Source organism: Mobula hypostoma, chromosome 30 (genome assembly GCF_963921235.1).
Source record: "Mobula hypostoma chromosome 30, sMobHyp1.1, whole genome shotgun sequence".
NCBI lineage: Eukaryota > Metazoa > Chordata > Chondrichthyes > Myliobatiformes > Myliobatidae > Mobula > Mobula hypostoma.
The window spans coordinates 19,366,017-19,438,105 of record NC_086126.1 but is presented as its reverse complement, the minus strand read 5'-3'; the positions used below and the strand labels follow the sequence as shown (position 1 = coordinate 19,438,105).

General features: G+C 46.9%; 1 protein-coding gene and 1 pseudogene across 3 annotated transcripts; one reads left to right on the top strand and one right to left on the bottom strand.

Moving 5' to 3' along the window:
- The first annotated feature begins 15,081 nt into the window (after positions 1–15,081).
- LOC134339758 (zinc finger protein 239-like) lies at positions 15,082–64,956 on the top strand. Of its 3 annotated transcripts, none has more exons than XR_010016443.1 (5): positions 15,082–15,122; positions 19,133–21,854; positions 58,169–58,218; positions 60,457–60,594; positions 64,919–64,956. XR_010016443.1 is itself a non-coding variant. In XM_063036522.1 (2 exons), exon 2 carries the CDS (start codon positions 19,907–19,909, stop codon positions 20,792–20,794), a length of 888 nt encoding a protein of 295 aa, XP_062892592.1. In that variant the 5' UTR covers positions 15,082–15,122; positions 19,133–19,906; the 3' UTR covers positions 20,795–31,058. The 3 variants fall into 3 exon arrangements, 1 of the variants encoding a protein (XP_062892592.1); XR_010016442.1 differs by lacking the exon at positions 64,919–64,956 and adding an exon at positions 64,598–64,749; XM_063036522.1 differs by lacking the exons at positions 58,169–58,218; positions 60,457–60,594; positions 64,919–64,956 and having other exon boundaries at positions 19,133–31,058.
- Positions 64,812–68,938, bottom strand: LOC134339560 (uncharacterized; annotated as a pseudogene).
- Between the last annotated feature and the right edge of the window lie 3,151 nt (positions 68,939–72,089).

The window sequence follows — 72,089 nt, the reverse complement described above, 5'->3', positions numbered from 1 at the left end:
CCATGATCAGGGCAACATTACATTTTATACATACATTTTCCATCTCCTATTCTAATTTGTCGCCACAGCCTGGCTACGTTCGGAGGCCTGGAAATAACGCTCACCAGGGACTTAATACCCTTAAAGTTTCTGAACACTTGGCATCTACAATCGTTGACAAATTGATGGTTGTCACAAAATTTGAGAAGATCACAGTTCGTGACAGATGGGGAGTAGAGGGGATCGGAGTGTCAACGGAATGTACTGGCTTCACCTGACGGTGATTAACAAGGCTGTCCAACTGAAAGAGGGTCGCCCATTGCATTACGGGTGTGCTGACAGCAACGACAGCTCGAATACGGATAAGAGATCGCAAAAGCTGTGCTTGAGGGAAGCTTTGAGTCCTTCCATGTCCTGCAGTGAACGGACATTCACGAGGATGTTGTCCCAAGTTCCGAAACGTATTAATGGCCAGAGATTGGACAGTTTCATCTTTCCCCGGAGTGAAGAAGTCGGCGAGTATCCTAGCTGAACAACACAAGAGGCATCGAGAGCGGATTATACCCGGACACGCTGCCAGTCCATATGGCTGAATCTCACTTCACAGTGTGTTTAAGAGTCTTGCAGAAGGACAATTGAACAGGCGGGGTATAGACGGACACTCTCATCAAAGGATCAGTGTACGTGGGCAAGTATGGTCAACATTGACTGTGGGTTGAACGGCCTATTTCTGAGGTGAACGATAGAATTACAATTAAATTGTTTCCAACATTGCAAGCTTTTCTTCAGTCACCTGTAGCAACGGAGAAATCCCAAGACCAAGTGAGTGTCTTCGACTTGGAACGGGGGTTCACGCTGTCGCGCCTTTCAGAAGTACCATCGCCTCCGCCTCTTCAATGACTTTTCAATCGCCAGATCCTTTACCTGCATCTTCGGTTGTCGCTGTGACACCCAGACCCGCATTCTGCCTCGCCGCGGGTTGCTACTGGAGAGCACAATGCTGTTTTTTTTAACTCCCTACGTGGAACTGGTCAGCAGTTGTGTATTCCAATTCTTCAAATCACAGAATGACGGAAAGCACATCCGCAGGAGTAGTGAGATATCTGAGTCACAATCCATATCTCGGAATCTGCTAAATTTGGAATTTCCGCACACCGTACAAAATTCATGGTCACCAGCGTAGGAATGTCTGAGAGTGAACCCAGGGATCCTACACTCTCTTCACGGAGGGGCTTCTTTTTGAGAAAAGTAATATTAAATCTTCTTTCTCACTTTCTCCCGCTGAGCGCAATAGCTGGAGCTTGGAAGATAGAAAACCGAATTCCAAGCGGAGTATTCTGCCGTTCGGGGCAGCTCCGCCATTTAATCCCAATCTGGCTGTTTTTCTCGCTTTAGGTTCTTTTCCCAGGTATATCCTTACACCCTTTCGTATCCTTGGTGCAAGGAATCTTTCCTGACCCCTCCTTGATTTATTAACGGTAGATGCGCCAGTGAGTGCGGGAGGTGGGGGGGAGGGGGATCTGTCCGGCGGTAAAACAACAGCAAGATTGTTCTGTGTAATTTCAAGTGTACACAGTGCATAGGAGAATGGATGTTTACTCTGGATTCGATGCAGCAGAAAAATCATCCAATGATACCAAGAACATAATAGTAGAAACAATATATGTGTTATAATGTATAGAAGTTACAAGTATATATAATAATTTATACATTGATTGTATGTCCACACCATGACGCTAGGCCTGTACATCAGGTAATTCTGACAGGAAATGATAAATTAGCGGTGGTGGGGGCATTGAACAGGCCTATTGCTTGGGGAAAGGAACCGTTTTGAGTCTGGTTGTCCTGGCATGGATACTACGTAGCCCTCTGCTTGATGGGAGTGGGGCAAACAGTAGATGGGAAGGGTGGGTGTAATCTTTCATGATGTCGCTTGCCTTTTTTCCCGGCAGCTTTCTGAATGTATGTCCCCGATATAAAAGGAGCCGTGAGTGATGCGAGTTCTCTTTAACTCGCGAACCATTTCCTTTGACTTACTGCATTGAGAAAGAGGTTATTTGCCTGGCTCAGGCTTTCAGCCTCCCCCCCCCCCACCCCACTTCTTGGCCGTCGCAACTTTGTTGGTGATGAGCCCCACCACTGTCGTGTCATCGCTAAATTTAAAATCTGTTATTTAAAATCGTTGTATTAGTTTCCAGCGCCGACATAACGCAGAATTAAGTAAATATTTCACCAAACATCGAACCGCATGCCAGTCGCAAAAAGCGAACGAACTCCTCAGAAGTGAGGGAATTAAAGTATTTCATATTGAAGATCATTTGTCACATCGTTGCAAACTCATACCGAATTACCAAGATCTCCCCCAGTGAACATTGTGCCCTGCAGACTGGAACCCTGCAACCAAGCCGGAAGGCTTTCCAGTTGTTAATTTATTTAACAAGAGCGTCGATGAGAGCCAGAAGGGGAACATGCAATTCGTGAAATGACGAGCGGAGCCCCAAATAAGGTCATGCGGCACAGATGCGATGGGCCGATGGAACAGAGGCCTCTCGCCAGAGGGCACTGATCTCCACGCCGGGTGTGGCGGCATTTCGTCGCCAGATAGTACCGAGGGAGCAGGTTCTGTGTAGGATCCGCACAACAGCTGAATGGTGCATTTATTGAAGGGCAACAACTTCGGTGAGAGTTCGCGCTGGTCCCACGATCCATGTACGGAGTATATACCTGATGGCAAAATCAATGTAAAAGAAAACACGTCCTGACGAAGGGTCTGGGCCTGAAACGTCGACTGCACCTCTTCCTATAGATGCTGCTTGGCCTGCTGCGTTCACCAGCAACTTTGATGTATGTTTCTGGTAGAGATTTGCTTTCTGTTTGTTCAATTGGCTTCGAATTAATAAGGTTTATTTTTGAAAGTAAAACGATCGAGAATAGCAGAAACTATCTGATTGTCAGACACCCTGATTGGGCATCAGCTACCAGCCTTTCTGTTAATGAAGGAACGCGCTATCCGATTGTGCCAGAGACGACTTGAAGGAAGCCGAATAAATGGGCTGTCCTGCACTGAGAGTCGGTAACCGGAGATCGCTGTGGGCAAGCGACTGTTCACAATTTTTATCAGTAATTTAGATCGGGGTATGGACATTCGAAAACAGGTCGCGGTTAAACATATAAGGTTCGACGGGATTCGAACCTGCGCCTAGGCAATCATCTGGATGGGGTACCTGCGGAGAGAACTGAGCTGATTTACTCTCCTCCTTTGTGATCGATCCAGCGGATGGCTTGTCGGGCCAGTGCAGATGGCCGTGATTGATTAGATTCACAGACAGTCCAGAGTGGGTGAAGGCGGCAGTTTTCTCCCCCCAATATGAGAGAGTTAGGAGAGAATGTGTTTGAGAAAATGTTCTGGCCCTCACAAAAGAGGAGGCAATTGATTGCATGGGGAGGGGGTGGTTGCATTACGCCAAGATTCACCGCGTTGTCGCCCGAGATGTAACGTTTCATTTCTAAGGTGAGAATGGCTCGGCTGCCTTTGTGTGTGTGTCAGTGACATGCAGGCGATGAGCGCACGGCAAAAATCACTGATAACTGAGGTAATGTTTTCCAATGCTGAATCATTCTGTTAATATGACCAGTTAAATTGACGAATTAATCAGCAGGAGTGACGGTTGTCGGTATACCACTCTGAAAACAGGACTTGGAGTGGCTCGTTTGTGCCAGTTCGCCCTCCCTACTTCTAGACGGCAGGCTCTGACTGTGCTTGTATCAGATTCTGTGAGTCTGTCCTCCTCGCCAAAGTGTGTCTGTGTCTGTGATTCTGTGTCCAGTTACAATGGCTTTCTGAGAGATTAGTCCAGACAGATAAATCAAACCCTTTTGCAACTTGTTCTATTCATCTCACCATCCACTTAGCTTAAACGTGTGTCATCTTCATGTTTTCGGCAAATATTTCAAACCGGAGCACACCTTGCAAATCGTCTTCATTCGGTTATCGGCGCCCTAAAGCTGCAAACTCCCTCAACCTTGCGTCCCTTCTGGTCAACAAACCATTCCACCCAGTCCCGCACCTGCACCATCGGATCCGCACCTCACCGCACGCTTCCCGGAGAAATGGTCACAGCGGGGAAACAGCCAGCAGAAGACAACATCTCTATACAGAACGAATCTGTACACGGCAGTTAATATTTTGAATCAAGTGCCACGATTTTCATATCTACTATGTACACAGAATAGGTGGGATTTCGAAGATTACTCTCTGCAGGCAACCTTCACCCTGATGTTCCGCGCACAGTACCTAAAATCACGAAACTGAGGTTGTTTCTCAACAGGGAATATCTGTACAAAGAGAAACTGGAGTTAAACGAGAGCGCTGAAGAAGGGAGAGATGGCGACCGGAACTGCCGTGACCAGGAAAGGTTGGACCCGTTACCACTTGCTGATGGTGGTTTCATGATAAACTTTGGGAGGTGCTCCAATGTGGCCGCTTGGTCGAACTCGTGTCCCTCCGAACATGAACACCCAACGGTCAAATACCGTCCGTCCTTTGCACGCGTGGAGTTCAACTTAGTCCTGACCGCAGTTTAACATACCGCCAGGGCCGACTAAAATGAAGCACTTGAGATACTGAATCAATGAAGGGAGATGGACAGTTGGGGCAGGGCTTGACTACTAAAATCAAGCCATACAGACGACAGCAGGGCCTTGCTTGCAGTGAGCACACCTCCTTTTCTGCTCGAATTCACTGTCAAAGCATCACAAAACTCTTACGGCCCCGAATGATTTCAGTCTCTGAGGCCGACGTACTGCGGGCTGATCCCAGGAAAAGCATTCGGCGTAGACGGGGACTGGCCACGTAAAAACGCACTGGGCTGACCTACTGGCTCGAGTGTTCACTGAGATCGTTACCCTCTTGCTTAGGCAGTCTGAGTTACCCATCTACCTCAAGCAAGCTCCAGTTATACCGATACCCAAGAAGCATGTGGTGACCTGTCTCAATGACTATCGTCCAGTGGTACTTCCATTCTCGGTGATGAAGTGTTTTGAGGGGTCGTTGATGAAACATATCAACCCCTGCCTGAGGTGACTTAGATCCGCTCAGATTTGCCTACCACAGCATCAGGTCCACAGCCGGTGCCCTCTCATTGGCTCTTCCTTCAACCCTGAAATATCTGGACAGAAAAGATCGGCTCAGCATTTAATACTCTCATCCCCTCCAGACTAATCAATAAGCTCCAAGCCTTTGGCCTCAATCGCCCTTTGAGTAATTGTATCCCGGATTTCCTCAGTGACTAACTCCATTCAGCTCGGATTCTCAACAACTCCTCCTGATCTCCATCAGAACAGGTGCACCACGCAGCTTTGTGCTTCGTCCCTACTCGTTTTACACTTGTGTGGCTAATTCCAGCTCCAATGCCATATTCAAGCTTGCTGATGACACCTCTGTCATAGGCTGAATCAAATCTGGTAACGAATCAGGACATAGGAGGGAGATTGAAAATCTGGCTGACTGGTCCCATACAACAACTCTTACACAATGCCAGCAATGCTGATGATTGACATCAGAAACGCTAACGAGAGGCCCATGGGCCAGTACTGATCAGCAACTTTAAATTCCCCGGTGTTATTGTTTCGCCTGATCTGTCCGAGCCCAGCATGGAGGTGTTTTTACGAAGAAAGCACGGCAGCGCCTCAGCGTCCTCATAGGTTTGTGAAGATTCGGTATCACATCTAAAACCTTGACAAACTTCTCTAGTTGTGCAATGGAGAGTACGTTGACTGGCTGCATCAGAGTCTGTATGGGAACACCAATGCCTTTGAATGAAAAATCCCACAAAATCCCATTCCTTCACGGTTAAAGCTGAAGCGTCCCCACCATTCACATCTACATGAAATGCTATGCACGAAAGCAGCATTCATTATCAGAGTCCACCCAGGACGTGTTCTCTTCTCGCTGCTGCCATCAGGAAGGAGGTACAGGAGCCTCAGGACTCTCACCACCAGGTTCAGGAACAGTTAATACACTTCAAACGTCAGGCTCCTGAACCAAAAGGGATAACTTCACTCAGCTTCACTTGCCCCATCATTAAAACGTTCCCACAACCTATGGAATCACTCCCAATGTGTCTTCATCTCAGGTTCTCGATATTTATTGCTAATTTGTTTGTTAATATTATTTCTTTATTTGTGTAGTTGCAGTTTGTTGTCTTTTGCACACTTAGTACGGCCAAATGGGTGCTGTATTTAATTGAATCAGTTATGATTTTATTATATGGACTTATTGCCCGCAAGAAAATAAATCTCAGGGTTGTCTATGGTGACACATATGTACATCAATAACGCACATGAACTTTGGAGACAAGTGAGCGGCCAGGAGGGAATTGAAGGATTGAAAGGCACCTCAAAATGGGAAACTGCAGAGATAGGAAGGTAGCGGTCGATCAGTGACGTTGGACTCTTGTTAATAGATGAATATGTAGCCAACAAAAACATGAGCCTTGTGAATGTAGCTGCTCTGTGACAAAGCTCAGTCTTTGTAATTAAATCCACCGGCCATTCAGACGTCCGAGACACCGCTCAGGTAATGCCTGAGAATTGTGATGTTTGTGTGTTCAATCGGCCCAATATTTACATCAGAGACAATGATGATTAATTAATGTATTTGTTTAAGTGACTGTTTTAAGTAAGAAAGATCGTCAGGGGATATAAGCGCATATTTGGTGACTGATCTTCAGTATAAATCGGGGCCGTTTGGAATGCACCAGCTCAGACTGTTTGCTGGAGCCGTGAATTCCGGAGCAACAGTAGTCGCAGATTCTAACTGAAATGCAGTATCAAATCTTCTGGGAGATAGTATTTATTTACTTCTCTTTTATTTCAGCCTTTGGAATTCCGGGTCAGTCGCCGTGTCAGCTGCTGTGGGTGGGGGTTGATGTTTGATTTCAATGTTGTGATTGTTTCTGTGGCTGGTTCCCACTACGCCCTCTCCGGTTCCAATATTCCGCGCTTCAGGAATGGATTGGAAACTCCGCGATTGTGGATTCTGAGATTTTGTTACAAAATCAAACCGCTACAGGAAATCAGCGAATCTGCCAACATTAGTGGGACCCAGCGGGTCAGGCAGCGTTCGTCTAGCTTTAATGATAAATAATGGGATGTTGCGATCTCCGTGTTTTTGATCTTTTAGCAGCTACGCTGTATTTATTTGTAAATATTGTCTTCATACAACCCGCGGAGGTGATACCCTGTGATTGGTCACATTTTTATGGAAGCGCTTGGTTGTGTGGGTGCAACAATTAAATCATCGACTGGTGCAACACACTTTAGCAAATGTGAGGCGTTTCGTGTTGTAGCACGAGCCTACTGAGGGTTTTAACAAATGTGTGCGCTATGACTGAATGTAAAGCAGTTGATGGACAACACAATGAAATCGTTGCTGAGCCAATTAACACCACTCTGCGAGATGTATTCTGTTATACCTACACCTGACACCATTACAGACATCTGGCTGCGGTACCGAGCTTTCTGCTGGACGTTGAATTTCTCTCCCCGGCTTCCCTGTGATGGATTCAGTGGGAGGCGTCAGTCTGTCTGTGAGGTTGTGTCAGACTGCGCTGTATCTGTCGGAATCAGTCAATGTTCTGCTGCAAAGTCAGTAAGGTGGCAGATGCTTTAACAGGAAACAAACTGGTGAAGTGCTGAAAGCAGCTCGTATGGAAAGAGAAACGAGTTAACCCTGATGTCAGGGGTCTCTCTGAGAATAGTTCTGAGGAGAGATACTTTCACACTTTTTCCACGTATTCTGTTTTTCATGGACGAGTATTCCTGCGTTCCCTGTTTTTGTTCCGTCTTTGCGCTGCTCTGTCGCCGGCAGAGAGCGCCATTTATTGTCTAGTGGAAGAATTCGCAATCAGCGTCCGGATTTATTCATTTCATCCATACGAGACGCGGAAGACGCCGGTAGAAAAATGTTCCATCCAGTATTGACTCTGCGGAGGTAGTTACCCAGCTCTCCGCTACCATTTCACATTTCGGTCATCAGTCAGCAATCCGTATTCAGATCATATTGACTTTATTTTATTGTGAAACCTCCTTCTCTGTCTCTGCCCGCTCTGCGCCCTCTCTCGAACCTTTTACCGCTCAATGCAACAATAAAGTGGAAATATTACAGGATCTCGTCAAACTGCTGCATTGGCTTCTGCTCAGTATTTTCTCAATTTGCTATTCCCTGTTTCTCTTCCAGCGAACTTGGTGGCGATTGTGATCCTGTCCCGGGGAAAGTGCCGTCTCTCCAAGTGCAGTCACTCGCTACCTGGTGGGAATGGCAGCGGCCGATCTCCTGGTCGTTATCTCCGATCCCCTACTGGGCTGGACCGCCACACTTTACTCCCCCCCCCCCCCCCGTCATTACTGTGGATCACGCCTGTGTGAAGCTTCACTACATGTCTGTCTTATGCGAGCACGACCACCTCTGTCTGGCTGACGGTCGCTTTCACCGTCGATCGATTTGTGGCTACTTGCTGTTAGAAGCTGAAAACTTACTGAAAACAATATTGCACCGAGAGAACGTCGGCTGTGGTTATCAGGACAGTGAGCGTGCTGGCCTGTTTGGAGAGTGTCCCCTGGTATTTTATATTCGAGCCTGTAATAATAACTAATGGTGTTATGTGGTGCATTGTTCTGGTACACGAATCCACAAATATTCTCCCTTACGGGCGGCATATGAGTTGTTAGACCGCATTATAACATCTTTAGTCCCATTCTTTCTGATTTTGCTGTTCAATATTCAGATTGTTAAGAGGATGTTAGCGCCAGTCGAGCCCGCAGGGGGCTCCGGGGACAAAAGAGTGGAGAGAAAATCTATTAATGCTATTGTAGTGGTTCTGTTTTTTCTGAAACCATATTTCTGTTCACAGAGTATATTATCTGTTGTTATGAAATCATTTAACCTCCTTACAAATATTTTTTCCAATATTTTGGAAAGCTGTGAGAGCAAAGACACTGGTCTATAATTTGAAAATACATGTACATGTTAATCTCCAGTTTTGTATATTGGAATGACCTTGGCTATTTTCATTTTATTGGGAAATTTTCCAGCAATCAAAGACTGATTACAGATATGAGTCAGTGGTTTCACAACGCAGTCAATTATGTTTTTAATTAAATACATACCATATCCATTCCAAAAATAAAAGAGTGGAGAGAATGACAAGGACCGACGCAAGAATGATGGAGAACCGACGCAAATCCGTCGATTTGCTCTTCAGCATAACCGCTAGTTTCATATTGTTGTGGATTACACTGGTAGTGTTTTATAGCTATCAACGGATTACAAACGTTTATATTTATTCGTTCACCGATCCCCGTCACAATCACAGAAATGACAGCTACAATGCTGCAGCTTCTCAGTTCCTGCACCAACGCGTGTTGTTACGCCCTGACTCAGAGCAAATTCCGAGAGGATGCGGTGAAATACCCACTGAATCAGATTTTAAACCTCATTAAACGTTCGCTGTAAAAGATTACAACTCAGCTGCCCTAATGCTCCACATTCTAAACCCACAGCGTGGGCAAGTGGAAATAGTGTAACGAACAGAGTTACAAAACAGTTGTTTACAGCTACGGCATCACCGGCATCACCATCCCAGAGAAATCCCCTTTGCACCTCGCGTCCCGCTCCTATTAAATTGAACTTGACGCAAACCGGTTCCCCCTGCTTCCCGGTTCTGACAAAGCAGCCTGAACTTGGAGTATATTTTCGCCTGTTCCCGTCAGAACCCGCAAGTTCCTTCATCCTCTTTTTCTCCTCTCTTTACCTATAGGCTGTCCTTCTCTTTGCCACCTTGAAATATCTGCCAGTAACAGATTGTAACTGTTTACAAATTACGGCGGAGTATCATTTACTTTACTTGTATCTGTGAAATAGAGAGAGAGAGAGAGAGAGAGAGAGAGAGAGAGAGAGAGAGAGAGAGAGAGAGAGAAAGGGAGAGAGAAAGAAAGAAAAAGAGCGTGAGAGCGAGCGAGAGGGACTGATTTTGTGAACCCCAGAACAAAAGACACAGCGGAGGGAAATGGGACCCGATATGGTCTAATCCTTGTCAGTATCGACGTGATATTCGGCTGTGCCATTACGGAGCCGACCATGGACAAAGAGCAAAATGATAATGGATGATTTCGGAAAGCTCGTCTTCTAAAAGGATAGTGTCAGAAATTGCAAAAGCAGAAACAGACACGGGATAATTAACGGAACAATAGCTCAGTTAATTTGAAATAGCGCAAGCGGGAAGTTGGAGAACCTGAACAAACACGAACGGGAAGATTATCTGTATAATTAGGAAGATAACAATAGAAGGAACAGCCAGCTGGAGATAAAGCTGGTTTGACGAATCCTTCTCGGAGTCCTTTACTTAGGGGCTTGCTCTTCATTACTTGGTCTGCGAAATCAATTTATTTTCACCTAGATCGGGTAAAATTTAAATATAAACTCCAAATATAAGCTTGTTCAATAAACGAAATTGGTAATTCCCTCAGTAAAACAGTGGCTGAAGCATTAATGCTGGCTAAACTATTGGAGAGGATTCTTGGCGTAAGGAATGACGAGTATTTGGAGAAGCGGCGTTAGGGACAATCGTATGGGTTTGTGAGGGGCAGGTCGTGCCTTACCCACCTGACTGACTTTTTCGAGGAGATGACAGAATAAATTAACGAGGTATTGACTGGTGGGTGTTGTGTACTCGGAATTGAGTGCGGCATTGACAAGAATTCCCGTTATAGACCCATCCAGGTAGTCAGGAGGCATGAGATCTGTGCAAAAACCTGGCTGCCTGGATTTGGAATGATCCTGGCTGCAGAGTAAGGGGCTGAAGTACATGGAGCATTTCCAACCCATCTATTCCGGAGCAGTGCTCTTTGGAGTGATGTTTGAAAATGACTTGGAAGAAGAAGTGGACGCGTGGGTTAGGGAATTGCAGGTTGGGACGACACGTAGCCGAGCAGTTCGTGCGACTCTCCTCCGTCTCAAACGCGGGAATCAGTTCTAGTTTTCTGTGCAAACAGTTTGCACATCCTCCCGGTAATACGCGCGTGTTTTCCGCTTTCCTTCCGCAGTCTAAAGACAAAGTAACAAATAGAGTAGTTCTATCAGAATAAATCTGAGGTGATACACAATGAGAATTGAAACGGGATTACAGTGTACAAATGGAGGAACAGAGAGACCGTTCCGTGCAAGTCCATTGATCTCCCAAGGTCTCCACGCAAGGTAATTGGCTGGTGAAGACGGTTTATGATGATGGCTGATCACCTCCCACTCCCTCTATGATGGCAGGTCTGTGGGTGAATGTCGTCTATGACTTTCCGGGGGGGGGGAGGGGGCGCTAAGGTGGTGCTAGCTGGGGCTATAGCCCCAGCAGAAATTGCAATAGCCCCACCATAGCACCACGAAGAAATTAATTGCAGCTGGTTTGCTTTCACTGTATAGTTTTGAATACAGCTTGCTTCTCCAGTTGATCTAGTGAAACAGCGTCCCCAATTACCATAGCACCCACGCGGCAATGAAGTTATAAACTCTGTCAGATCCACTGTACACTTCTGCTTATTCGTTCGTTGTCAATGTCTTGCCGTTGCTGTCCTCAGATCAGTTAAGCTGATCTAAGATCACTTAAAGTGGTGATGTCACTCACTCTCACTCACGCGAGAGATTGATAGTGTACATCCAGGCGCAGATCCGTGGTCTCGCGAGACTAACGGATGCCACGCGCACACGTTGTGCTTTTACAAGCGAGCGTGGGTCTGGCACCTGCATTATTTTGGCCGGCGTGAAAATGGATCGTTTCTTACTGAGAAAACGACCTCATCCAGAGGAGTCAGTGGTGTCTCAGCCTGAGCATGTCTTAATTGAAAGTGACATGCAGAAAGAAGTAAGTGGGGATGAGGACGACAGCAGTTCCTCGAAGGAGTGTGAGGGCGAAGTAGAGGAACAAGAAATGGAGTGGGATTGGGAAGAGAATGTCGATGAAGCTGCTCTTAGTGCGAGTGGGAATACTGTCAGCCAGCAGTCTAAGGAAGGACCCCGTCGGCCAGCATTGAAAAAGTACCCTTTGCAACAGTTTGGCAATCAGCAAAGGAGTTTTATTCGTGGCTGGCTTGACCTGTACTCCTTGCTGGAATATTCAATCACAAAAGATGCTACATTCTGCTTCGCATGCAGGCATTTCCTGTGTGGAGGACATGGGTTCCATTTGGAGTCTACCTTCACTCTCACCGGTTACCGCAGCTGGCGGAAAGCTACAACAGCTTTCAAAACCCACCATCTAAGTGCAGCTCATAAGTTTGCTATGGAGGCATGGGCCGAATTCGGACTGAGAAAACAAGACAGTTCAAGATTGGGAAATATGCTTGACAAAGGACATGCAAAGATTCTCCAAGAAAATCGTGAGTATATGAGAGCAGTGGTTGAGTCTCTACGCTATAATGCGTGCCAAGGCATTGCCCAGCGAGGACACCGGGAGAATGATGGATCTGGCAATAGGGGAAACTTTGAGGACAATCCTGGAAATGCAAAAAATACCCATCACGATATCCAAAATGAAATTATGGGTATTATGGCAGATATGGTCAGACGTCAAATAAGTGCAGAAATCAAGAAGGCTGGATATTTTGCCATCATGGCGGATGAAAGTAAAGACTTGAGTGAAAAGGAGCAAATATCAGTGGTGGTGCAGTATTTGAATAACGAAACAGTGCTTGAAGAATTCTTGCACTTCACTCCAGCAGAAGGGTTGGACGCAGAGTCGCTTCTTAAAATCATTGAACAGACAGTCGCCCAGTGTGTTATTGATAAGAACGCGTGTATAGGTCAGTGTTATGACGGGGCGGCAGTGATGTCCGGGTGCAATAACGGGGTACAAGAGAGGTTCAGGAAAGAGGTCCCGCAGGCATTATATATACACTGCCATGCTCACAGACTTAACCTTGTTTTAGTGGATGTTGTGAGCAATGTACAACAAGCCAGTGAGTTTTCTGAAACTGTGCAGCAGCTTTACAACTTCTTTTCAAACTCTGTTGCCCACGATCTTTTCATAAAGAAACAGAGAGAACTGGAATCAACTGCACAGCCCGTGAAGTTGAATACACGCTGGGCATGGCAGTATACAGCTTTGTGGGCTATAAGGAAATCACTCCCCGCCATTCTAGCTACACTACAGGATATTATGGGTCAACCAAATGCACGGAGGAAAACGGAGGCCAGAGCTGTAGATGACGACCAGTTTGCTTTACTTCTCTCTCTGTTTGAGGACTTATTCCGAGTCACCAAGTTCATGTCAGACCAGCTGCAATCTCCCAGTTTGGAAATTTCATCCGCTGTGGACTTGGCTCAGTCTGTTATCGATGCACTCTCAGCAAAGCGGGGAGAGGAATCATGGAGTGAAATTCAGACAAGAGCTAGGGACCTGTGCGTCAAGGCCGGTAAACAGAGCAGAACACATGAAAGGAGACAGGCCCGGCCACTCCGTCGTCTACATGATTTTGTTTTTGAGGCCCAAACTGAACGCACAGCTGTCACATCCTCTGATGACCTTCGCAACCATTGTTTCTATCCAGTTATAGACAGACTTCTGACTGAAATGAAAAGACGGTTCTCATTTGAGACTGGGAGTGTTCTGACTGGAGTCTCAGCATTGAGTCCCAAAAACAAGTTCTTCCTAGACAAGAATTGTCTTTGGCCAGTGGCCCAATACTATGGAATGACTGAAGTGAACCTGACTGCAGAGTTACATCAGGTGTGGCGCCTGTTGGAAATAAAATAAAAGCAAGGACAGACATGTGAATGACACAGTGGAATTTCTAGCTCTAATGAGACCCTACCGCGATGCATTTATAGATTTTTACAAAGTAATCTGCATATCACTGACTCTGCCTGTTACATCTACCTCATGCGAACGGAGTTTCTCTTGCCTCAGACGCGTCAAAAACTACTTGTGGAATAGCAGCGGCGATGCTCGGAACAGCAACTTGGCTCAGTTGGCCATAAACAGCCGGAGGATCAAAGCACTTGACATCCAGAAAATCATTGATGCTTTCGCCACCAATCACAACAACAGACGGATTGTGCTTCTCTGAAAACATTAATGGTGAGTGCAGTTGATTGTTTTAAAATTTGGGCCAAGACTAATGCTGATTATTGTTATTATTTTGTGGTGGATACCCCATAGTCCTTGTGTTCCCTGCAAATCCTAAAATATTACATTTACTGCTATTAAGCCTACAGGTTTTGCTTAGACTTCCAAGCGGTGATTCTGTTGATTTTTGTTTAAATTCAATAGCCGAATTAATTGAGGTATTGCATGGTCAGAGTACGATTTGTCCAACCCCTAGTAAAACCTTGCATCTGTTATTTGCCTTATTTGACTTTAATAACGGTGTATCTTTTGCCATTGCTGTCTATTTAATGCGAATAGCAGTAGGTTCGTGTTGTGTTTTTCAGTTGAAAAGCACGCATTTGACGCTGATTGCGGGATCGGTGCGTGATTCACGTTGTCCGCTGTTGCTCGGATGCTCTGTTTGTTTTTTTTGTTTATGCTCCATGTAGCCCAGGTTGTCTCCGATGCCGTTGACACTGTAACAGTTCACTTCTGTATTATATTTACCAATTGCTGTCGCTTGTGAATCAACAGAGGCATTTATAGTAGGCACATAATGCTTGAAACTGACTTTTTAACGCCTTGAGTCTGGACTTGCGAATACATATCACCAAACAGTGCATCCCTCAGCACCATCACTGAATCATTTTGCCCCTCCGTAGCACCAGCAAGAAAAAATCCCCGGCTCCGCCACTGTGACTTTCTGCACACTGCAGAAGACGAATTCACTGGGGCTGTCCCAAATATTCACCGTTCCTCGAGACTCTGGGCTAAGGAAAAATGCTCTGAGATGTTAAACTCCTCTTTCCAATGTTTCTGGTCATTTTCTGTGATTTCAAACGGCCAGTGCCTCTCAGAACTGAGTTTTCAGAATTCGACAATGATTAAACGCGCATGCGTAAAGTGCAAGACCATATCCGCCTACTGCGCATGCGTAAAGGTCGCAAGCCGTTTCTGCCTAATGCGCATGCGCTTAGTGGCGGACAGGCGGTGGAGAATCAAAAGCAGGTAGGAGCGGGGATTTAGCAGCGCCGGCGTTCACACAGCGCCCGGGGGGACAATTGTTGCGAACTCCCGATACACCGTGGCCCCGCACCCTGGGACTTTCCTCTCCTTTCCCTCTCTCTCAGCCCGACGATCTGTACTCGGGCCCCTCTGGATGTGTTCTGCTGATCAGGGAAGGACGAGGCGACATTTCTGTGGCGCATGCGCTTTGCAGGGACTAAGGCAGATAGATGGGTCTCTCTTTCGTGTGGGTTTCTGGGTAGAGAGGCAGCCATGAGTGTCAATTCTGGAGCTTTCCCCAACAGACGGTTGGGCGTGTTTGGTAGTACGGGTGGAGGGAATGGATCTGTGAGGCACTGTTGAGCTCCATCGATCTAAATCCAACTCGGAACTCGGAGCAGTGATATAATTCTGGATTAAAGCAACACTCACAATACGCTGGAGGAACTCAGCAGGTCGGGCAGCATCAGTGGAAACGATGAGTCGACGTTTCGGGCCGGAACCCTTCGTCAGGACTGAAGAAGGTGGGGGAGTGTTGGAAGTAGTTTCAATTGAAAAACCAGTAATTTGAAAGACAAAGGGGTGGGAGAGGGGAAGCAGGGACGTCATAGGCAGGAAAACAATGGGTAGTAGTAGAAGGAGGCGGAACTATGAGGGAGGTGATGTGAAATAGGAATAGAGGAAGGGAGGGGGAGGGAATTACCGGAAGTTGGAGAATTCTATGTTCATACCAAGGGGCTGAAGACTACCTAGACGGTATATGAGGTGTTAGAGGAGGCCATGTATGGACATATCTGAATGGGAATGGGAAGCAGAGTTGAAGTGGGTGGCTACCGGGAGATCCTGTCTGTTATGGCGGACGGAGTGGAGGTGCTTGACAAAGTGGTCCCCCAATCTGCATCGGGTTTCACTGATGTAGAGGAGGCCGCACCGGGAGCACAGGATGCAATAGATGACCCTAACAGATTCAGAAGTGAAGTGTTGCCTCACCTGGAAGGACTGTTTGGGGCCCTGAATGGTGGCAAGAGAGGTGGTGTAGGGTCAGGTGTAGCACTTACGCTTACAGGGTTAAGTGCTGGGTGGGAGATCCGTGGGGATGGACGTGCAGATAAGGGAGTCGCGGAGGGACTGATCCCTGCGGAAAGCGGAGAGGGAAAGATGTGCTTAGTGGTGGGGTCTTGTTGAAGGTGGCGGAACTTGTGGAGGATAATGCGCTGGATCCGGAGGCTGGTGGGGTGGTAGGTGAGGACAAGGGGAACTCTGTCCCTGTTGTGGTTGCGGGAGGATGGGGTGAGGAACGAAGTGCGGGAAATGGAGGAGATGCGGGTGCGGGCATCGTTGATGATGGTAGAAGGGAAACCACGATCCTTAAAGAAAGAGGACATTTGAGATGTCCTGGAATGGAAAGCCTCATCCTGGGAGCAGATATGGCGGAGACGGAGGAACTGGGAATAGGGAATGGCATTTTTGCATGTGGCGGGTTGGGAAGAGGTATAGTCGAGGTAGTTATGAGAGTCATTGGGCTTGTAGAAGGTGTCAGTGGACAGTCTGTCTCCGGAGATGGAGACCGAGACATCGAGAAAGTGAAGAGAAGTGTCCGAGATAGACCAAGTGAATTTGAGGGCTGGGTGGAAGTTTGAAGTAAAGTCGATGAAATTTACGAGCTCAGCATGGGTGCAGGAAGCAGCACCAATGTAGTCGTCAATGTACAGAAGAAAAAGTTGGGGAGCAGTACCAGAATAGGTTTGGAGCACAGACTGTTCAACATAACCAACGGAGAGGCAGGCGAAGCTGGGTCCCATGCGAGTTCCCATAGATACACCCTGAAACCCCATCCCCTAACCCTACCCCTACCTCTAACCCTAAGGGTGTAGCTATAGGAACTCACATGGGACCCAGCTATGCCTGCCTCTTCGTTGTTTATGTTGAACAGTCTGTGGTCCAAACCTATTCTGGTATTGCTCCCCAACTTTTCCTTCGGTACATTGACGACTACATTGGTGCTGCTTCCTGCACCCATGCTGAGCTCGTCAATTTCATCGACTTTACTTCAAACTTCCATCCAGCCCTCAAATTCACTTGGTCTATCTCGGACACTTCTCTCCCCTTTCTCGATGTCTCGGTCTCCATCTCTGGAGACAGACTGTCCACTGACTCTCATAACTACCTCGACTATACCTCTTCCCACCCCGCCACATGTAAAAATGCCATTCCTTATTCCCAGTTCCTCCATCTCCGCCGCATCTGCTCCCAGGATGAGGCCTTCCGTTCCAGGACATCTCAAATGTCCTCTTTCTTTAAGGATCGTGATTTCCCTTCTAGCATCATCAACGATGCCCACACCCACATCTCCTCCATTTCCCACACTTCGGCCCTCACTCCATCGTCCCGCAACCACAACAGGGACAGAGTTCCCCTTGTCCTCACCTACCACCCCACCAGCCTCCGGATCCAGCACATTATCTTTCGCAAGTTCCGCCACCTTCAACAGGACCCCACCACTAAGCACACCTTTCCCTCTCCACCCCTCTCCGCTTTCCGCGGGGATCGGTCCCTCCGCAACTCCCTGATCCACACGTCCCTCCCTACGGATCTCCCACCTGGCACTTACCCCTGTAAGTGCAAGTGCTACACCTGTCCCTACACCTCCTCTCTTGCCACCATTCAGGGTCCCAAACAGTCCTTCCAGGTGAGGCAACACTTCACTTGTGAGTCTGTTGGGGTCATCTGTTGCATCCGGTGCTCCCGGTGCGGCCTCCTCTACATCAGTGAAACCCGACGCAGATTGGGGGACCGCTTCGTCAAGCACCTCCACTCCGTCCGCCATAACAGACAGGATCTCCCAGTAGCCACCCACTTCAACTCTGCTTCCCATTCCCATTCAGATATGTCCATACATGGCCTCCTCTACTGCCATGATGAGGCTAAACTCAGGTTGGAGGAGCAACACCTCATATACCGTCTAGGTAGTCTCCAGCCCCTTGGTATGAACATAGAATTCTCCAACTTCCGGTAATTCCCTCCCCCTCCCTTCCTCTATTCCTATTTCACTCTGCCCCCTCACCCAGCTGCCTATCACCTCCTTCATGGTTCCGCCTCCTCCTTCTACTACCCATTGTTTTCCTGCCTATGAGGTCCCTGCTTCCCCTCCCCCACCCCTTTGTCTTTCAAATTACTGGTTTTTCAATTGAAACTACGAGCCTTCTTCCAACCCTCCCCCACCTTCTTTCTTCAGTCCTGACGAAGGGTTCCGGCCCGAAACGTCGACTCATCGTTTCCACTGATGCTGCCCGACCTGCTGAGTTCCTCCAGCGTATTGTGAGTGTTGCTTTGATCCCAGCATCTGCAGATTAATTTGTGTTTATAATTCTGGATTAATCTGGAACGAAGAGTCTACCTTCCCGGCAATAGAAATGTCAATTAGTGCTGCATTGGAAAAAAATGCTACCATTAGATTAAATTCTTGAGAAAATTGTATTCTTCTACCTTGTTCAGGATCTTTCAACCTGTGAGAGTATGTTTGTATCATTCTCTCTGGGTACAAAATGATATAAACACTTTTATCCTGGATAACAAGTCACCCATAGCTTTCACATCACAAAAATGCTGCAACCCAATGGGAAAGACAACTGCCTTCCCTTCATGTTCTTTGGCATTGCCATCGAGCAGTTCACCACCAGTGGGAGTGAGTGGTGGGGGCGGGGGGTAATGCTCGTAGTAAATAGAAAGTCTCCAGGATCAGCCATGTGCTCTTTGTAGCACTGTGGGGCATGACCAGAACTGGAAATCATACAAAAGCACAGAGACAAACTGAGCCCAAGGAATGGTCCATTCTAGTACAGATAGAAAAGGAGTAAGAGAACTGGGTGTCTGATCCAAGCCCAGTTAGGAGACCAGGAGTTCTTCCTCCAACTTGGGCTAAACTTCGGTGTAACAGTATGATGGAGACTAGAATTATTTCATCTGAAATGCTGTCCTTCACTCACTGATGTCTTTTGTAAATCTTTTCACAGGTTGGAAATGACAAAGAATTTGTGTGCAGGAATCTCTCACACATAACAACAGGTCAGTTTCGCCGTCTCTGTCCAGATATTTAAGGAGTGACTATATATTTCCTTTAAAGCACCAACATTGTTGTTCATCCTTGGAGTTGCAGAAGTATCTCATCCCAGCTGAAAATGTGCTTTTTGTTTAAAAATATACAGTAACCACTGTGCTGAGAAGACACCAACATTTGTTCACTCAAGATCAGTTCTTCAATGGCATTGACTGTCTAAGGGATTCACTCTGTCTGATGTCTGACTTGATGAGTTTTCAGAGAACTGAAAGCAGGGAGACATCATTCTCCTTCTCTCAATGTGGGAAGGGTTTCTGTCACCTAGCAGACACAGCAGTGAATTCACAGAGGGGAGAGGCTGTTTGTCTGCTATGTGTGTGGGACAGGATCCACTGGGTCATCCAGCCTGAAGCACGTTCACTCTGTGGTGAGGTGGTTCACCTGCTCTGCCGACAGGAAGCGACTCATTCTCTCATTCACAGCTGTGAGATGCCTTTCACTTGCTCCGTCTGTTGGGAGTGATTCACTCACTCAGCTGATCCACGCAAATGAGTTCACAAGGGGCAGACTCTGTTTAGCTGTCCGTGGGAAGAGGTTCACTTGGTCATCTGATCTGCTTACATAGGAGTGAGTTCACATTGGGGAGAGGCTGATCAACTGCACAGACTGTGGGAAGGGATTCTCTCGATCATCTGGCCTGCTGGCACACCAATCTGTTCACACTGGGGAGATGCCATTCACCTGCTTTGACTGTGGGAAGGGATTCAGTTACTCCTCTGGCTTGCTGGCACACCAGGCTGTTCACACTGGAAAGAGGCCATTCATCTGCTCTGACTGTGGGAAGGGATTCACTCAGTCATCTCAACTGCAGGCACATCAGCGAGTTCATACTGGGGAGAGACCGTTCACCTGCTCAGACTGTGGGAAGGGGTTCACTCAGTCTACCCACTTGAAGATACACCAGTCAGTTCACACTGCAGAGAGGCCATTCACCTGCTCCGACTGTGGGAAGGGATTCACTCAGTCATTCCAACTACTGGCACACCAGTCAGTTCACACAGGGCAGTGGCCATTCTCCTGCTCAGACTGTGGGAAGGGATTTACTCAGTTATCTATACTGAAGGTACATCAGCGAGTTCACACTGGGGAGAGGCCGTTCACCTGCTCCGACTGTGGGAAAGGATTCACTCAGTCCTCTACTCTGAAGGCACACCAGCGACGTCATACTGGGGAGAGGCCGTTCTCCTGCTCCGACTGTGGGAAAGGATTCACTCGATCATCTGACCTACTGACACACCAGCGAGTTCACACAGGGGAGAGACCATTCACCTGCTCTGACTGTGGTAAGGGATTCACTCAGTCATCTCAACTGAAGGCACATCAGCGAATTCACACTGGGGAGAGACCCTACACCTGCTCAGACTGTGGGAAAGGGTTCACTAAGTTAACCAATCTACAGAGGCACCAGCGAGTTCACACTGGGAGAAGCCCGGATCAGACTCTGGCAAGTGACTTACTGGGTCAACCCACCTACAGAGACAGCAGTCAGTTCACACTGGGGAGTGGTTGCTCACCAGCTCAGACTGTGGGAAGAGATTCACTTAGTCATCTCAACTGAAGGTACATTAGTGAGTTCACACTGGGGAGAGGCTGTTGACTCGCTCAGACTGTGGGAAATGAGTAACTCTAATCTCAGTTGAAGGTACAGCAGTGACTTCTCACTGAGGAGAGGCCGTTCACCTGTGCTGAATGTGGGAAGGGCTTCACTCAGTCCATGCACCCATGTGAATTGTTACCGAGTTTACACTGGGGGTAAAGTTTAAATAAGCTGCCTGCTGGTTATTGAACCATCACAATTACTGAATCCAGCGACAAGTCCAAAAGTCACTGCTACTGTTGAACTCTTCAGCTATTACTGCTACTCATTCCACCCTGGTCACCACACATGGGAGCGGTTTCTCCTGCTCATGTACGAACGGGGTATATATTTTCTGTCTGGATTGTATTGTACGTCGCACGTTTTTATTACGGGTTAAAAAATGAATGTTTTCCAAACATCAAGAGCTAAGGCAGTGATGTGAAACAATGATCGACCCAAGCATGTTACTATGTTGCTGCAGTAATTGAATACGTGCCTCACCTTCCAGCAGAGGTGATGGTCTCAAATTCCAGGCCATGCCAGCACTACACATATAACAGACGACTGGCAAGATGATGTGAAATCGAACGGCAGTGTATCAAATGTTGCAGGAAGAAAATCTGTACCTACTACCTCCTCTTGGTACACTACAGCAGGCTGATTTAGCTGCATTAATGGCATGGCAACTATTATTGAAGGAAGAGCAGCAATGGAAAAGGAGAAACAGCATAAGTAAGTTGGAGGAAGAAATGTAGCTAAAGTTAAGTGTGGCAATTGCTGAAAGTGCCCCAGCAGGATAGTCCTATGGCCTGAATTCCTACAGTGGCATGCAGAAGTTTGGGCATTCCAGTCAAAATTTCTGTAACTGTGAATAGCTAAGCGAGTAAAAGATGAACTGATTTCCAAAAGGCATAGAGTTAAAGATGACACATTTCTTTAATATTTTAAGCAAGAAAACTTGTTTTATTTCCATCTTTTACAGTTTCAAAATAACAAAAAAGGAAAAGAGCCGGAAGCAAAAGTTTGGGCACCCTGAATGGTCAGTACTTAGTAACACCCCCTTTGGCAAGTATCACAGCTTGTAAATGCTTTCTGTAGCCAGCTAAGAGTTTTTCAATTCTTGTTTGGGGGATTTTCGCCCATTCTTCCTTGCAAAAGGCTTCTAGTTCTGTGAGATTCTTGGGCCGTCTTGCATGCACTGCTCTTTTGAGGTCTATCCACAGATTCTTGATGACGATTAGGTCAGGGGACTGTGAGGGCCATGGCAAAACCTTCAGCTTGCACCTCTTGAGGTAGTCCATTGTGGATTTTGAGGTGTGTTTAGGATCATTATCCTTTTGTAGAAGCCATCCTCTTTTCATTTTCAGCTTTTTTACAGATGGTGTGATGTTTGCTTCCAGAATTTGCTGGTATTTAATTGAATTCATTCTTCCCTCCACCGGTAAATGTTCGCTGTGTCACTGACTGCAACACAAGCCCAAAGCATGTTCGATCCACCCCCATGCTTAACAGTTGGAGAGGGGTTCTTTTCATGAAATTCTGCACCCTTTTTTCTCCAAACATACCTTTGCTCATTGCGGCCAAAAAGTTCTATTCAAAAGATTCAAAGGAACATCTAAGCAAGCCTGATGCATTTTGAAAACAAGTCCTGTGGACTGATGAAGTTAAAATAAAACTTGTTGATCAAATCTGAAGAAGAGAAAACTCTTCAGTTCTACAGTCTCTTTCTTACAGGCCGTTGCAATGCCTTGGACGAAGTGAGTGAGCTGGTCATGCCTGCCAAAATGTGGACTGTCGAAAAGAAATTGCCCTATATGTTTAGAGAGAAATGTAGAACGGTAGTCTGTGAACTGCAAGAAAGGCAAAACCATAAGACTACTTTTGCTGATATTGCCAATTTTATTGGAAGGCAAGTAAATATTGCAACACACCCAGTAACTGCAAGAAGCAAAGGTGTGAACAACACTAGTCACAACTTCATTCTCAGGCTAAAGGAATCAGCTTTGCCACCACTGTGGCTACCGAGAACGAAAGCTGAAACTGAACCTGGAACTAATGGAAGGGAAATGGTCTCGCCAGCCAAAGGGATCGGACTGTTCTTCAAGGGTGAACACATTGGATTTATGCCGTCAGCTGGATAAAAGGGCTTGGAGTGAGATTTCCTTCCTAACGAAAAATTGCTTTGGCTGTTTGTGTACAGGACACATCAGCAAGGTTTGCAGGAAGCATCTTTCATACAAGGTGTGCAGTTTTAAGCATCCCAGCGTACTTCATATTCACTCTTAACAAAAAGGATGCAGAATTAAAACCAGCCATGAAAAAATCAAACATTGCTGTGAGTAGTGCTCGAGTAACTAATGGCTGGGAACGTGATTGTAATCTCCCCATAATTCCAGTACGGGTGAAGTCTAAGAAGGGGAACAAGGCCATGGTTATTGATGCTTTCTGGATCAAGGAAGTACAGCAGTGTTCTGCGCAGTGAGCCTCACGAACAAGCTCAAACTCCCTGGAAAAAGGACACACATTCCTTTATGTACTGGGGATTGAGTAGGATTGAAAATGTCTGTCTTAGATGGTGAAAACTATGGTCAACTACCTAACATCTAAACACATGCCCGTCAACGGAGGGAACATTCCATGACAGAAGGTTTTTGAGGAATGGTCTCACCTGAAACATGTCCATTTGCCAGAAATTGATTTGGAAACTGAGCTGCTGAGAGAGATGAATGTACCTTAAGCATTGGAGCCTGTGCAAGTGATTGGCAGTGTTAATGATGGATCCTATGTAATTAGAACAATGCTGGGTTAGGCTGTGAATGAACAACTGAAGGGAGACAATGTTAATGGGAGAGACTGTGCACAGCCTGAGCTGACACTTAACAGGATCTCAGTTTGAACGTATGAGCTTTCAGGGCAGACTTCCCTGTATGCAGTCAAGATGACCAACCTGATTTGTCAAGGGAAGACCACAGGTTTGTGGAGCTAGTTACAAATTGTGCAGATGAGTTTACCTTTAAGAAAGAAAGAAGTGAACAGGAAGATTGCAGAACAGCGTGCTCTAAATCTAAGGAAGATGCTTAAGAGGGATTCGTCCTTTCACAGTGACACAGCTTTCATGAAGGATGTCATATCCAAAGGTTTTGGAAAAGAGAGGGTCTGGAACTCTGATGGTAAAATCTAGGACATTTGATATCGTGGTGTTTCTCACCCCAGAAAAGGGGTGTTGTGTTTGACTGTGGAGTGACTTTTCAGGGAATGTCACTTAATGCTCAGCTCTTACAGGAGCCAGGTCTCACTAGCTCACTGATTGGAGAACCAACAGATTCGGAGAGGAACCAGTGGTGAATATGTTAGCTATTAAATCAATGATTCATCAGGTTAAAGTACCAGTGGAAGGTCAGATATGCTTAGGTTTTTCTGGTGGCCTGATGGTGACCTCAGACAAGAAATGATAGACTTTAGAATGGTGGTACATCACTTTGGAGCAACTTCATCACTGAGCTGTGCCAACTTCACCCTGCGGAACTGCACAGATGAAGAACAAGTCAGCTGCGAGATGGTGGATAAGGTTTTGCATTGCTTCTATGTTAATGACTGTCTTGTGTCATGTCCTCTGAGGAAGAAATACTGTCTCTCCATTATGACATTGTATCCATTTGTGCTAAAGGTGGCTTTCGACTTGCAAAGTACATAAGTACGAGGCATAGTATGCGAGCTGTGATATCAGAAGAGTGAAAGACACAAAGGATTTTGATTTGGATCAAGATATACCTTCATTGGAGAGAGTACTGGGTGTGCAATGGTGCATTCGGTCTTTGAAGTTTAAGATCTCGATTCAAGATAGACCACTCACCAGAAGGGGTGATTCTCTCCACAGTTAGTTCCATCTGTAATCCTTTAGAAGGCACTGTCTGCTAAGAATATCCTACAAGATCAATGTAAGAAAGAGCTTGGTTGGGATCAGAGTATACCAACATCACTTGCTGCTTGGAAGAACTCTGCCTGTTGCAAGTCTTCAAGATTGTTAGTTAGCTGAAGTCCCTGGATTCTGGTGAAGTTACTGCTGCATGGTAACACCACACTACAGATACAAGCAAGAATGGCTATGGAGCAGTGACACAACACGTACTCCCTGGACAGTGCTTGTATCATGGGAAAATCTTGGGTAGCTTCGATGAAGTCAATTTCCATCCCTCGTACGGAGCTTACTGCTGCAATGATTGCACACTGTATGAACACAGTGTGGAGGAAGGAACTACACATGCAGCTTCGTGAATTAGTGTTCTACAACTGATCGTACTTCTGTACTGTAATATATTGAGAATGAAACTTCCAGGTTCCAAATCTTCATTGCCAACTAGAGTTTCCAAACTTCTTAAGGTCTCACCAGCATCTCGATGGAGGTGTGTAAACATTTCAAGCAACCCGGCAGATGTGGTCTCTTGAAGGTTGAAGCATTCCTGAAGAATGAAACATGGGTGTCACGGCATCCCAATTTGTTTTGGAAACGGTGGGTCAAGCAGTGCTTACCACAGTTACAGGGACATCAGAAATGATCAGGTAGAAAGCACAATTTCCTTCAGGAAAGTTGACAACTCAGTGCTTCGCAACTCATGGGTCGGGGAAGGGTCGTTCAAGTCTCTCCAGACAGAAGAGGATTTGTGCAGTGGGACACGTCAAGACCAAGACCAACTCTCTGGACAGGCTGATAAGCGAGATCCGTCAGTTACAGGAGGCAGACCAATCCTGAGACAGGTCAATAACCGAAATCTGTCAGTTTCAGGACAGAACAACTCTCTGCACAGATCGATAACTGAGATCTGTCAGTTATAGGAGGCAGAGGTTTGAGGAGCTACAGCTCCAAGAGCATCATGATTTTGATCAGACAGAGGATGGGAGTAATGGTCACTCTGCACTGGCATATGTGTGGGTAACCTCTGGTCTAGGTGACTGCTACTTGACGTGAAGAGGACACTTGCCTAAATGTTAAGATATTTATCTTTGAAGATTTTGAGTTTCCTATTCTTGCAGTATGCAGTTGTGATTATTATAGTGTAATAATTGGAGGCTGGGTTGTAGTGTGACGGGATCCTGAAGTATCCCGAATGAACTGTGCTTTCAAAAAGAGAGAGAGAGCTGTACTGCACAAACAACTTGTCATTAAGAGAGAGAGAGAGAGAGAGACGAAGACTGCTCACAGTTTGTTTGGAATTTCTGCAAGGACACTGCCAGCTTCTGAGTTCCTACAGAGAGAGAAGGGAGGAGCTACTTGATGGACAGCTGGTGTTCAACATGCTGAGATAAATAGAAGGTCAGTTGGCTCTTAGACACACATGATTTTGGACACTGGATGAGCTTGGTTGTGCCCACAGAAAGGTAGGTTTCTGGAGAATCGATCAGTGGCTCTCGCAGTGTGGAAAAGGTGTGACTGGTGGGAAGTTATTAGTGTGTCCAACCCTCGCCTGGGTTGATAACTCCACCACATAAAACAGTCCCCTTGTTGTGGTCATATTTGGTGTCTTCTAAAGGATTTCGGAGGACAATGGGAAGAATCGATGGCATCAGCTTACTCGAACAACCACAACACCTCTCTCTCTCCATCACTACTCAACTGAATACGACGAAGTGAACTGATTCCCTTTCCCCATCACCGTAAGACTGTATCCACTTACCCCTAGGCTTGAAGAAGCTTGGTTTTTATATTTCCACACTTATATATATAATCTTTGCTAACCTGTTTGATTTATCTGATTTTATATTACAGTATTGCGTAGTTACTAATAAATAGCATTAGTTAACAGCAATACCAGATTTCTGCTGGATCTTTAACCCGTCACGGAGTATGTGACAAAATTGGGACCTGCGTCAGGGATTTGAACAAATTGTCTGGGGGGTTGTTTGAATTGATTGGGGAAAATCCTTTTTGATTTGCTTGTGTGGAAAAACAGCAGAAATGGAGGTTAGTGTTGAGAGGTTTCTGTTGGAACCAACCCCTGAAGTGTTGGAGGATGCTACGAGGAATGTGCTGTTGGCAATCACTCAGAAGTTAACACTAAAATGAGGAAAGCTCAAATGCAGACAGTAATAGCCCAGCATTATATAGCGAAGGGAAAGTTTGAGTTATGCCATGAAGGTAAACTTACTGAGGCTGAGATTCAGCTTCAGTTAGAGCTCTTCAGGCTGGAGGCTGAGGAGAGGAAAAGACAGCATGAGTTGCAACTGAAACAGCTCAAGGCCACTGAGGCAGAAAAACAGACGGTTTGAGAGGGAGATGTGGCAGCTGGGGGGTCCAGTGTTGGACCCTGATGACTTTTACAGTTTAAAAGAGCTGGTTTTGATTGAAGAATTTAAGAGTTGTGTCCCTGATGATGTAAGGGGATACCTAGATGAAGAGGATGCCGCCAGCCTGCGGGGACTGCTAAGGCAGCAGGCGAGTTTGTTTTAACCCACAAGGTTGAGTTTATTCCAGATGAGAGTTTCCCAGAGAGTAGCTGGGAAGATCAGGGTAACCTTGAATTTGAAACTGGGGCAAGTGATGAAAGCCCAGAAGAGGCAGCTGTCCCAATTGCCTGTGTTCAGGTTGTTGAAGTACCTGTGGATTCACAGGGTACTGAACCTTGTGTTGAAACTCAGTTAAGGTCTGAGGTGTCTGACTCGGTTGAAAAGGAATGCAGTCCTTTTGTGTCAGATGGTCTTGGTTCAGTGAATAAGGGGTTTTACCTTGGTACCAGTGGAAATTGAAGATTCTCAGTCACTTGTATCAGACAGTGTTCTAAAAGTTAGTGATGAGTTGAAAATTAGTGAGGTAAATGTTACTGAAGATGTCGAGAAAGGTGTTGTTTCTGGACTTTTGAATAAAGTACATGTGAAGGTTGGATTGGTTTTGCAACCTTTGACCCTGCTTGCAGGACAAAGGCCTGCTAACGAAGTATGTGGCACTCTGTTGAATTTTGTTTTAACATTTGGATGTAAACACCTTCAAGGTTATGAAGTTGCTTTTCACGATAGTGATGTGGAGAAAAATGATTGTTTTGGTTTTGAGAAGCCATTTGAAGAGGTTACTATGGAGACAGAACGAGATGAAGGTTGTAGAAATAAAATAAATGAATTGTTTGGGATCTTTCACAATATACACATGGTTTTCGTAAGTCTGGTGATTGTGCTGAGTTTAGTAAACATTGGGGGGAGGTTGACACCTATGCAAGGTGATGTTTATCCAGCAGTTCAGCTAACGAGCAAGCTTGCTGCTGCTAATGACCCACACAGAGAGACTGATGTTTACCCTGCCTGTGTAGTGACTCGAGGCATGTCTAAAAAGTCTGTTGAGGCCCATGATGATTTATCAAAGACTTTTCTACCTTCCCTATTCCAACAGGTCTTCGAGGGTAGTAAAGCTGATGAGAGTAAGGCTGATGAGAGCGACTTGTCCTTATCAAGGAAGTAATTTATAGAGGAACAAAATAAAGATCCTGAAATTGTGTTTTTAAAAGAGACAGCTCTGTCTGAGGATGAAATTCAGAAAGAGACAGTGGGATATTACCTAAAGGATGGGGTGTTAATGAGGAAATGGAGACCACCTACAGTGCCTGCTGGTGAGGATTGGCTATAATGCACCAGATAGTGGTTCCGAATGTTTAAAGGGCTGAAATTTTAAACATGGCTCATAGTAAGCCTTTAGGTGGACATTTTGGAGTGAGAAAGACAGTGAACAGGATTATTAAGGAATTCTACTGGCCTGATTTAAGAAAGGATGTTGCGAATTTTTGCAGGACTTGCCATACCTGCCAGGTTGTGGGGAAACCTAATCAGGTTATTCAAGTAGCACCACTTAAACCAATACCTGCTTTTGGTGAACCTTTTCCTAGGGTCATGGTGGATTGTGTTGGCCCATTGCCAAAGACTGCAGCTGGTCATCAGTACTTGTTAACAATTATGTGTACTGCGTCTAGGTTCCCTGAAGCAGTGCCTCTCGGAAACATCCAGGCCAAGATTGTGGTAAAAGCATTCATCAAGTTTTTCATACTGGTAGGTCTGCCTAAAGAAATTCAGTCTGACCAGGGTAGTAATTTTACTTCGAGAACCTTATCATGACACGGAGACATCACCTGTGAGTACTGTTATGAAAACAAATGAAGCTGTGGGGCCTGGTACCGAGATCCCAGATAATTTTAATGTACTCAGTGTAGTCTCCACAAAGCTCAAAAACACAATTGTTTTGAAAAATATTAATAACAAGGTCCATCAGTTGGTGCCAGCACAGCAAAAACAATTGAAAGGCTTAATTAGTAAGTATAAAGATTTATTCCCTGACATTCCAAGATGGTGCACAGCTGCAGTGCATGACGTCATTGTAGATTCAGCCAAGCCGATCAAACAGCATCCCTCCAGAATGAATTTAGAGAAAAGTAAAATGGTTGAACAAGAAATTGGAAACAAGAAAGAACAAGGAAAGAGTGTGGATGACTGTATTGATAAAGTACAAAAGGCTAAATACCTCACCTGTTAAAAGGATACTGGGGTGTTCCTTTGACAGAGAGGGCTAAAGAAATATCTGCATTTGTGACACCATCTGCACTGTATGAATATAATGTTTTACGCTTTGGGATAAAAAATGCTTCAGGGACATTCCAAAGGATGATGAATTCAGTGATTTAGGGTTTAGAAAATACAGGGGCTTATATTGATGATCTGGTTGTATGGAGTGACACATGGGAAGAACATATTGTGGCTGCAGAAAAGCTATTTGACAGGCTTTCCAAGGCAAATCTTACTGTGAACCTCGCTAAAAGTGAATTTGGTCATGCTACAGTTACATATTTGGGCTATGTAGTAGGCCAGGGCCAACTGGCTCCTGTACAGGCCAAGGTTCAAGCTATTGCTGAGGTTCCCGGTCCGATGGGCAAGAAAGCTTTGAGAATGTTTTTATGAATGGTTGGGTATTATCATAAGTTTTGTAAGAACTTCGTAGACATCTCTCTTCCCCTAATGAAACTCCTAGGGAAGAGTGAAACATTTGTATGGAGTGAACTTTGCCAGGAGGCATTTGAACGCCTGAAAACCTTCCTGTGTTATCATCCTGTGCTCAAAGCACCTGATTTTAATAAACCATTTTCGAGCGCGGTAGACCCTAGCGATGAAGTTGCCGGGGCAGTATTGTTGCAAAAGAATGATGATGATGACATTGAACATCCAGTAGCTTATTTCTCAAAGAAATTTAATGCGCAACAGAAAAATTACTCCACTGTTGAAAAGGAGTTGCTATCACTTATTCTGGCTTTGCAACATTTTGAATTCTATGTTTGTCCTACCCGGAAACCACTTGTGGTTTACACCTACCATAATCCATTGGTGTTTCTATGAAGGATAAGAATAGAGGATTATTAAACTAGAGTCTGATCTTACAAGAATATGACCTGAAAATAAAACATGTGAAAGGTACTGACAACGAGTCTGTGGTGGCCAGTGCGATCATGGTTGCTGTTGTGTGCTGGGGCAGCAGGCTGAAGGTAGCAGACACCGACAGAATCAACAAACTCATTCGTAAGGCCAGTGATGTTGTGGGGATGGAACTGGACTCTCTGACGGTGGTGTCTGAAAAGAGGATGCTGGCCAAGTTGCATGCCATCTTGGACAATGTCTCCCATCCACTACATAATGTACTGGTTGGGCACAGGAGTACATTCAGCCAGAGACTCATTCCACCGAGATGCAACACAGAGCGTCATTCCTGCCTGTGGCCATCAAACTTTACAACTCCTCCCTTGGAGGGTCAGACATCCTGAGCCAATAGGCTGGTCCTGGACTTATTTCATAATTTACTGGCATAATTTACATATTGCTATTTAACTATTTATGGTTCTATTACTATTTATTATTTATGGTGCAACTGTAATGAAAACCAATTTCCCCCAGGATCAATAAAGTATGACTATGACTATGACTAACATTATAGCTGATTGTTTATCCAGATATTAAGTTAGAAGTTGTACACATTTTGCTCTGTTATCTGATAATTATGCATGTATTGTTTCAAACTTTGTAATCTACAGTTAAACTAAAAATTTTGCTCCTACATCAAAATTTTTCCTAAAAGGAGGGAGGACTCTTATCGAGGTTCACGGTGAGGATCTTATCGAGGATCCCAACAGTGCCTCCAATTTTGTCACGACCTGTGATGGGTTAAAAAACCAGCAGAAATGGAAAGCACCTTGGAGTCTGGTATTGCTGTTAACAAATGTCATTTATTAGTAACTACACAATACTGTAATATAAAATCAGATATATCAAACAGGTTAGCAACGATTATGTATATATAAGTGTGGAAATATAAAAACCAAGCTTCTTCAAGCCTAGGGGTAAATGGATACAGTCTTACGGTGATGGGGAAAGGGAATCAGTTCACTTCGTCGTATTCAGTTGAGTAGTGATGGAGAGAGAGAGGTGTTGTGGTTGTTCGAGTAAGCTGATGCCATCAATTCTTCCCATTGTCCTCCGAAATCCTTTAGAAGACACCAAATATGACCACAACAAGGGGACTGTTTTATGTGGTGGAGTTATCAACCCAGGCGAGGGTTGGACACACTAATAACTTCACACCGGTCACACCTTTTTCACACTGCGAGAGCCACTGATCGATCCTCCAGAAACCTACCTTTCTGTGGGCACAACAAAGCTCATCCAGTGTCCAAAATCATGTGTGTCTAACAGCCAGCTGACCTTCTATTTATCTCAGCATGCTGAACACCAGCTGTCCATCAAGTAGCTCCTCCCTTCTCTCTCTGTAGGAACTCAGAAGCTGGCAGTGTCCTTGCAGAAATTCCTAACAAACTGTAAGCAGTCTTTGCCTCTCTCTCTCTTAATAACAAGTTGTTTGTGCAGTACAGCTCTCTCTCTTTTTAAAAGCAGAGTTCATATGAGTTAATTCAGGATCCCATTACAGTGGGGACCAGGTATCTATATAGTGTCTGATACTTGTGATTATTATAATGTAATAATTGGGGACTGGGTTGTAGGAACCAGGTATATATATACTGTCTAAATTGCATTTTCTGTTCCATGTTTTTATTATGGGTTATACTAATCTGTCACATGGGTTGGGGAATGGTAGAAGCAAGTGAGTATAATCATGTATTCACACTTTGTCCTGGTTAGTTTAGTGTAGTTGAGAAGGGGGTGAGACAGTGAATTAATATTTTCTGTTGATTGCTTATTTCAGTTATATTGCTTTTTACAATCTTCACATTGCGTTCATTTCACTAATATCACTATATTTGATCGTTTTTGCTGGTTTTTGTAATAAAGTACTTTTTTTTGACTTGGAACTCCATTTGGAAGTGCATCACACAGTGTTAATTCCCTTACTCAATCTCTCAGTGGTTTGGACTTGTTTCAAATAACTGCTACAGGTCATGGTCATTTTTAATGGGACTAGTTTGGATCTGTTTCAGATAATTCAGTTTTATTTTAAGTTCTGTCTCAGGTACTTGGTGAATCCGCCACACACCCAGTGTACAGTATGGAGTCAACACAGCCAAGCTGCTCCTAGCCTGTATCTCTGTTTCACGACAGTGCTTTTAAATCCTTCCCTGCTGTTCACCCTTCGCTCTCCCTGTGGTGATGGGTTCCAGTCCTAACTCTGGGTGAAGAGTTTTCCTATGGACCCTGCAGACTCAGAAGGAAGATGATGAGCTGACTGCAGTTATGTCTGACATGTTGTATGTCCCTCAAATCTCTGGGCCGAGGAAGAATGACATTGGTAGTTAAACACCTTATTCCATGCTCATTTTCACTTCTTTGAAAGGCTGTGTCTCACACAGCTGGGTTGTTAGGATACACCCGTCCTCCAAAGTCTCAAAGCCAAATGCTCAGGGGTAAGGGGATATGATGAGGAGTAGGGAAATGGATGTGGGTGTGCGAGGGCCATACAGAGAAGCAACATTCAGGAGCTGATTGACAGAAAATAAAAAGGTTGAATTTGATTGTTGACATGCACAATACCTATTGACATTGAGTATATTGCTTGTGAAAGCTGCTGAATTCTCATAAAAATACTGACCGGATTTGGATCTTTTGCAAAGGGGAGGCAGTGCTTTCAATGGCACTGTTCTTACCCAGAAATCCCTGAGGTTAAGAATGTACTATCACTGTAGATTGAGTGTGCTGGTGCCAGGAGTCCAAATTTGTGCCGAAAGGAGCTTGGGCATTCAGTGGACAAATGCATGACCTCCTAGGTACAGTTGAAATCTTGCCATCTAAACCTTGGAATTTGGGCTCCTGATGATGAAAAATATAGTTCCAAGTTTATAAAACAGCAAAAAATGATAATGTATCTTTCAGATAAACTATTTTCTACCAGTTGAAGTGGAACATTGATGTATGTCCATATGCAATGGGAGTAGTTGCAAATAATGCCGAAAATAAGGAACTGTGTTCATACTCCAGTGAGTTAAAATGCTGCAGAGGATAAACTGACTCCTTCCATCACTTTTGCTTTTTCAGCAGGTCACCTTTGGGAAACCGCTGTTTCTTCTATTCTATCATTGGGTGTATAATGGTGGCATGGGGGTAACTCTCTACCAAACGAGCTCTAAGGTGCTCCTTCCCTCTGCTACTCTGCAGGTCACCCTTGGGCAACCGTTTAGCCCCCGTCCATCTGCTCTGCGTCTGAAATGAAGTTGTCTGTTTTAAATTCTCATTGAAAAGTGCATTGGTTCTAGGGCCTGAGAACACCCCAGTATATCTTCTCTAAAGATCAGGCACTCAATTGCTTGAAGTGTGGGAGTGAATCACAGCATTGCCTATCCTGACAATGCACTAGAGAGCTCATAGAAGGGAAAAATCATTCAACTGTTCTGAGTGTGGGAAGGGTTCAGCCATCCATTTAGCCTGCAGCCACACCAGTCAGTTCACAAGATCTTCCTAGAGATGCTGCCTGGCCTGCCGCGTTCACCAGCAACTTTTATGTGTGTTGCAGTTCACAAGATCGTTCACTTGCTCTGGGTGTGGGAAGTTTCAGTCTCCCATTCTGCAGGCACATCAGCAATTCACACGACGGAGAGGCAATTCCCTTGCTAGGTGTGAAGGTGGGATAAACTCCGTCACCCAGCATGAAGCTACGTCAGGGATTTTATGCCATAGTAAACATGTCCTGATGGCAGATGTGGATTCATCTACTTCTCCAGCGAGATCATCCATCATAAAATTTACGGAGGGGGAGAGGATGTTCACCTGCTCCATATGTGGGGAGGGATTCACCCCAGCACCTGAGCCACTGACACATCAGAGAGTTTACGCTGTGGGCAGTTCATTTGCTGTATGTGTCCGATGGGATTCACTCAATGATCCTGCTTTGTCAGGCAATAGCAAGTCCACATCTGTCCTGTGTGAGTAAAGAGGTTTACTCCATCATCCCAATTGCTCAAACACCAGCAACTTCAAACAGTCTAAATTACTCAGTATTGATTATTTAACCATCACATTTGGAGAATCCAGTTTCCAGTTCAATTGTGACTGTTAGCATCAGATTCTGCAGTTATTCCTGCTGTTCATCACACCTGGAACTGAACACGGGAGGGGTTTGTACTGACCAAATGATATTGGAGCAGAATAAGGCTATTTGGCCATAAAGTCTGCTCTGCTATTTCATCACAGCTGATCATTTTCCCTCGGCCACAATCTCCTGCCTTCTCCCTGTATCCCTTCATGTCCTGAGTAGTCGAGAATTTATCAAACTCTGCCTTAAATATACCCAAAGACTTGGCCTCCGCAACTGTCTGTGGCAGTGAATTCCACAGATTCACCACTCTCTGGCTAAAGAAATACCCCCCCCCCCCCCCATTTCCATTCTGAGGCGGTGTCCTCTGGTCTTAGACTTCCCGGTTTTGTTTGTTATTGAGAGATAGTGCAGAGCAAACCAGGGACCCAGAATACAGGATATTCAATTGAACTTTATTGGTACAGTATGTGAAATGCTCCCATGTGGGACTGGCTAACTGAGTGGCATCGGAATAACACTATTAACTACCACTACATCTCCCCTCCTTTAAAAAAAAACTGGGCATGTACTTTCTGTCCTTAGAACTGTAGTGAAATTATAGTCACTGAAACGAGTGACTCAGTTCACTTTATGCATAGAACATGCAGTCGTTTATGCTCCTTACATAAACTAAAAGAGGGAATTACCAACCTTATCTTTGTCTTTCTCTTTGTTTTAAGTCTCTCCCCCTACCTCTCACCCCCTCCGCCCCCAAGATGGGGGATGTTGACCATAGACAGTTGGGTGAAATTGGTGACACACCAACGGGGGGTGTGGGGATGGAAAGGAAAGGAATGGAGCATGCCAGACACACTGGTTCAGGAGGGGTAATGGGTATCGCAAAATTAGGTGGGGGGAGAGGAAGGGTGTACCTCCGACTCACATATGGGAGGGGGAATGGGGTTATTTCAGAGTCTGGTTGGAGGGGGGAGGAAGGGAGTGTCCCTGGGACAGGAGTAGAGAGCTATCCCAGGGACGTGAGGGGGAGTGTGTCATGAGACAGAGTTGGAGTTGACAGGAAGAGACAGAAGGGCATCCTATTTTAGGTGGGGAGTGGTGGTGGGTAGCTGGGGGACGTTCCAATGACTGGGGAGTGGGAGTGGGAATGGGATACGAGACATTCAGAGAAAGGTGGGATTAGGAGAGGGCAAATGGTGTGTCCCAGAGGAAGGCATGGACAGGTGGAAGGGGGAAGAGAGTGTCCCGGAGTCGGTGAGGGAGGAGGTGTGAGGAGGCAACCCATAGATGTAAGGGTGGAAATCCACATCACATGGTAGGGAGGTGTGGAGGCATACCGGAAGTGGGGTTATGTGCTAAGGGGGTGTCCCACAGACCAGGGGTGACTGAAAGGAATCCTAAAAACGGGTGGGGGTAGTGTAGCAAAGACCGTCGAAGGGTGTGGTGGTGAAAAGGGGTTTTGCCAATGTGGTTCTGGAGGGGAGGATGTGGTATCACAGAAATGCTGGGGAATATAGGTCAGGCTGGAGATCGAATGGGGTGGGGGGAGCACAGAAAGGTGTAGCTGTAGGAGAGAAAACAGGAAAGAGGGTAGTCTTGAGATGGAAGTAAGGGAGATATGGACAGGGAACTAGAGCAGTAAGAGATTGTGTCCCAGAGAAATGGGGCAGAGTCTGACACAGCATTTGGTGGGGAGGGGGAAACAGAATAGATCCAATGAGGTAGTAAGAGGGAGGTAGGGGGCGACCTCGAGACATGGGAAGTTGAGAGGGGAGACCTGGAGACAAAGGGAGGGAGGAGATCCACAGAATAGGTCCCCTAATCTGAGGAAAGACATCCTTGCCATAGAGGGAGTACAAAGAAGGTTCACCAGATTGATTCCTGGGATGGCAGCACTTTCATATGAAGAAAGACTGGATGAACTGGGCTTGTACTCGTTGGAATTTAGAAGATTGAGGGGGGATCTGATTGAAACGTATAAAATCCTAAAGGGATTGGACAGGCTAGATGCAGGAAGATTGTTCCCGATGTTGGGGAAGTCCAGAACGAGGGGTCACAGTTTGAGGATAGAGGGGAAGCCTTTTAGGACTGAGATTAGGAAAAACTTCTTCACACAGAGAGTGGTGAATCTGTGGAATTCTCTGCCACAGGAAACAGTTGAGGCCAGTTCATTGGCTATATTTAAGAGGGAGTTAGATATGGCCCTTGTGGCTATGGGGATCAGGGGGTATGGAGGGAAGGCTGGTGCAGGGTTCTGAGTTGGATGATCAGCCATGATCATAATAAATGGCGGTGCGGGCTCGAAGGGGCTGAATGGCCTGCTCCTGCACCTATTTTCTATGTTTCTATGTAATAGGGAGACAGAGCAGACCCAGGGACAAGCAGTGGGGAGGAGATCCAGATCCAGGGTTGAGCAGTGGGAAAGGGGATCCAGTCCCAGGGTCGAGCACTGGGAAAGGGGATCCAGACCCAGGCATGAGCATTGGGAAAGGGGATCCAGACCCAGGGATGAGCGGTGGGAAAGCGGATCCAGACCCAGGGATGAGGTGGGAAGGACATCCAGATCCATGGTGGAGCGGTGGGAAAGGGGACAAGACCCATGGGCTGAGGTCGGAAGGAGTCCAGACCCAGGGACGAGCAGTGGGAAAGCGGATCCAGACCCAGGGTCAAGCGGTAGGAACGGGGATCCAGACCCAGGGTCGAGCGGTAGGAACGGGGATCCAGACCCAGGGTTGAGCGGTGGGAAAGGGGATCCAGACCCAGGGTCGAGGTGGAAAGAAGCCCAGACCCAGGGACGAGCGGTGGGAAGGAGCCCAGACACAGGGACGAGCGGTGGGAAGGATATCCAGGCCCAGAGAAGAGCGGTGGGAAGGAGCCCAGACCCAGGGACAAGCGGTGGGAAGGAGATCCAGGCCCAGAGAAGAGCGGTGGGAAGGAGATCCAGGCCCAGAGAAGAGCGGTGGAAAAGCGGATCCAGACCCAGGGTCGAGCGGTAGGAACGGGGATCCAGATCCAGGGAAGAGCGGTGGAAAAGCGGATCCAGACCCAGGGTCGAGCGGTGGGAAAGGGGATCCAGACCCAGGGTCGAGCTGTGGGAAAGGGGATCCAGACCCAGGGACGAGATGGGAAGGAGATCCGCACCCAGGGATGAGTGGTGGGAAAGCGGATCCAACCCAGAGACGAGCGGTGGGAAAGTGGATCCAGACCCAGAGACGAGCGGTGGGAAAGCAGATCCAGACCCAGAGACGAGCGGTGGGAAAGCAGATACAGACCCAGAGACGAGCGGTGGGAAGGAGATCCAGACCCATGGACGAGCGGTGGGAAAGAGGATCCAGAACCATGGGCAGAGGTGGGAAAGGGGATGCAGACCCAGGAACGAGGTGGGAAAGGGGATCCAGACCCAGGGACGAGCAGTGGGAAAGGGGATCCAGACCCAGGGACTAGCAGTGGGAAAGGGAATCCAGACCCAAGGACGAGCGGTGGGAAGAGATTCCAGACCCAGTGACGAGCAGTGGGAAAGGGGATCCAGACCCAGAGACGAGTGGTTGGAAAGGGGATACAGACCCAGAGATGAGGTGGGGAGGAGATCTAGACCCAGTGACGAGTGGTGGGGAGGAGATTCAGATCCAGGGTCGAGCAGTGGGAAAGGGGATCCAGTCCCAGGGTCGAGCACTGGGAAAGGGGATCCAGACCCAGTGATGAGCAGTGGGAAAGGGGATCCAGACCCCGGGATGAGCGGTGGGAAAGGGGATCCAGACCCAGGGATGAGCGGTGGGAAAGTGGATCCAGACCCAGGGATGAGGTGGGAAGGACATCCAGATCCATGGTGAAGCGGTGGGAAAGGGGACAAGACCCATGGGCCGAGGTCGGAAGGAGTCCTGACCCAGGGATGAGCGGTGGGAAAGGGGATCCAGGCCCAGGGAAGAGCGGTGGAAAAGCGGATCCAGACCCAGGGTCGAGCGGTAGGAACGGGAATCCAGACCCAGGGTCGAGCAGTGGGAAAGAGGATCCAGACCCAGGGTCGAGCGGTAGGAACGGGGATCCAGACCCAGGGTCGAGCGGTGGAAAAGCGGATCCAGACCCAGGGACGAGCGGTGGGAAGGAGATCCAGGCCCAGAGAAGAGCGGTGGGAAGGAGCCCAGACCCAGGGACGAGCGGTGTGAAGGAGATCCAGGCCCAGAGAAGAGCAGTGGAAAAGCGGATCCAGACCCAGGGACGAGCGGTGGGGAAAGGGATCCAGGCCCAGAGAAGATCGGTGGAAAAGCGGATCCAGACCCAGGGTCGAGCTGTAGGAACGGGGATCCAGACCCAGGGTCGAGCGGTGGGAAAGGGGATCCAGACCCAGGGTCGAGCGGTGGGAAAGGGAATCCAGACCCAGGGTCGAGCGGTGGGAAAGGGAATCCAGACCCAGGGTCGAGCGGTAGGAACGGGGATCCAGATCCGGGGAAGAGTGGTGGAAAAGCGGATCCAGACCCAGGGTCGAGCGGTGGGAAAGGGGATCCAGACCCAGGGTCGAGCGGTGGGAAAGGGGATCCAGACCCAGGGTCGAGCGGTAGGAATGGGGATCCAGACCCAGGGAAGAGCGGTGGAAAAGGGGATCCAGACCGAGGGTCGAGCGGTAGGAACGGGGATCCAGATCCAGGGAAGAGCGGTGGGAAAGCGGATCCAGACCCAGGGTCGAGCGGTAGGAACGGGGATCCAGACCCAGGGTCGAGCGGGGGGAAAGGGGATCCAGACCCAGGGTCGAGCGGTGGGAAAGGGGATCCAGACCCAGGGACGAGAGGTGGGAAGGAGCCCAGACCCAGGGACGAGCGGTAGGAAGGAGATCCAGGCCCAGAGAAGAGCAGTGGGAAGGAGCCCAGACCCAGGGATGAGCGGTGGGAAGGAGTTCCAAGCCCAGAGAAGAGCGGTGGAAAAGCGGATCCAGAACCAGGGACGGGCGGTGGGAAGGAGATCCAGACCCAGAGAAGAGTGGTGGAAAGGTGGAACCAGCCCCAGAGATGAGCGGTGGGAAGGAGATCCAGACCCAGAGCGAGCTGTGGGAAAGCGGATCCAGACCCAGGGTCGAGCTGTAGGAACGGGGATCCAGACCCAGGGTCGAGCGGTGGGAAAGGGGATCCAGACCCAGGGTCGAGCGGTGGGAAAGGGGATCCAGACCCAGGGTCGAGCGGTGGGAAAGGGAATCCAGACCCAGGGTCGAGCGGTGGGAAAGGGAATCCAGACCCAGGGTCGAGCGGTAGGAACGGGGATCCAGATCCAGGGAAGAGTGGTGGAAAAGCGGATCCAGACCCAGGGTCGAGCGGTGGGAAAGGGGATCCAGACCCAGGGTCGAGCGGTGGGAAAGGGGATCCAGACCCAGGGTCGAGCGGTGGGAAAGGGGATCCAGACCCAGGGTCGAGCGGTAGGAATGGGGATCCAGACCCAGGGAAGAGCGGTGGAAAAGGGGATCCAGACCCAGGGTCGAGCGGTAGGAACGGGGATCCAGATCCAGGGAAGAGCGGTGGGAAAGCGGATCCAGACCCAGGGTCGAGCGGGGGGAAAGCGGATCCAGACCCAGGGTCGAGCGGGGGGAAAGGGGATCCAGACCCAGGGACGAGAGGTGGGAAGGAGCCCAGACCCAGGGACGAGCGGTAGGAAGGAGATCCAGGCCCAGAGAAGAGCAGTGGGAAGGAGCCCAGACCCAGGGATGAGCGGTGGGAAGGAGTTCCAAGCCCAGAGAAGAGCGGTGGAAAAGCGGATCCAGAACCAGGGACGGGCGGTGGGAAGGAGATCCAGACCCAGAGAAGAGTGGTGGAAAGGTGGAACCAGCCCCAGAGATGAGCGGTGGGAAGGAGATCCAGACCCAGAGCGAGCTGTGGGAAAGGGGATCCAGACCCAGAGCGAGCGGTGGGAAAGGGGATCCAGACCCAGGCACGAGGTGGGAAGGAGATCCGGACCCAGGGATGAGTGGTGGGAAAGCGGATCCAGACCCAGAGACGAACGGTGGGAAAGCAGATCCAGACCCAGAGACGAGCGGTGGGAAAGCGGATCCAGACCCAGAGACGAGCGGTGGGAAAGCAGATCCAGACCCAGAGACGAGCGGTGGGAAGGAGATCCAGACCCATGGACGAGCGGTGGGAAAGAGGATCCAGAACCATGGGCAGAGGTGGGAAAGGGGATCCAGACCCATGCGCGAGCAGTGGGAAAGGGGATCCAGACCCAGGAACGAGGTGGGAAAGGGGATCCAGACCCAGGGACTAGCGGTGGGAAAGGGAATCCAGACCCAAGGACGAGCGGTGGGAAGAGATTCCAGACCCAGTGACGAGCAGTGGGAAAGGGGATCCAGACCCAGAGACGAGCGGTTGGAAAGGGGATACAGACCCAGAGATGAGGTGGGGAGGAGATCTAGACCCAGTGACGAGTGGTGGGGAGGAGATTCAGATGCAGGGACGAGCGGTGGGAAGGGATTCGAGATCTAATGAAGAGCGGTGGGAAAGGGAATCCAGACCCAAGGACGAGCGGTGGGAAGAGATTCCAGACCCAGTGATGAGCAGTGGGACAGGGGATCCAGACCCAGGGATGAGCTGTGGGAAAGGGGATCCAGACCCAGGGTTGAGGTGGGGAGGAGATTCAGAGGTAATGTAAGAGGAAGGAGATCCAGACGCGAGGGCAGGTCTGTGAGCAACAGATGGGAAAGGAAGGGTGATAGGGGACCATGTATGTGAATGAGTTGGGGAAGGGGAAGGTGTAAAGCTGACCCAGAGTCTCTGGGTAGAGGAAAGGGACAAACACAGAGGAGGTGGGGGTACAGGGGAACTGGTGATTCAAACGTGTGGGTGTGCTGACCCAGAAACCTCCGTGGTTGTAGAAAGATGTTGACTCAGGAATGGGATAGGAAGTGGGGTTAAGTCAGTGACCTTGAGTAGGGGAGCGGAAATTTAGTGAACCAAGGACAGGCGGTGAGGGCTATGTGGGATGGGACGGGGTGACCCGCAGACAGGGGTGTTGGTGATTTAGAAGGGATCCGAACAGACCCAATGAGGCAAGTAATGGGATTGGGAAAGGGTGAGACCTGGAGGTGCAGAGTTGGGGTGGGGAGGGGGCACGGGAAGGGAAGAAGAGGTAGACTGGTGACTGGTGAAATGTCCGGGGGAATGCGGGCAGTTCATACGTGGCTAGGTGAGAGAAAAGGCAGCTGCCTAGAGAAGGGTCAGGGGACAAGAGTGTGGAGCGACTGAAGGACTGGTGTGAGGGGTGTCCCAGAGATTAGGTACAGGGAATTGGGCGACACTAAGACAGAGAGAGGGGATGGGGATTAGGGGAGATGTGGAAGGGTCTTGGCCTGAAACGTCAATGGTTTATCCTCCTCTGTTTATGTTGCTCGAGTTCCACCAGCAATATCCATATACTGTACTGTAAATCTGACAATTCTGAGCAGACGTGTCAGAGCAGTTCGTTGACGGGCTGGGCTGTTGCCCCTGTGCACAAGTAAATAGAGTTTGAAGGAAGAAGAAGTGCAGTTTGTCAGAGACCGGCTGACCAGTGACGTCACTTCTTCACCCCGAGTGGTGACCATCTGGAACCCATCACTGCAGGGGCAGCCTGGGGTGAGCAGCAGGGATGGGTTGAAGAAGCTGAATGAACAGAGATCGACCATATCACTACAGTGTGACCGGGAGGAGACGATCAGGAACACTGACAGGGACATAAGGGGCAGAATGGCCTCAACTGTGCATCGAGTGAGTTGCAGTGTCAGGACCCAAAACAGAAGATGTAAAATAGAACTGATTTATTTATGACAGATCCACAATACTTAAATCCAGCCCAATTAAATGCTAATCTCATCTGAACAAACCTCTTCCCCCGTGCCCAGTGCCCAGGGTTCAGTTCCATGTGTAATGAACAGCAGCAATAAGTGCAGAATCTGACTCCAACAGTCACTCTGGAACTGGCAAATGAATTTGCCAATTGTGATGATTAAAATAGCAACATGGAGTTCTTTAAAGTGCCTACCCTGTGTGAACTTACTGGTGCTTGAGCAGTTGGGATGCTGGAGTGAACCTCTTTACTCATGCAGGACAGGTACACCACCTCTCCACGTGAACTTGGTATTGCCTCGCAAGGTGGAATCGCTTCCTACACTCCGGGCAGGTGAATTGCCCCTCCACAGTGAGAACTCGATGGTGTTTCTGAATGTTGAGAGACTGAATATATCCCTTCCCACCTACAGAGTAATCAAATGACTGTTCCCCTCCGTGCTCTCGTCGGTGTGTCTGCAGGCAGGGTGAATGTCTGATTCCCTTCCCACAGACAGAACGTGTGAATGACCATTCCCCACCCTGCACTCGGTGTGTCTGCAGGCTTGGAGAATGACTGATTCCCTTCCCACAGACAGAACATGTGAATGACCATTCCCCACCCTGCACTCGGTGTGTCTGTAGGCTGGGTGAATGACTGAATCCCTTCCTACAGACAGAAAGGGGGAATGATTTTTCTCTCAGCTCTCTAGTCTGACATCATGTTGGATTATGTAGTGAATCTGGGGAAGAAAATTCTGATTAAAGTGTTAAAGTATTTGAGTTGTTAAATGCCTTGCACCTTCCTTTAGTTAACAAACCACCTACATAGTGTGAGATTTGGTGCATAACACAGCTCCATAAACAAGATGAACACAGTGAAGGCCATACACTGTGGGGAGGACCCTGTGGGCTGTCAAGTCTCTGACCATTAAGGGCTGTTCTGGCTTTGTAGTAACATGTAAAACAAATTATACCTTTGTACGTTACTGAACTTACCAGATTGAAGGATTTAATGAACCTTCATCAATAAAGATTCACCATTCGACCTTGTGTTCTTAGCATGACTGAAACAATCTATCTTAGTTTCAAGGATGAATAACAACCTATCTCTGTGTGTTGTGGAGAGACAAGACAGACTGTTACTGGCATTTTGTGCAATCCGATAAATTACACAGGATTCATTTGTTTTTTCCACTTTAATTGAGTTTCCTCAGCAAATTAATTTCCCTGACAGAATACCTCACACTTCAAGCATTTGAACATTTCAACTCTATGCTGCAGTGTTCTCAGGGTGCTGGATCTAATAGATTCTAATGAGAAGTTAAAACTTCATTTCAGACATAAGGCAGGTGCACATTTCAATCTGGGATGAGATAAGCCTCATTATCAAAGGACTGGCAACTGATATGATGGTGTTACGCAGGAGGAAGTATCTGTCTACTCCTTCAATAACTTGCTGACAATTTATGTCCAGTTTGCCCTACACTCTACACTGTCCAGGTTCTCCTTACTACAACACTCACAACACGCTGGAGGAACTCAGCAGGTCGGGCAGCATCCGTGGAAATGATCAGTCAACGTCAGGTCTGAAGAGGGAAGGGACAGAGGCCCTATAAAGAAGGTGGGGGGAGGGTGGGAAGGAGAAGGCTGGTAGGTTCCAGGTGAAAAACCAGTAAGGGGAAAGATAAAGGGGTGGGGGAGGGGAAGCAGGAAAGGTGAAGAAGGAATAGGGGAAAACACAATGGGTAGTAGAAGGAGGCAGAACCATGAGGGAGGTAGTAGGCAGCTGGGGGAGGGGGCAGAGTGAAATAGGGATAGGGGAAGGGAGGGGGAGGGAATTTTTTACATTATGAAGACACGCAGTCCTCTTTTATTGTCATTTAGTAATGCATGCATTAAGAAATGATACAATATTTCCTCCGGTGTGATATCCCAAAACACAGAACAGACCAAGTCTGAAATAACTAACAAAGCCACATAATTATAACATATAGTTACAACAGTGCAACAATACCATAACTTGATGAAGAACAGTCCATGAGCACAGTAAAAAGTTCAAAGTCTCTCAAATGTCCCACATCTCACGCAGACGGGAGAAGGAAGAAAACTCTCCCTGCCATGCCCGAAACAGTCCGACTCTGAGTCGTCCGAAAACTTCAAGCTTCCGATCAGCCCTCCGACACCGAATACCGAGCGCCATCTCTATCCGAACGATTCGACCTCAATCTCGGTCGCCAGCAGCAGGCAAAGCCGGGGATTTTGAGGCCTTCCCTCTGGAAGATTCTCGATCGTGCAGTAACAATGGCGGCGAACTGGTGTTTCAGAAATTTCTCCAGATGTTCCTCTGTGCTTTCACGTCTGTCTCCATCAAATCAGAATTGTCCACGGCCCCTATTTAACAGAAATGATATCATTTTGACCAGAGGGCTGCGCATGCCCGGCGTGCCGCTCTCCCGTCCTCCCGTTTTCCTCCTGAATTACCAGAAGTTGGAGAATTCAATGTTCATACCAAGGGGCTGGAGACTACCTAGATGGTATATGAGGTTTTTCTCCTCCAACCTGAGTTTAGCTGTAGAGGAGGCCATGTATGGACATATCCGAATGGGAATATGAAGCAGAGTTGAAGTGGGTGGCAACCGGGAGATCCTGTCTGTTGTGGCGGACAGAGCGGAGGTGCTCGACGAAGCGATCCCCCAATCTGCGTCAGGTTTCACCTTACTACAACTTCTGTGGTATCTATCTAGATGCAATCCAACATCTTCAACGCCACATTCAAAGATCAATGGTATTCAAGTGCTGGTGAACTAGCACTCAGAGCAAGGTTGATGAATTGTTGTGTTTGAGATTGCCATGCTCAAATCTGGTGGCTTTTCTACCTTGTAAAAGGTTTTTCAAAAGATGATCATCTATGCATGATTTATCTTATGGTGCCTCTGTCCACCACTCCAGCTTAACAGTGCTGAGTATAGGCTGATTTATACTTATGCGTACTAGCTTACGCCATAGCCTATGCAAGTGGGCTATGCTGTTCTGAGCATTTATACATGTGCGTTGGTATGTCTGCATCTTTCTGCGATTCACTGCCAAAACGCTAGTTGGCGGTGGGGTTTCTGTGCCACTGTGTTCAAACTTCAAACTTGAAACTGAAGGAGGGTGAATTTTCTGTGCTTGTCCGGCCACTGAGAGACATGATGAGGAAATGCATTTCAAATATTTTCGGAAAAAGAGAGATATCTACAATAAATATAGGCAGCATGGAGTAAATGAGGTGTTCAAGGAATATAAAGAATGTAAAAAAAATCTTAAGAAAGAAATTAGAAAAGCTGAAAGAAGATACGAGGTTGCTTTGGCAAGTAAAGTGAAAATAAATCCAAAGGGTTTCTACATTTATATTAATAGCAAAAAGGTAGTGAGGGATAAAACTGGTCCCTTAGAGAATCAGAGTGGACAGCTATGAGTGGAACCAAAAGAGATGGGGGAGATTTTGAACAATTTCTTTTCTTCGATATTCACCAAGGAGAAGGATATTGAATTGTGTAAGGTAAAGGAAACAAGAAGGGCAGTTATGGATAGTATGACGATTAAAGAAGAGGAAGTACTGGCGCTTTTAAAGAATATAAAAGTGGATAAGTCTCCAGGTCCTGACAGGATGTTCCCTAGGACCTTGAGGGAAATTAGTGTAGAAATAGCAGGGGCTCTGACAGAAATATTTCAAATGTCATTAGAAACGGGGATGGTACCAGAGGATTGGCGCATTGCTCATGTGGTTCAATTGTTTAAAAATGGTTCTAAGAGTAAACCTAGTAATTATCGGCCTGTGAGTTTGACGTCAGTGGTGGGTAAATTGATGGAAAGTATTCTTAGAGTTGGTATATATAATTATCTGGATAGACAGGGTCTGATTAGGAACAGTCAACATGGATTTGTGCGTGGAAGGTCATGTTTGACAAACCTTACTGAATTTTTTGAAGAGGTTACTAGGAAAGTTGATGAGGCTAAAGCGGTGGATGTTGTCTATATGGACTTCAGTAAGGCCTTTGACAAGGTTCCACATGGAAGGTTAGTTAGGAAGGTCGATCGTTAGGTATTAATATTGAAGTAGTAAAATGGATTCAGCAGTGGCTGGATGGGAGACGCTAGAGAGTAGTAGTGGATAACTGTTTGTCAGATTGGAGGCCGGTGAATAGTGGTGTGCCTCAGGGATCTGTACTGGGTCCAGTATTGTTTGTCATATACATTAATGATCTGGATGATGTGGTGGTAAACTGGATTAGTAAGTATGCAGATGATACTATGATAAGTGGCATTGTGGATAATGAAGTAGATTTTCAAAGCTTGCGGAGAGATTTAGGCCAGTCAGAAGACTGGGCTGAAATATGGCAGATGGAGTTTAATGCTGATAAATGTGAGGTGCTACATTTTGGTAGGACTAATCAAAATAGGAAATACATGGTAAATAGTAGGGCATTCAAGAATGCAGTAGAACAGAGGGATCTAGGAATAATGATGCATCGTTCCCTGAAGGTGGAATCTCATGTGGATAGGGTGGTGAAGAAAGCTTTTGGTATGCTGGCCTTTATAAATCAGAGCATTGAGTATAGGAGTTGGGATGTAACGTTAAAATTGTTCAAGACATTGGGTAAGGCCAAATTTGGTGTATTTTGGTGTATTTTGTCACTAAGTTATAGGAAAGATGTCAACAAAATAGAGGGAGTACAGAGAAGATTTACTAGAATGTTACCTAGATTTCAGCACCTAAGTTACAGAGAAAGGTTGAACAAGTTGGGTGTTTATTCTTTGGAGCGTAGAAGGTTGAGAAGGGACTTGATAGAGGTATTTAAAATTAAGAGGGGGATAGATAGCAGTGACGTGGATAGGCTTTTTCCATTGAGAGTAGGGGAGATTCAAATAAGAGGACATGAGTTGAAAGTTGGGGGCAAAAGTTTAGGGGTAACATGAGGGGGAACTTCTCTACTCAGAGGGTGGTAGCTGTGTGGAACGAGTTTCCAGCAGAAGTGGTCAAGGCAGGTTCGATATTGTCATTTAAGGTTAAATTGGATAGATATATGGACAGGGAAGGAATGGAGGGTTATGGGCTGAGTGCAGGTCGGTGGGACTAGGTGAGAGTAAGCGTTCGGTGTGGACTAGAAGGGCCGAGCTGGCCTGTTTCCATGCTGTAATTGTTATATGGTAGATTTGATGATTTGGTTCATCGTCTCCAACCAGTTATTTCGCATCAGTGTACGCACAGTATACTCAGAGACTGGCAATCACCATTCGAGTTTTAGCTTCAGGTAGAAGTCAACAGGTTGTAGCAGCTAGCTACAAACTGGCGTGAAGCACAGGGTCCTCCATAATTTTGGAGGTCTGTAAAGCTTTATGGAAAGCATTGCAGCCAGAGTTCCTTCCGTGCCCTTCAGTCGCCCAATGAGATGCTATTGCAGCAAAGGAGAAAATATGATGCTACCAAGCGGACCAATCACAGGTGTTGCGGTCTGCATTGCCAGGACGCGTAGTTACATTTTGGGAGAGGTGTGCATTAGGCTACGGCATAGGGTTCAGCGTAGAGTACAGCGTAGTGTTCGTGGCTATGCCGTACCTACAGTGTACATTTGACGCACAAGCAGGAGCACAAAGTCATTACACAGTTACCTTTGGACACTCTGTGATTGCTGTGATCATGATGGTGGTGATCTCAGCAATGAATGTGAAGAGTAGACGATTGGACGTTCTCGTTGGAGATTGTTAATACATGGAACTTTTAAGGTGTAAGTGCTACAGGTCTCTTGTTGTCCAAGACAGAGGAGTTTCTTAATGTGGTACAATATTCTCACAAAGGACAGTTGTGGAACAGAAATACTGGCAGTGGCCAGATAGGCGGACACTAGCTGGGGTGTGTTATATACCCCAGACAGAGTTTAAAATGGAACTGATTTATTTGTCTCAGATCCAGAATATTAAACTCCAGTCCCTTGAAGGTGAACATCGGCAGTAGATGTTTTTCTCAGGGCTGAAATGGCTAGCACGAGAAGGGACAGTTTTAAGGTGCTTGGAAGCAGGTACAGAGGAGATGTCAGGGAGTGGTGAGTACGTGGAATGGGCTGCCGGTGACGGTGGTGGAGGAGGAAATGATAGGGTCTTTTAAGAGACTCCTGTATAGGTACATGGAGCTCAGAAAAATAGAGGGCTATGGGTAACCCTAGGTAATTTCTAAGGTAAGGACATGTTTGGCACAGTTTTGTGGGCCGAAGGGCCTGTATTGTGCTATAGGTTTTCTATGTTTCTAAGAAACTCCTCCCTTACTGAGTGACCAGGGTGCAGGACTGGGTTTGGTGAGCAGCAACAATAATCACAGAATTCAACACCGACAGTCACTTTTGAACAGTGACTCGGGATACAGCTTCCATGATGGTTAAATAGCATGCAGCTAATTTAAACTCATTTCCCCAGTGTGAACTCGGCATGTGTCACATGGTCAGAAAGCTGTGAAATTTCCTTCCAAATGTCTGAGCTTCTCTGCAGTGTGAAGTTACCTACATAAGTTCAGTGGAATTACTGAGTGTATTCCTCCCTCAGTCAGAGCGTGTGTACAGTCTCTCCCCAGTGTGAACAAACCTGTGCCGATGATCGAGTGAATCCTTTCCCACAGTCAGAGCATGTGAACGGCCACTCCCCAGTGTGAACTCACTGATGTACCTTTAGTTGAGATGACTAAGTGACTCCCTTCCCACAGTCTGAGCAGGTGAACAGCCTCTCCCCGAGTGAACTCGCTCATGTGTCAGCAGATCAGATAACCGTGTGATTCTCTTTCTCCATATGGAAGAGTAGAACAGTTTCTGACCCTTGTGAACTCATTAGCGTCATAAGGTGGGGCGCTGGTGGCGGACCTAAATGCAAGACACAGACACTGAAGTACTAGGAACAGGACTTGACATGGCTTCGGTTCTTCATGGCTTGGGTACTTTATGGCTTGGTTACTTCATGGTTTGCGTACTTCATGGCTTGGGTTCAGACTCCGAGCCAGAGACTGGACAAGGATCCAGCATCTGGGTCTTGATTCGGTCTTGGACTCCGGAACTAGGCAAAGACATGATGTGGTCTTGGGAGACAGGACTAGGCGAGGCTACAGGACAGAACGAGAAACTCCTGGGCAAGACGAGGGAACTCCAGTGCAGGACGAGGGAACTCCAGCACAGGACGAAGCACATTGAGAGGACGAGGCACATGGACAGGACGAGAACACGAAGCCTAGACTTGGTACTCAGGAACAGCCGAGCCTTGGACTTGGGACGACAGGAACCTCGGAACCTAGAACTTGGGACGACAGGAACCTCGGAACCTAGAACTTGGGACGACAGGAATGCAGAACACAGAGCCTTGGTCTTGGGGAGGGCAGGAACATGGAGCCTTGGTCTAGAGCACGGGATCACGGAGCCTTGGACTTGAGAGACAGAAACACAGGGACATGGAACACAGAGCCAGGACCTCTCCTTGGGAACAGGACTAAGGGCCAGGACTCGTACACGGAACACCGAGCCAGGACCCCTCCTTGTGAACAGGACTTGGGGCCAGGGCTCTACACAGAATGCTGAACACGACAAGACGGTTCTGAACTCTAGGTACCGGCAAACGGCCGGACCTATCTAGCGCAGGCGTGGACACAGAGACGGTTCTCAACACTAGGTAGTGGCAAACAGCCGGACCTACCTAGCGAAGGCGTGGACACAGAGACAGTTCCAAAACAACGATAGACAGTTCCTTATCTTGACACAGCAAGGCTCCAGTCTCAGTGCGGTATAGAACTTGACAAGGTTGCAGGAAAGGCTCCAGACGCAGGTTGCAGGCAAGGCTTCAGAAGGAAGGGGAAGGGAAGGGAACAGTCCAGCCTCAGGGTAACGGCAAAGATGGCCTGGCTCATCCAACGGAGGCAAGGACAGGAAGGGACAGATCCAACCGCAGGGTAACGGCAAATATGGCCTGACTTACCCCACAGAGGCGAGGACGGGATACTGACGAGACAAACTAGCAACCACACTCGACCCCAGGGCCACTTACATTCCAGCCCCAAGACGAGCATCAGGTGCCTATGATTAAGCCCAAGTGAAACAAGGAACAGCCGGAAGACCCGGAGTCCGGAGTCCATGGACCGTACCGTGAACCGGCACGCGCACTTCATGGACTGGACCATAACAATTAGTGTGCGAGAGGGTCGTCGCAGTGAGTACTTCTCTTCCTACACACAAAGCAAAAGATCGGTCTCTCACCGTTGTGAATTTTCTGATGTCTGCTTTGATGACAGACAGAGCAGCTGCTCTATCTCTGTGTGGTGTGAACTTGCTGATTCACCTTCAGGCTGTGTGACTGGGTAGATCCTGTCCCACACAGAGCAGGAGAATGACCTCTCCACTCTGAATTCACTGGTGTACGTGCGGGTCAGCTGAGTGATAGAATCTTGTCCCACACTGAGAACTTACTGCTTTCAGTTCTCTGGCCATTCATTGAGTCAGACGTCAGACAGAGAGAGTACCTGAGATGGTCAATGCAGTAGAAGAACTGATCTCTAGTGAGCAGATGCTGGTGTGTTCTCAGTAAGCCAGTTCCAGTCGATTTCAACTGAGTTAAAAAAAAAACTTTGTTTCTATAACAAAGTACTTTTCCAGTTGGGATGAGATACTTCTTCACCTCCAAGGATCAGCAACAGATATATTGGTGTTTCAAAAGAAATATCTTGCCGCTCCTTAAATATCTGGGCAGAGACAGCAAAACTGACAGGTTGTTGTGTTTGAAATTCATTGTCATTTCCAGCTCATAAAATGATTCACATCAGTGGGTGAAGGACATCATTTGAGGTGAGATAATTTTACTCCCTTTACTGAAGTCTGACATCACACTGTTACAGAGAGATTGAATGCAAGTTGGAGGAACAACTCCTGATCTTCTAACTGGGAAGAAATAAGGAATTGGAACTTCTCTCACTGTCTTTCTGTCCATATCAGAATTGGTCCTTTCTGTCCATCTTCAATCTGTGACCTGACTCAGTTTGTCTCTCTCCATTGTGGTCATGTTGCACAGCGCTACACAGAGCACATGATATTAGATAGCTGATCCCGGAGACTTTCTAATTACCCTGACCCCACACTCCCTCCCCCAGGTGATTGATGGTGGTGAACTCATCGATGGCAATGCCAATGAATATGAAGGGGAGGGCAGTAGTGTTTCTATTAGGAGTGTGGCACTTCTGTGATGTGAAAGCTTCAGGTCACTTTTTACCCAGGACAAAGTGTTTACATCAAGTCAAGACAAAGTGGAAGGCGGGGGTGCGGAGGTGGGGGGGAGGCAGGGCCTGTACTGTTTTGTAGGTTTTCTATGTTTCAATGTTTCTAAGGTAGGGGGAAGGCGGGGAATGTTTAGAGTTATCTCCTTTAAATAAAAGTAAGTGTTACAACTTACTTGCTGCAAATATACCAATAGCCCTCACATAATCTCATCCAAATTATTGGCAACCAGCAATGGGCCTAACACTGACCCCTGGGGAACACCAGAAATCACGGGTCTCAAGTCTAGGAAACAGCCTTCCAACATCACCTTCTGATTCATACCATCAAGCCAAGCGTGTATCGAATTAGCCAGCTCACCCTGGATCCCATGTGATCTGAGGTTCCTCAGCAGCCCACCTTGCTGAACCTTATCAAAGCCCTCACTGAAGCCCATGTGAGCCACGTTCCAGGGACATAGATTTAAACAGAGGAGTAAGTGGTTCAGAAGGATCTGAGGAAGATTTTTCCCTCACACTGCCTGAGGTGGTGGTGGTGGCAGGTCCTTTCACAACATTTGGGAAGTGGATAAGCATTGAAGCTATCAGTTATCAGAGTCAGAATCAAGTTTAATATAATGGGCCGGCATATGTCATGAAACTTCTTGTTTTCTGGCACAATGCAACACATTGTAATAAAAACTGTAAATTACGGTATATGTAAAAAATAATTTTTTTGGCCCTTAACTCCGAGTGGAGTCATCGGGACATCGTCATGATGGCGTGCTTTTTTTTAGCAGGCTTTCTTATTTTTATGAGGCCGAGTTGCTAGCTTGATGCTCAACCCAGCATGGATAGAAAGCGTGCAAGGGAGCCGGCTGGATTCGAACTCGGGAGCCTTCGCTCTGAAGTCCGGCGCTGATGTCACTACGCCACCAGCCGGCTAAATAAATTACTGGTGCAAAAAGAGAGGGGAAGAAAACAAATAAGTGTTCATGGGTCCAGTGTCCATTCAGAAATCTGATGGCAGAGGGGCAGAAGCTGTTCCTGAATTGTTGAATGTATGTCTTCAGATTCCTGTACCTCCTTCCTGTTGGTAGCAATGAGAAGAGGGCATGTCCTGGGTGATGGGGGGTCCTTAATGATGAATGGCACTTCTTGAAGCATCACATTTTTAGCTGTCCTTTATGCTGAGGAGGTTAGTGCCCATGATGAAGCTTTCTGAGTTCATAACATTTTGCAGCTTTTAATGATCCTGCATAGTGGCCCCTCCATACCAGACACTGATGCAACCAGCCAGAATGCTCTCCATGGCACATCTGTAGAAACTTTGGCGACATACCGAGCCTCCACAATCACTGAATGAACCATAGCCGTTGGAGGGCCTTCTTTGTAATGGAAACACGAGGAAATCTGCAGATGCTGGAATTTCAAGCAACACACATAAAAGTTGCTGGTGAACGTAGCAGGCCAGGCAGCATCTCTAGGAAGAGGTACAGTCGACGTTTCGGGCCGAGACCCTTCGTCAGGTCCGAAATGTCGACTGTACCTCTTCCTAGAGATGCTGCCTGGCCTGCAGTGTTCACCAGCAACTTTTATGTGTGTTGTTACTTTGTAACGGCATCTTTTTCATCTGAGAGATGCTGACACTTTGCACTCACACTTTCGGCTACTGATCCCTCGATGTGTAGTGGAGTGTGTTCCCCCGACTTCCCCTTCTTGTAGCCTACAGCCAATCCCTTGGTCTTACTGAGGTTGTTTATGCAGCACCACTCAACCAGCTGATCCACCACCCTCTTCGCCACCATCTGAAATTTTACCAGCAATACTGTCACCAGCAAATTTATAGATGGCATTTGAGATGTACCCAGCCACGTAGTCGTGGGTGTAGAATGCGTAAAAGACTGGGCAAACATACATCCTTGAGGTGCTCCGGTGTTGATTGTCAATGAGGCGGAGATGTTATTTCCAGTGTTACGTACCCCGTAACTGGGTTGCCAAACCAGCAGAAATGGACCACTTAGTTGGAGTCTGGATTACTGGAACTAAGGAAGTTTTATTAAAGAAATAAGTAACACAGTACTCTAATTGCAAGGATATAAGTGCAACAGGTTAGCAATGATAAAACACACATGTACACAGAACTAGGATAATAGGAATCAATCAAGCTCTATCGCAGTCTAGGGGCAAAATGATCAGTCTCAAGTGACGCATAGTTCAGTTCAGCTGAGTACAGTTCGCAGTAATCGCTGTTGTGCCATTGGAGAGAGAGGGAGCGAATGCAAATTTTGATTCAACAGACCTTTGATGTTCCCCGCAGTTAGCTTTCGGGCGAGACCGTTTACTGTCTTCGGAGGTCACCGACTGTGACCTCTCCATTCCGGATACGATCGTTCTTCCGCGGTGAACCCGGCACTCAGGCAAGGCCGGACACACACACCAGGTTCCCGCTGATCATACCTTTTCACCCTGTGCGTCTATGGTTGGTCCCGCGACCAGACCTCCAAACTCGCACCAACTTGTGGGGGCACACCACACTTCCAGGGTCTCGTTATCTCGTGATCTCGTGGTGTCTGTCATGCCTTAGCAAACCTGTTCCTTTTATCCCCCTGCTGGGGTATTGCCTGTCCATCAAACTTCAAACAGTTCAGGTTCAAAGCAACCGGTCTGTCAGTACTCGGACAGGTGTCTCTTTCCGTTATGTCTTTCTCCTCTCTCACTAACATTTTTGAATGCTGCTCCATTGTCTCACTCATCTCTCTCATTAGCATCAATCTTCTGATAACTTGGTTTTTCGTCACACCAGTCCGCACTGACTGTGAACTCCTGGTGAGGAAGTCTAAGATCCAGGGGAGAACAGAGGCCCAGGTTTTGGAGCTTGTTGATTAGTATTGAGGGCATCATTGTGTTGAATCATGAGCTGTAAACAATGGACAGCAGACTGAGGTAGATATTACTGTTTTCCAGGGGGTCCAGGGCCAAGTGGAGAGCCAATAGGATTGCACCCACTGAACAACTAAATATGATGGAAGAATTTTGTTCTTTTCTTCCCCCCCCCCGTACGACACTAATTGACGTTTTCATAGACTTCATCCAAGATTAAGTCAGAACTATATCTTTGTTCCGACTTTGTTATCCTTGGATTGAGAGAGCTGATACTCGGAAATTGAGTATAGGAGCAAAGAGGTCCTTCTGCAGTTGTACAGGGCCTTGGTGAGGCCACACCTGGAGTATTGTGTGCAGTTTTGGTCTACAAATTTGAGGAAGGACATTCTTGCTATTGAGGGAGTGCAGTGTAGGTTAACAAGGTTAATTCCTGGGATGGCAGGACTGTCATATGTTGAACGATTGGAGTGACTGGGCTTGTATACACTGGAATTTAGAAGGATGAGAGGGGATCTGATTGAAACATATCAGATTATTAAGGGATTGGACATGCTGAAGGCAGGAAGCATGTTCCCGCTGATGGGTGAGTCCAGAACCAGAGGCCACAGTTTAAGAATAAGGGGTAAGCCATTTAGAACGGAGTTGAGGAAAAACTTTTTCACCCAGAGAGTGGTGGATATGTGGAATGCTCTGGCCCAGAAGGCAGTGGAGGCCAAGTCTCTGGATGCTTTCAAGAAAGAGATGGATAGAGCTCTTAAAGATAGCGGAATCAAAGGTTATGGGGATAAGGCAGGAACTGGATACTGATTGTGGATGATCAGCCATAATCACAGTGAATGGCGGTGCTGGCTCGAACTCCTGCACCTATTGTCCATTGTCTATTGTGTCTAACAGATACCACCCCCTTTCCCTCCGACACCAAACACACCCAATGGACTACTGAGGAAAATACTCGAATTATCACCAACGGGCCTCTCTACCCATAAAACCCCATGGAAGCCAACAGGAGACTGTCTTTCAAGAAGGTGAACCCTCACGACGTGACGGGCTCCAATGGTAGGGTTCTGAAAACCTGTGCCAACCAGCTGACAGGGATGTTCAAGACATTTTCAACCTCTCATTGCTACAGTCAGAGGTTCTGAACTGCTTCGAAAGGAAACACAATCATACCAGTGCCCAAGAGCAGGGAGAGCTGCCTTAACCATTGCTATCGTGACACTCACAGCTACGATGATGAAGTGCTTTGAGAGGATGTTTATAGCTAGAATCAACTTCTGTCTAAGCAAGTACCTGGACCCACTGCAAGTTGCATTTTGCCATCACAGGTGCAATTTCATTGGCTCTTCACGAGGCATTGGATCGCCTGGACAATACAAACACATATCTCAAGATGTTGTTTATTGACTATAGCTCAGTGTTTAACACTATCACTTCTAAAGTTCTGATCGAAAAGCCCCAAAACCTGGGCCTTTGTACCTCCCTCTGGATGCTTGACCTCCTCACCGGAACACCACAACCTGTGCAGATCAGAAATAATTTCTCCACCTCACTGACAGTCCACACTGGCACACCTCATAGTTGTGTGCTTCGCCCACTGCTCTATTCTCTCTATACCCATGACTGCATGGCTAGGCATAGCTCAAATACCATCTGTAAATTTGCTGATGATACAACCATTGTAGGCAAAATTTCAGATGGTAATGGAAGGGCGTACAGGAACAAAGTTATACCAAGGGATGGAAACAAAGCCTTTGAAAAATCCCAATGCCACAATTGGGAAGGTGATTTTAGCTCTGGCTGTTTGAGGACTAACATTGTCTCAGCTGGCAGTAAATATGGTAATTAAGGAGAACCTCACAATCCATCACTGTGACACAAATCAATTTGTTTTTGGGACTATGATGGTATCACGTTGGCTCTGGTTCCTTACTTGACTACAGTCTGGACAGGTGTTGTGAACAAGGCAAGAAAGATGAGCTATCCATGGATTAAAAACAGAAGTAATTCAAACACTCTGTTGTTCTGAAATGATTGGTGTAATAATATGAGTGGTTGCAGGCTTTATTGAAGGTTGCATGTATTTAGGAATTTGTGAAGAACTGAGGCGAGATTATGCAAAGGAAATGAGACTAGTGTCTGTTGACATTTGTGGGTGAATAATGATAATATGGGGAAAAGATGGGAGTGGATTGATAAGAGTTGGAAGTTGTTTTTTTTTGGGCCCTGTTTCAGGGAGACAAGGACTTGTAATTTGAGTACAACTTTATTGTGAATGTAATGGTATTGTTGATGTGAACAAGGACATGGATTATCATGTGCCGAGGTACCTCAATCCCAGCGAGTCTGGAGCTCTATATATACCTTACTCTGTGATGTGAATGAGGACAATTGATGCCACAACCATCACAATGCCAACTGTTGTTAGTCCTTTGTGTGATAAATATGGGATCTACAAGGGAGTGAATTTGATTCTTGTCATCTAAAAGGAGAGCACTGGGTTTGTCCAGAGGATTTAATTAAGAATGGGTTAGCAGATTGTGGGACTGTTTCTTGTGGTTATTCTCTAGCTATTTTCCCTGTCATTAACAGGACATTCCTGAAATTTGCTTGGTGAATACTACTTATTACATTGCTGCTTCAAGCACATTGACAAGAAGGGAACTTTAAGTTGTAATTTGTGGTTATGAGACACTTAGTTTTGACTGGGCAGCTATTACCCAAACCTTTTGTGATGCGACCTATTCAAATGGAGATAGAGATAGTATCAATGATACTGCAGAGCGCTCACCTAGATAAGTATCTACTGCTCTGTCACCCATTTCATTTTATGGCAGAGTGAGATCATTATTTACAATAATGAAGCTATTGTTTAACAATGGGGTGACTTATCTAAGACAATAACAGATGTTATAGGTTCAGCTAATGATGCTTTGTAGAATCCAACCCTTTTGGAATAAAGTTTGGAACTGGAGTTTAAATGTTTATGTACATCCCTGCCAAACCTGATCTACCCCTAACCTATTATCGCAGGGCAATTTATAATGGCCGACTAACCTACCCAGAATGCCTCTGGTTTGTGGGGAGAAAGGTGGCCGACGCAGAGAAAACCCACGCATTCCATGAGGAGTAGGTGCGGAGGCTCCTCACAGACTGGCGCCTGAATTAAACTCTGAACTCGAGCCCTGAGCTGTCGCAGCATTGTGCTCACAGCTAGGCTACCCTGGAGCCCAAAGTTCTCACAGGCAGTAAAAACAAAACTACACCCACAAAGTGCTGGAAGAACTCAGGCAGCATCTATGGCGAAGAATAAACCATCGACATTTCAGGCTGAGGCCATTTATCATCCGCTCTCTGGGTCTTCCTATTCCCCACCCCTCCCCTAATCCCTGTCTCAGCATCAGTCCTCTCACAGTGTTTGGGTCACTCCACTCTCCACTCCCCTGTCCCTCCTCTGGGTTGATCAAAATCCCCTCCACCCAACCCCTGGCTCTGGGCCGCCTCCATTCTTACCAACGTCTCTGTCACCACCGAACCTGTCCCTCTCCACTAGGTCATACCCTTCCACCCTCTTCATCCACGAGTCGACCTGCTCCCCATTCAGTCCGGGACTTCCACATCCCTCCATCTCTCGATCACACCCTTTCCCCAATTCCACAAGTTCCAACACTGGATCAACCTACTCCCATTCTAAATCCCACTCGCCTGTCCTCATCCACGGCAGCCATTTCCAGGGTCGACCATTCTCCCTAACCCTTGACTTTATGTGAAAACGATCAGTCTATGTATATGAACTAATCTTCTGTAGATGCTCCTGTACCAAGTGTTTATATACAAACGATCAGTATGTATACAAGTACTTACTTTTATTGTGTTCTTTATGCTTATTGTGAATTTATTTTGTGCTGAATCGGAGCTGAAGTAACAATTATTTTTCTCTTTTACAGGAGTGTCCTGAAGAAAGGTTTCTTGATGCTTTCAAGAAGGAGCTAGATAGGTATCTTATCGAAAGGGGAATCAAGGGTTATGGGGACAAGGCAGGAACCGGGTATTGATAGTAGATGATCAGCCATGATCTCAGAATGGTGGTGCAGGCTTGAAGGGCCAAATGGTCTACTTCTGCACCTATTGTCTATTGTCTATTGAAAGACAAGAAATAATCTGTGAGTCTCTTGGCGTCATCTACTGTATCCGGTGCTCCTGGTGTGGCTTTCGGTGTGAGACCCAACGTAGAGTGGGAACCGCTTGGGCGAGCACCTACGCTCCATCTGCCAGAAAAAGCGGGATCTCCCGGTGGACACCCACTTCAGTTCTACTTCCATTCCCATTCCGACATGTCACTCTATGGCCTCCTCTACTATCGTGATGGGGCCACACTCAGGTTGGAGGAGTTGTATTACATCTGGGTAGCCTCCAACCTGATAGCATGAACATCGATTTCTCGAACTTCTGGTAATGGCTACCCCATCTCCTTCACCATTAGCTTTTCCCTCTCTCACATTATCTCCTTGCCTGCAGTCTCCAGTCTCTCGTGCTCCTCCCCGGTTTCTTCCTTCCATGGCCTTCTGTCCTCTCCTGTTAGATTCTCCTCTCCAGCCGGGTACCTCTTTCACCAATCAACTTCCCAGTTCTGTACTTTACCCCTTCCCCCTCCCAGTTTCACCTTTCACCTTGTGTTTTCCCCTCCCCTCCCCCACCCTCTAACTGACTCCTCATCGCTTTTCCCAGTCCTGATGAAGGATCTCGGCCCGAAACGTCGACTGTACTCTTTTCCACAGATGCTGCCTGGCCTGCTGAGTTCCTCTAGCAGTTTGTGCGTGTTGCTGGGATTTCCAGTATTTGCAGATTTTGTCTTGTTTGTGGTTGGGATGACATCTTTTAGAGCAGAGGTAAGGTGGATTTTTAGCCAGAGAGTTGTGAATCTGTGCATTTCTGTGCCACAGATTGCGGTGGAGGTCAAGTCCGTGGGTAGATTTAAGGCGGAATTTGACAGCTTCCCAAATGGGCAGGACATCAAATAGCAGTGACACTCTCTCCTGATCCCTGACAGTCACAGACCCCTGGCACACTGCTAGTGTCTTCCATAGTGAAGACAGATGCAAAGTACCTATTAAGTACATCTGCCATTTCTTTGTCCTCCATTACTTCTCAGCAGCATCATTTTCCAGTGATCCAATACCAACTCTCCCCTCCTCTTTTACTCCTTGTATCTAACTGGGGGAAAAAACTTTTTAGTATCCTGTTTTACATTATTAGCTAGTTTGCCCTCATATTTCATCTTTTCCCTTCTTATAGCTTTATTTGTTGCCTTTTGTTGGATTTTGAAAGCTTCCCAATCATTCAACTTCCCACTAACTTTTGCTACCTTATATGCCATTTCTTTGGCTTTTATGCAGTCCTTAACTGCCCTTGTCAGTCACCCCCTGCAATCTGAGAAATTATTCTTCTGTGGGACATATCTGTCCAGCGCTTTGTGATACTATTCCAAGAAACTTCAGCCACCTCTGCTGTGCCTTCATCCCCGCCAGTATGTTCCTCCTATCCACCTGGGCAAACTCATGCCTCTGTAATTTCCTTCTTCCCACTGGTGCATGTGACTTATGCTTCCCCCTCTGCAACTGCAGTATGAATTCAATCAGATGATGATCACCATCTCTTAAGGGTTCCTTGACATTACGCTCCCTAATAAGATCCGAGTTATTACACACACCCAAACTAAGATAGCCTTTGGCCGGAGGCGAGACAGTCTTAATTGATAATAAACCTTTTCGTGCTGTTGGGTTTCTTGATATGCCTGGTTTTCCAATTTTCGTTCAATAATATTTAACAAGAGTTTCTGATTTGTTATGGGCTCACAGAAGGATTGATATTCTGGCGTTGTATGAAGCAAAGAAAGCTAGGTATATCCAAAAGAAAACCTTCAACACGCTCTTGTATTTAGCTAATGATTTGCATTTTAGGTTTTCCGCAGAGGAAAACACAGGAATCATATTCCATCCAGTCAATAATCTGCTCTCACGCTTTGGTGCTCCAGGCGACATGGATACAAACCACCTGTGCATTTGTGTGTGTCCAGTTGTCAAAGTGTCGATGCATGTGTTTTTGAGAGGATGGACACAGAATTTCAACTTTGTTGCGTCTGTGCAAAAATAAAACAAGTCTAATCCACGGGCACATAATGTACGTTCACGCAAATCTTCTGGATACACTTAAAGGTATAAGATTTGTTCTGCAGGCGAAAGAAGAAAATTTGAGGCCATCGGAACTTATCATGCAGAAGAGGAAATGCGGTCGTAGAGGAAATCCAGTGTAACAGTAAATCTGCAGATGCTGGGATAAAACATAGGACACCGACGCCCCAAGCCCCACCATGGTATGCCCATCTTTTATTTCATTCCTTGATCAATCTTACACTTTCATCCTACACAGACCTTAAACCCCATTTTCATTTATCCTCGTCCAAAGAGTTCCTGAAAAGTCTCCAATGAATCTGCCTCCACAGTGCGTTTCAGTATGCAAATACCCCACATCTGATGTCTCGCCCACATTTAGTGTTGCGGCTAATTTTCTCCAGGTGTCAAGGAAGAGTCACGTTCCGGGATCGATAATAAGACCATAAGACCGTAAGACAAAGGAGCAGAAGTCGGCCATTCGGCCCATCGAGTCTGCTCTGCCATTTTATCATGAGCTGATCCATTCTCCCATTTAGTCCCACTGCCCCGCCTTCTCACCATAACCTTTGATGCCCCGGCTACTCAGATGCCCATCAACCTCTGCCTTAAATACACCCAATGACTTGGCCTCCACTGCTGCCCGTGGCAACAAATTCCATAGATTCACCACCCTCTGACTAAAAAAATTTCTTCGCATTTCTGTTCTGAATGGGCGGCCTTCAATCCTTAAGTCATGCCCTCTCGTACTAGACTCCCCCATCATGGGAAACAACTTTGCCACATCCACTCTGTCCATGCCTTTCAACATTCGAAATGTTTCGATGGGGTCTCCCTTCATTCTTCTAAACTCCAAGGAATACAGTCCAAGAGTGGACAAACGTTCCTCATATGTTAACCCTCTCATTCCCAGAATCATTCTAGTGAATCTTCTCTGTACCCTCTCCAACGTCGGCACATCCTTTCTTAAATAAGGAGACCAAAACTGCCCACAGTACTCCAAGTGAGGTCTCACCAGCGCCTTATACTGCCTCAACATCACATCCCTGCTCCTATACTCTATTCCTCTAGAAATGAATGCCAACATTGCATTCACCTTCTTCACCACCGACTCAACCTGGAGGTTAACCTTAAGGGTATCCTGTACGAGGACTACCAGTCCCGTTGCATCTCAGAACTTTGAATTTTCTCCCCATTTAAATAATAGCCAAAGTGCATAATCATACACTTTCCAACATTGTATTTCATTTGCCACTTCTTTGCCCATTCTTCCAATCTATCAAAGTCTCACTGCAGACTCTCCGTTTCCTCAGCACTACCAGCCTCTCCACCAATCTTCGTATCGTCAGCAAACTTCACCACAAAGCCATCTATTCCATAATCCAAATCGTTGATGTACAACGTAAAAAGAAGCGGCCCCAACACTGATCCCTGTGGAACATCACTGGTAACCGGCAGTCAACCAGAATAGGATCCCTTTATTCCCACTCTCTGTTTCCTGCTAATCAGCCAACACTCCATCCACGTGTGTAAATTTCCCGTAATTCCATGGGCTCTTATCTTGTTAAGTAGCCTCATGTGTGGCACCTTGTCAAAGGCCTTCTGAGAATCCAAATATACAACATCCACTGCATCTCCCTTGTCTAGCCTACTTGTAATTTCCTCAAAAAATTGTAATAGGTTTGTCAGGCAGGATTTTCCTTTTAGGAATCCATGCTGAGTTCTGCCTATCTTGTCATATGCCTCCAGGTACTCTGTAACCTCATTCTTGACAATCGACTCCAACAACTTCCCAACCACCGATGTCAGGCTAACCTTTCCTTTTTCCTTTTTGCTTCCTTGCCCCCTTCTTTAATAGCGGAGTGACATTTGCAATCTTCCAGTCCTCCGGAACCATGCCAGAATCTATCAACTTTTGAAAGATCATCACTAATGCCTCCGCAATCTCCACAGCTACTTCCTTCAGAACACGAGGGTGCATTCCATCTGGTCTAGGAGATTTATCTACCTTTTGACTATTCAGCTTCCTGAGTACTTTCTCTGTCTGACTCTGTGACTGCGCACACTTCTCTTCCCCGCCACCCTTGAGTGTCCAGTATACTGCTGATGTCTTCCTCAGTGAAGACTGATGCAAAATACTGGTTCATTTCCTCTGCCATCTCCTTATCTCCCATTGCAATTTCTCCAGCATCATTTTCTATCGGTCCTATATCTACTCTCACCTGTCGTTTACTCTTTATATACTGGAAAAAGCTTTTAGTATCCTCTTTGATATTATTTGCTAGCTTCCTTTCATAGTTAATCTTTTCCCTCTTAATGACCTTCTTAGTTTCCTTTTGTAAGCTTTTTAAAACTTCCCAATCCTCTGTCTTCCCACTAATTTTTCTTCCTTGTATGCCCTCTCCTCTGCTTTAACTTTGGCTTTGACATCTCTTGTCAACCACGGTTGCATCCTTTTTCCATTCGAAAATTTCTTCTTTTTTGGAATATACCTGTCTTGCACCTTCCTCACTTCTCGCATAAACTCCAGCCACTGCTGCTCTGCCGTAATCATAAACATAGAAACATAGAAAATAGGTGCAGGAGTAGGCCATTCGGCCCTTCGAGCCTGCACCGCCATTTATTATGATCATGGCTGATCATCAAACTCAGAACCCCGCCCCAGCCTTCCCTCCATACCCCCTGACCCCCGTAGCCACAAGGGCCATATCTAACTCCCTCTTAAACACAGCCAATGAACTGGCCTCAACTGTTTCCTGTGGCAGAGAATTCCACAGATTCACCACTCTCTGTGTGAAGAAGTTTTTCCTAATCTCGGTCCTAAAAGGTTTCCCCTCTATCCTCAAACTGTGGCCCCTCGTTCTGGACTTCCCCAACATCGGGAACAATCTTCCTGCATCTAGCCTGTCCAATCCCTTTAGGATTTTATACGTTTCAATCAGATCTCCCCTTAATCTTCTAAATTCCAACGAGTACAAGCCCAGTTCATCCAGTCTTTCTTCATACGAAAGTCCTGCCATCTCAGGAATCAATCTGGTGAACCTTCTTTGTACTCCCTCTATGGCAAGGATGTCTTTCCTCAGATTAGGGGACCAAAACTGCACACAATACTCCAGGTGTGGTCTCACCAAGGCCTTGTACAACTGCAGTAGTACCTCCCTGCTCCTGTACTCGAATCCTCTCGCTATAAATGCCAGCATACCATTCGCCTTTTTCACCGCCTGCTGTACCTGCATGCCCACTTTCAATGACTGGTGTATAATGACACCCAGGTCTCGTTGCACCTCCCCTTTTCCTAATCGGCCACCATTCAGATAATAATCTGTTTTCCTATTTTTGCCACCAAAGTGGATAACTTCACATTTATCCACATTAAATTGCATCTGCCATGAATTTGCCCACTCACCCAACCTATCCAAGTCACCCTGCATCCTCTTAGCATCCTCCTCACAGCTAACACTGCCACCCAGCTTCGTGTCATCCGCAAACTTGGAGATGCTGCATTTAATTCCCTCATCCAAGTCATTAATATATATTGTAAACAACTGGGGTCCCAGCACTGAGCCTTGCGGTACCCCACTAGTCACCGCCTGCCATTCTGAAAAGGTCCCGTTTATTCCTCTTTGCTTCCTGTCTGCTAACCAATTCTCCACCCACACCAATACCTTACCCCCAATACCGTGTGCTTTAAATTTGCACACCAATCTCCTGTGTGGGACCTTGTCAAAAGCCTTTTGAAAATCCAAATATACCACATCCACTGGTTCTCCCCTATCCACTCTACTAGTTAAATCCTCAAAAAATTCTATGAGATTCGTCAGACATGATTTTCCTTTCACAAATCCATGCTGACTTTGTCCGATGATTTCACCACTTTCCAAATGTGCTGTTATCACATCCTTGATAACTGACTCCAGCAGTTTCCCCACCACCGACGTTAGGCTAACCGGTCTATAATTCCCCGGTTTCTCTCTCCCTCCTTTTTTTAAAAAGTGGGGTTACATTAGCCACCCTCCAATCCTCAGGAACTAGTCCAGAATCTAACGAGTTTTGAAAAATTATCACTAATGCATCCACTATTTCTTGGGCTACTTCCTTAAGCACTCTAGGATGCAGACCATCTGGCCCTGGGGATTTATCTGCCTTCAATCCCTTCAATTTACTTCAATACCACTTCCCTACTAACATGTATTTCGCTAATCCAAGGAAGTGGAACGGAAATCTACTCACGGATGACACTAGGATCACGTCGTTCGCTGAACGAAAAGCAATGCTTTCAAATGTGATTGCGCTGATATTTACCGTATTTCACATCAATGGAACGGCTCCCCGTTTTATCTGACTTAACTTGGCTCCGATTGATTGACACGTCAGGCTACAAACGCTCGAGCCACGCGGATTGTGGGTCATATTTAAATGATTCAAATTAAATTTATTTGAACTCACAACAAAATCTGTAATTATACTGGTGTGTCATTTGCAAAGCCGGCCATTTAACGTGGGCAGATTTTTTATCCCTTTCTTCAGCTGCTTCCTGAATTTCCTCTGGGACAGAGTGTAGATACATGTGTTGGTACAGGTGCAGAGAAACCGCAGCATGGAGGCAAACTGTTGCAGGATGTACGTCGGGGTCTGTATAAAAGTAATTCTGAGCTTACCAGTTAGTAGTGTACACAATCAACGGGATCCACAACAAGATGAAATTGGCCGACAGAGCGAACAGCAATATCACCGACTTTCCCCGGTTCTCCACCTCCGGATCCTTCTCATTCCCGCTGCCGCTCCTGAGCCCCCGGCGGACTCTGTTTGACGCTATTATATGGCTGACTGTTAAAGTATTGAATTAATCCGATCGGCAATAAAGTTGTACTGATACTGTTAAACAACTGGTATGCTTTCCACGCTGGTAAAGTAAGGTAATCCGTTTTGATCATGCAGCGCCAGGGTACGTTGTCAATGATGAGGTAAGGATCTACCGCGAAATAAAAGGGAACACGTCCCGCGCAACTCCCTAATCCCACAATCGCGATCACCATAGTTGCTGTCCTCTTGGTGCAGTCCCGTTCCCGCGGCTTTTGGCTACAGAGCGCAATACAGCGATCGGACGTGAAGGCCACTGTGAGCCAAACCGAACAGTCCATGGCCGCGAGCCTCAGGACAAATATGACAGCGCAAACCGGAGTAATGAGCAAAGGAGCGGCATAAACATAAATATTATTGATTTGATCGATAACAACAGCGATGACAGTGCACATTAAGTCAGCTGCTGCCATCCCCACCAGGTAACGGGAAATGCATTTGGAGACACCGCATTTTCCCCGACTCAGGATCGCAATCGCCATTAAATTAACTGCAAGGAAGGAAAGGAGAATTAGTTTAACTCGCACATTTCAGTGTTACGTTTCCTGACTTATGCCTTTCAGTGACCTTCTTGCGGAGTTGCTTGGGGTGATCTTTTGTCTTTGTGGCGTAGCTTTTGCCGGGATACTGACTCACCAGCAGTTGGACCTTCCAGATACAGGTGTAGTTTTACTACAGTCAATTGAAACTCCTTGACTGCACACAGTGATCTCCATTCAACTAATTACAGGACTTCCAAAACCAGATGGCTACACCAGTGATGATTTGCTGTGTCAAATTAAGCGGGGGGGGGGGTTAATACTTACGCAATCAATTATTTTCTGTTTTATATTTGTAATTAATTTAGTTCTTGGTTTAGAGATCTGTTTTTCCACTTTGGCACCAAAGGGTCTTTTTATGTTGATCAGTGTCAAAAACGGCAAATTAAGTCGACTGTGATTCAATGTTGTGACACACATGAAAACTTCCGGGTGGCGGGGGGGGGGGCGTTGGATAATGTTTATAAGCACTGTCAGCAATGACGCAGCCTATTGGATCTTGTTGTGTGCCTTTAAGAAAAGAACATCTTGCGATAGGCAGCAGAGCGATGAGAGGTCACCCTTGCCGCGAAACTGGAACAGCAGATCGTCGCCGCAACTGAATCGGTTAAGCTGACAAAGCAAATTCAGTGAGGATGACAGTGCTAAACCCCAGTGACCATCCCGGCAAGGGACTCTGCCGTCGCTGGAAATCCAGCGCACTCATGCAAAATGCTGGAGGAATTGAACCAGTCAGGCAGCGTCAATGGAGGCGAATAAGCCGTCGGCGCTTCATCGGGACTGGAGAGGGCCTGGATAAAAAGGTGGGGGAGTGGGGAAGTACGATCTGGCAAGTGAAGGTGGGTGCGTGCGAATTGATTAAAGCGAGTCAGGGGATATCTCAGGGCAGAGGAATCAGGGTCAGGATCGTGTCAGAGTGAGGGCATTGATGGCCACGGGTGTGACACGGGTGTGACGGGTTCCCGACAGCTGGGAAGGCCCCGACACTCGGCATGGTGACGATCCTGAAGATCTCTGACGGAATTAAGACTTAATCTTACAGACCTGTCTATAAAGGGCCCATAGTCGTCAAACAGCGACTGCCCGGGATGGTGAACGCGGAGTACCTGTGAGCATGGCACGGGAGGCTGAGGGGAAGGAGCTATTTGGGATACGGATGTGCAAAAAGCTGGCGAATCCCTTGCTCCGTGTGGGATACGGGTGTAGCCACAGCGCATCTAACTGTGGAGAAGTTCGAGGTGATATTAGCAATCAGGATAGCATTGCAGAATGAAAATAAGGATACCATGGATGCGTTTGTGTGAGTCGGAAGCGCGGTACCTAGGGATTACAGTTCCATGGTAGATTTGTCACAGCATAGTGGGGTACCGCAAGGCTCAGTGCTGGGACCCCAGTTGTTTACAATATATATTAATGACTTGGATGAGGGAATTAAATGCAGCATCTCCAAGTTTGCGGATGACACGAAGCTGGGTGGCAGTGTTAGCAGTGAGGAGGATGCTAAGAGGATGCAGGGTGACTTGGATAGGTTGGGTGAGTGGGCAAACTCATGGCAGATGCAATTTAATGTGGATAAATGTGAAGTTATCCACTTTGGTGGCAAAAATAGGAAAACAGATTATTATCTGAATGGTGGCCGATTAGGAAAAGGGGAGGTGCAACGAGACCTGGGTGTCATTATACACCAGTCATTGAAAGTGGGCATGCAGGTACAGCAGGCGGTGAAAAAGGCGAACGGTATGCTGGCATTTATAGCGAGAGGATTCGAGTACAGGAGCAGGGAGGTACTACTGCAGTTGTACAAGGCCTTGGTGAGACCACACCTGGAGTATTGTGTGCAGTTTTGGTCCCCTAATCTGAGGAAAGACATCTTTGCCATAGAGGGAGTACAAAGAAGGTTCACCAGATTGATTCCTGGGATGGCAGGTCTTTCATATGAAGAAAGACTGGATGAACTGGGCTTGTACTCGTTGGAATTTAGAAGATTGAGGGGGGATCTGATTGAAACGTATAAGATCCTAAAGGGATTGGACAGGCTAGATGCGGGAAGATTGTTCCCGATGTTGGGGAGGTCTAGAACGAGGGGTCACAGTTTGAGGATAGAGGGGAAGCCTTTTAGGACCGAGATTAGGAAAAACTTCTTCACACAGAGAGTGGTGAATCTGTGGAATTCTCTGCCACAGCAAACTGTTGAGGCCAGTTCATTAGCTATGTTTAAAAGGAAGTTAGATATGGCCCTTGTGGCTACAGGGGTCAGGGGGTATGGAGGGAAGGCTGGGTTCTGAGTTGGATGATCAGCCATGATCATAATAAATGGCGGTGCAGGCTCGAAGGGCCGAATGGCCTACTCCTGCACCTATTTTCTATGTTTCTATGTTTCTATAACACAGGCAATGCAGTTATGACGCTTTGGTCTACAATTACCTATACCAAAATTTACCGGCGATTAGAGTGGGAAGGCCTGGATACTCAGTCAGGGACATCTGAACCGTTTAGTACAACGTGCACCTGACGTCTCTTTTTCAAAAGGTGCGCTTAATGTCAGAGAAATGTATACCATATACATCCTGGAATTATTTTTCTTCGCAAACATCCACAGAAACAGAGGACTGCCCCAAAGAATGAATGATAGTTTTAATGTTCGAACCCAAAGCTCCCCCCATCCCGCTCCTACGTGTAAGCGGCAGCAAACAACGACCCCCTTCCCCCACCAGCAAAAAGCATCGGCACTCTCCACCGAGCACTCAAGCGTGCAGCAAAGCATCAATAATGACACAGTCTTGCAGTACCCCAAAGACTACTTATTCACCAGGTAATTCGACATAACACAGGCTCCCTCTCCCTAATAAGGGAAAAGGAGTTGTTCCCGTTTCACAGCGAGAGGGGAGACATAACAAACAACTCGCCGAATTAAGGTGTTCAAAGTCTGTTGCGTCGCTTCTTCCGAGCTCTATGCCCAAAGACCTCGGGCCTCCGGGCACACAACCAGCAGCCAGCCGGCTCCTTTCGACCTCGATTCCGCCCGCCCCTAGAGCAGCGAAAATCCGGCACCCTGAAGGCTCTGGGGGCGGGCGGATTCGAAGTCGAAAGCAGCCAGCTTGAGATATCGAAAAGCGGGCGGTCGTGAGGCACTGACAGCGGGTCCCATTTCCGCAAAGAACCGAAGTTAGAGTGTAACTCCAGGTCAGGGTCTTTAAAAGCCCTGAAAAGGAAGTAAAGAGATATTAAAGATAGAAATCCAGCTGTTTCCGAAGAAGCAAGCAAAGGAGAGGTTGTTATGTGCTATCATCTTAAGCTCCGCCCTCCGAATTTTAGCTCCGAAAGTGGAACAGCCAGTGACAGAGACACTTAGAGAAATGAGGCAGATTTACGAGGAAAAAGCGAAAGTCAAGGCTTTGAGTTCAAAGGGAAGAGCGGAATATATTAGATTAAAACAACGCAGATAGCATCAGCAGTAACTTTTGGTTAAACCGCAGAGATATTCTGGCTCTGCTGAAGACAGGTGGAAAAATCAAGAGTTGCTGGTATTCCCATGGGAACCATCCGGCAAGATCAGAAAGTCGAGCCTCGTGCCCTTCCCATGACCCAGGCTGAAGAAGAAACGAAAGTGGGAAGAATGATTGACAGCAGGGGCGTGGCGATCCGTCCGGAGTGGCGGAGCGCTCCCTAGCCCGTCGCCGAGGGGTTCAGTCAGGGTCCCCAAGCAGTCAGAATGTGTTCCTTTCTCCACCAGCGGAACACGAACCCTCAGGGAGTAATGGCTGTGGTGGGAGGTGAACAAGCCAAGGGCCAACGTTCTGGCAGATACGGGCGCAGAGCATTCAGTTATCAGTGGAAACCCTGAAAAAGCATCGTTGGTTGCCTGACCTGGTGCGTGTAGAGGGTTTCGGAGGATCTAAGGCAAAGACACGAGGAACAACGATCGGATTGGCTATAGAGATCCGCAGCCGCTGCAAACCCAAGTACTGTACTGATAGCTGCCTTGCCTGCAAAACATATGGGGATTGATGCACGGCAGGGACAGGCAATGAAGACTAAATTAGGAGAAGTGAAAACTAGAACATGTACAGGGATGAATGCACGCCAGGGACAGACAATGAAGACTACATTGGGAATATTTATATTTGGCATTCTGAAGGCAACATTAATGACGGGATTAGCGAAATGAGAACCTTCTGTATTACGGGCACCCACTGTCGCGGTCTGCATATGGGATACCGCGAGGGCATTCGGAAAGTTCAGATGCAATAGTGTGTTCGGAGTGTAGCCATATCAACAAACGAGTGAAGAGTTCAGACGACAGCTGGAGGATACCAAATAAATCAGTCCCTCCGTTAGCTGATGCCGCGGCCGATAGTTTGACTTTTGTGGAGAGAACGTCATATGGGATACCGCAATGGTACGCTGTTAAACATCTAGTTAATGCACTCTTGTCCGGGTATATCAGACTAACAGCCCAGAATCTTATGCGATGGGACAATAGGCAGATCGCACGGCTGACCATCTGGGCATGCGTGGTACAACGGGATGAGAGAAAAAAATGATTTGCAGTGGGCATGACAAAGGAAGTTGTTACTGCATTCAAGCCAAAATCTGCAGATGCTGGAAAATGTATGTTACTGCATTTGATGTTTATGAGAAGGTCCGAAGGGTAGCCCTCACTGACAGACCGGCTGCCCGCCGTAGAAGGAGGACTGGGCCCTGCCCAGACCTAGCAGATCAATTGCATCGGACTCCTTCCACAGTAGCAGCGACTTGCTCACTGCGTTTGACACCCATGCAGGTCACTTAATGAACGGAAGTTGATTTGGGTCATGCACTGAAGGAACTGGAAAAGTCAAGCTGTTGTTATAGTGCGTGGAATGGGCTGCCGGCGGCTGTGGTGGAGGTGGAAACGATAGGGTCTGTTAAGAGACTCCTGGATGGATACATGGAGCTTAGAAAAATAGAGGGCTGTGGGTTACACTAGGTAAGTTCTAAGGTAAGGACATGTTCGGCACAGATTTGTGAGCCGAAAGGCCTGTATTGTGCTGCAGGTTTTCTACGTTTCTATGACCCGCAAGAAACACAATCGGATAATGGATCTCATATTTCAGGACAAGCTGTGAAAGACGGGGCTGTTTGAGAAGAACTATGTCCATGTATCTCAAACCGTATTATCCCAAGGCGTCAGGACTGACTGAGGGAATGGATGGACACTTGAAACAATAGATTTGATTGTTAACACCAACCCACAGGAGTAGCTGACTGTATTAAATCAGGCTTTGTACACTACGAATAACTTCCCCTTAGCCCAATGATCGCCCATGATTCAAACTGATGAAGTGTTCTCTTGAACTGAGGAAGAAGTGGGCGCTGAGGAAATAGGTAGGAGTGAAAGGTACATATTCCAGATTCTCCGTTTTGCAAGTGGGAGACTGGAATAAACGGAGACGTTAACCTGACTGGGTATCAGCACAACGGAAAGAGCAACTGGGAGGTTTAAACGGGGAAAATTTAACAGAACAGTTATGATGGGCTCAGAATCAGAATCAGGTTTATCATCTCCGGCACGTGTCCTGAATTTTTTAAAACTTAGCAGCAGTAGTTCAATACAATACATGATAAATGCAGAAAGAGAACAAACAAATAGATAATGAATTACAGTGAGCATATAAATGTATATTGAATAGATTTAAAGTAGTGCAAAAACAGAAATAGTGCTCACGGATTCAATGCCCGTTTCGAAATCTGATGGCAGCGGAGAAAAACACTGTTCCTGAATCTCTGAATGTGTCTCTTCAGGCTCCTGTGCCTCCTCCCTGATGGTAACAATGGGAACAGGGCATGTCCTGTGTGATGGGGGTCCTTAATAATGGACACTGCCTTCCCGAGGCACCGCTCCTTGAAGATGTCTTGGGTACTACGGAAGCTAGTATCCAAGATGGAGCTGACTAATTTTACAACTTTCTGTAGTTTCTTTTGGTCCTGTGTGGCAGCCCCTCACCCCACCCCTGTGATGCATCCCGTCTGAATGCTAGCGACATATATAGACCTTTCGGAGTGCTTTAGTTGACAATCGAAATCTCTTCTGAGGGTATATCCTTTGATGTTAAGCTCCCAGCTATGGCCTTCTATCAGCCACGACTCAGTACCGAGCAATTTGCCATTGCGCTCGAGTTCGTCCACCTTATTCCAAAGGCTACACGTATTTAAATACAGCAGCTACAGTCGTGTATTCTTTGCCCTTTTGAATTTTGCCTCTGTGGTACCATTTAACTCTTTGCTCTGTCTGCATTTATACCCAATCATTGGCTTGT

What these genes read in the sequence shown, in the direction of transcription:
- LOC134339758 (XM_063036522.1), top strand. Translation starts at nt 19,907, where the DNA reads ATGCCATTCACCTGCTTTGACTGTGGGAAGGGATTCAGTTACTCCTCT.